Source organism: Apiospora aurea, assembly GCF_038362705.1.
Source record: "Apiospora aurea strain CBS 24483 chromosome Unknown utg000005l_segment0_segment0, whole genome shotgun sequence".
In the NCBI taxonomy this organism is placed as follows: domain Eukaryota; kingdom Fungi; phylum Ascomycota; class Sordariomycetes; order Amphisphaeriales; family Apiosporaceae; genus Apiospora; species Apiospora aurea.
In genome coordinates, this window is record NW_027117392.1 from 6,407,169 (window position 1) to 6,468,116 (window position 60,948).

General features: G+C 54.2%; 19 protein-coding genes across 19 annotated transcripts; 10 read left to right on the forward strand and 9 right to left on the reverse strand.

The window, feature by feature from the left end:
* Positions 1–7,195: 7,195 nt before the first annotated feature.
* On the forward strand, positions 7,196–8,737 carry PG986_008477 (uncharacterized protein; the record flags this gene model as incomplete). The annotated part of the gene is made up of 5 exons (XM_066844699.1): positions 7,196–7,310; positions 7,385–7,466; positions 7,545–8,295; positions 8,319–8,387; positions 8,468–8,737. 5 exons carry the CDS (start codon positions 7,196–7,198, stop codon positions 8,735–8,737), a joined length of 1,287 nt encoding a protein of 428 aa, XP_066700811.1.
* Positions 8,738–9,334: 597 nt separating this feature from the next.
* Positions 9,335–10,686, forward strand: PG986_008478 (uncharacterized protein; the record flags this gene model as incomplete). The annotated part of the gene is made up of 3 exons (XM_066844700.1): positions 9,335–9,690; positions 9,831–9,971; positions 10,050–10,686. The coding sequence occupies 3 exons, from the start codon at positions 9,335–9,337 to the stop codon at positions 10,684–10,686; spliced, it is 1,134 nt and encodes a 377-aa protein (XP_066700812.1).
* Positions 10,687–11,738: 1,052 nt separating this feature from the next.
* PG986_008479 (uncharacterized protein) lies at positions 11,739–12,327 on the forward strand (the record flags this gene model as incomplete). The annotated part of the gene is made up of 2 exons (XM_066844701.1): positions 11,739–11,741; positions 11,896–12,327. The coding sequence occupies 2 exons, from the start codon at positions 11,739–11,741 to the stop codon at positions 12,325–12,327; spliced, it is 435 nt and encodes a 144-aa protein (XP_066700813.1).
* Positions 12,328–15,814: 3,487 nt separating this feature from the next.
* Positions 15,815–17,419, forward strand: PG986_008480 (P-loop containing nucleoside triphosphate hydrolase protein; the record flags this gene model as incomplete). The annotated part of the gene is made up of 2 exons (XM_066844702.1): positions 15,815–16,642; positions 16,724–17,419. The coding sequence occupies 2 exons, from the start codon at positions 15,815–15,817 to the stop codon at positions 17,417–17,419; spliced, it is 1,524 nt and encodes a 507-aa protein (XP_066700814.1).
* Positions 17,420–17,554: 135 nt separating this feature from the next.
* PG986_008481 (uncharacterized protein) lies at positions 17,555–19,402 on the reverse strand (the record flags this gene model as incomplete). Its single annotated transcript, XM_066844703.1, has 2 exons — positions 17,555–19,215; positions 19,279–19,402. The coding sequence occupies 2 exons, from the start codon at positions 19,400–19,402 to the stop codon at positions 17,555–17,557; spliced, it is 1,785 nt and encodes a 594-aa protein (XP_066700815.1).
* Positions 19,403–20,535: 1,133 nt separating this feature from the next.
* Positions 20,536–22,341, forward strand: PG986_008482 (uncharacterized protein; the record flags this gene model as incomplete). Its single annotated transcript, XM_066844704.1, has 2 exons — positions 20,536–21,967; positions 22,070–22,341. 2 exons carry the CDS (start codon positions 20,536–20,538, stop codon positions 22,339–22,341), a joined length of 1,704 nt encoding a protein of 567 aa, XP_066700816.1.
* Positions 22,342–22,774: 433 nt separating this feature from the next.
* Positions 22,775–23,299, reverse strand: PG986_008483 (uncharacterized protein; the record flags this gene model as incomplete). Its single annotated transcript, XM_066844705.1, has 3 exons — positions 22,775–22,993; positions 23,043–23,260; positions 23,281–23,299. The coding sequence occupies 3 exons, from the start codon at positions 23,297–23,299 to the stop codon at positions 22,775–22,777; spliced, it is 456 nt and encodes a 151-aa protein (XP_066700817.1).
* Positions 23,300–24,279: 980 nt separating this feature from the next.
* On the reverse strand, positions 24,280–26,064 carry PG986_008484 (amino acid permease; the record flags this gene model as incomplete). Its single annotated transcript, XM_066844706.1, has 4 exons — positions 24,280–25,053; positions 25,110–25,510; positions 25,593–25,910; positions 25,962–26,064. The coding sequence occupies 4 exons, from the start codon at positions 26,062–26,064 to the stop codon at positions 24,280–24,282; spliced, it is 1,596 nt and encodes a 531-aa protein (XP_066700818.1).
* Positions 26,065–31,156: 5,092 nt separating this feature from the next.
* On the forward strand, positions 31,157–32,753 carry PG986_008485 (uncharacterized protein; the record flags this gene model as incomplete). Its single annotated transcript, XM_066844707.1, has 2 exons — positions 31,157–32,085; positions 32,249–32,753. 2 exons carry the CDS (start codon positions 31,157–31,159, stop codon positions 32,751–32,753), a joined length of 1,434 nt encoding a protein of 477 aa, XP_066700819.1.
* An 839-nt stretch (positions 32,754–33,592) lies between these two features.
* PG986_008486 (uncharacterized protein) lies at positions 33,593–35,088 on the forward strand (the record flags this gene model as incomplete). The annotated part of the gene is made up of 6 exons (XM_066844708.1): positions 33,593–33,951; positions 34,030–34,126; positions 34,229–34,359; positions 34,415–34,483; positions 34,548–34,951; positions 35,042–35,088. The coding sequence occupies 6 exons, from the start codon at positions 33,593–33,595 to the stop codon at positions 35,086–35,088; spliced, it is 1,107 nt and encodes a 368-aa protein (XP_066700820.1).
* A 520-nt stretch (positions 35,089–35,608) lies between these two features.
* Positions 35,609–36,541, reverse strand: PG986_008487 (uncharacterized protein; the record flags this gene model as incomplete). The annotated part of the gene is made up of 1 exon (XM_066844709.1): positions 35,609–36,541. The coding sequence occupies one exon, from the start codon at positions 36,539–36,541 to the stop codon at positions 35,609–35,611; it is 933 nt and encodes a 310-aa protein (XP_066700821.1).
* Positions 36,542–37,294: 753 nt separating this feature from the next.
* Positions 37,295–39,604, forward strand: PG986_008488 (uncharacterized protein; the record flags this gene model as incomplete). Its single annotated transcript, XM_066844710.1, has 6 exons — positions 37,295–37,328; positions 37,406–37,747; positions 37,820–38,109; positions 38,322–38,447; positions 38,504–38,955; positions 39,472–39,604. The coding sequence occupies 6 exons, from the start codon at positions 37,295–37,297 to the stop codon at positions 39,602–39,604; spliced, it is 1,377 nt and encodes a 458-aa protein (XP_066700822.1).
* Positions 39,605–40,923: 1,319 nt separating this feature from the next.
* Positions 40,924–42,059, forward strand: PG986_008489 (uncharacterized protein; the record flags this gene model as incomplete). The annotated part of the gene is made up of 2 exons (XM_066844711.1): positions 40,924–41,918; positions 42,026–42,059. 2 exons carry the CDS (start codon positions 40,924–40,926, stop codon positions 42,057–42,059), a joined length of 1,029 nt encoding a protein of 342 aa, XP_066700823.1.
* Positions 42,060–44,811: 2,752 nt separating this feature from the next.
* On the forward strand, positions 44,812–45,480 carry PG986_008490 (uncharacterized protein; the record flags this gene model as incomplete). Its single annotated transcript, XM_066844712.1, has 1 exon — positions 44,812–45,480. One exon carries the CDS (start codon positions 44,812–44,814, stop codon positions 45,478–45,480), a length of 669 nt encoding a protein of 222 aa, XP_066700824.1.
* Positions 45,481–47,941: 2,461 nt separating this feature from the next.
* On the reverse strand, positions 47,942–48,199 carry PG986_008491 (uncharacterized protein; the record flags this gene model as incomplete). Its single annotated transcript, XM_066844713.1, has 1 exon — positions 47,942–48,199. The coding sequence occupies one exon, from the start codon at positions 48,197–48,199 to the stop codon at positions 47,942–47,944; it is 258 nt and encodes an 85-aa protein (XP_066700825.1).
* Positions 48,200–48,871: 672 nt separating this feature from the next.
* PG986_008492 (uncharacterized protein) lies at positions 48,872–49,868 on the reverse strand (the record flags this gene model as incomplete). The annotated part of the gene is given in 2 exon segments (XM_066844714.1): positions 48,872–49,454; positions 49,465–49,868. 2 exon segments carry the CDS (start codon positions 49,866–49,868, stop codon positions 48,872–48,874), a joined length of 987 nt encoding a protein of 328 aa, XP_066700826.1.
* Positions 49,869–51,596: 1,728 nt separating this feature from the next.
* Positions 51,597–55,362, reverse strand: PG986_008493 (uncharacterized protein; the record flags this gene model as incomplete). Its single annotated transcript, XM_066844715.1, has 2 exons — positions 51,597–52,424; positions 52,618–55,362. Coding segments are annotated over 2 exons (3,573 nt in total), but the record flags the coding sequence as incomplete, so codon positions are not given.
* Positions 55,363–58,054: 2,692 nt separating this feature from the next.
* On the reverse strand, positions 58,055–58,772 carry PG986_008494 (Cytochrome b5; the record flags this gene model as incomplete). Its single annotated transcript, XM_066844716.1, has 3 exons — positions 58,055–58,257; positions 58,428–58,546; positions 58,636–58,772. The coding sequence occupies 3 exons, from the start codon at positions 58,770–58,772 to the stop codon at positions 58,055–58,057; spliced, it is 459 nt and encodes a 152-aa protein (XP_066700828.1).
* A 294-nt stretch (positions 58,773–59,066) lies between these two features.
* Positions 59,067–60,699, reverse strand: PG986_008495 (uncharacterized protein; the record flags this gene model as incomplete). Its single annotated transcript, XM_066844717.1, has 2 exons — positions 59,067–60,366; positions 60,431–60,699. 2 exons carry the CDS (start codon positions 60,697–60,699, stop codon positions 59,067–59,069), a joined length of 1,569 nt encoding a protein of 522 aa, XP_066700829.1.
* Between the last annotated feature and the right edge of the window lie 249 nt (positions 60,700–60,948).

The following is a 60,948-nucleotide window of genomic DNA, read 5'->3' on the forward strand; positions in this document are numbered from 1 at the left end:
GTGTGGGACTGTGGACGGCGAGACTGAACACTGAAGAGCAGAGACGTGTGGAAATGGGGAAAGGGAGCTGGGCAGACTAGGTAGGCCACGCCTTTGGTCGGAGATCAGAGGGCCATTCTGGTAAGATTCTGGCGTTATGGCCACCAGCTCCCAGTAGCTGATGCCGGAAGGTTACATTAGGAAATTTGACAGTGAGCCAGGGGCCCCCTGCTGGTTCCTCCTGACTAGCTGTATCACGGTTCACCAATATGGCCTGAACGGGCAAGGCGTGTTCCGAGTAATACGGGGCCTCGAGGCCGTTAGCGGGACATGTGGACCGGCCGGCTCGCTCTCCAAACGCTCGTCGACAACAAGAAGTGAGAGGATTCCAAGGGGCACGCTGAGGGGAGGGAGCGGCAGCTCCAGAGACCAGAGCTCCGGAGTGAGCTAACCGACAACCTAGCGGAATGATGGGCTATTCCGAACTGCGAGGGACATGGGGAAACTTGTAGCAGCTAGTGCCCAGCAAATGGGGGCTGCCCGTGATTGGATGGAAGAGGTTTGTCCATTGGAGTCCGACAGCGACTCGGTTGGTCGGCCTGTTGCCAGATCAGACGTTGCAAGGTTTTGGCTAAACTCTTGCCCTCAATCGGGCGGAAATCCCACTGGCCCGGAGGCGGGCCTTGGGTCAGGACAAGTCGAGGCACGGCCTGGGTGTGCCAGCCAGTGAGAAGTTGGCAGAGGCAGGCTGTCAGGAGCAGGAGAGGCCGAGCCGGTTCGGAGCCGGTAATGAGGTGTGGTGAAGTCGCCAGGGGGCCTTGGGGGCCTTGGAGGTCTTGGAGTTGAAGGTCGGGGTTGGTTTGGAGGTGTTTCTGGTACGATGGGTTCTGCGATGGCAATAAACCGCACGTGAGTGGGCCGGATCCTTTGACATGCAGCTAAGCTTTAAGTCGACGCATTATCCATGTGGTAAGCACCTGAGTTTGGCAAGTTAGCGGGCGACAATGCTACATAAGCAAATAAGCAAACTAGGTAGCATGCACCTAGACAGACATCGCCCATATCTTTTGGAGTTCTTCTCAGCCGCTTGCAGTAGTAGACACCAACCTACCTGCCTTAGGTACCTAAATAGTCGGCAGCGACTTGATTAGCCGCCGTCGTGTTTGTTGGGGCGTATGGGCACTCCCTCGTTAACGTTGTCAACCATGCGTCGCTCGATGCGGGATTGTGCCATGTGCTGTATCGAGTGGCAGCAGACTGGGCCCATCTAACCTTAGAGCAAAATACCTGAAGAAGTGGAGGGGAAGGAGGAAAGTGGGGGCAGCGATCGATTGAAGGAGCATTAAGCAGGCGCGGCAGAAGGAGCAAAGAAGGGGGAAAAGAGATGACGTAACACTCATTTGGGGGACTCGAGGTTGCAAAGCCTGTCGAGGGCTGTTGATGGGCGACTTACGCAAGGGACACCCTTCATCGACTTCCATCCCTCCTTCTACTTTCGTGTGCCGTCGCAACTACCTAATCGTGCGATGGAGTGCTGGTAATCGTTATCTCACAACTTCATTCCACGTTTCCATTCATTTGTGCAGATCCCGAGCTCATTCCGTTCCTGTCCCTTGCAGCGCGCTTGTTTGAACAGAAACTCGTTGTCGCCTCGTTTTCTCTCTCCCTCTCCCTCTTGTGAAGGATCGCTGGGACTTCGGATGCGGGCAGATGGAACTCAGACGGCCACAGCGAATCAAATGCACACAGAAAGCCCGCCTTGCTTCTACTTCAACTCCTCCCGGCGCTGTTTTGGGTTTGCTGACAGAAGACTTTGCTTCTGCAAGGTACCAGTACCCAACTCAATTGAAAGCCCCAACACCAAGTCGATTTGATTGATTGACCACTGTCCGCTGCCCACTGTCCACCGTCCACCGTCCGCTGTCCGCTCCAGTTGCGTTGCGTTCCCGTCACTGGGACGATTAGCTGGATGCGCCAGTGGAAACAACACACACCCATCGATCCGGTAAGTTTGACTAGCTCGCAACTATTTTGCTTCGGATCTGCGACGCCAGCGGGAATAACGCGGCAAGTGCTAATGAGAGCAACGTTTTGTTCGTAGTAAGCACTTGGGCCAGGCTTAGGCGAGGCTCAAGCGAGACAGGTTTTATGCCACGTTCAAAGAGATGCACACGCAGATCTGCATCAATGCTACTTACCTGCATACTTGTACCCAACAGACGGATACAGCTGCAGTCAACCAATATGCCCCCTGCCAGACCGCTTCCGCTTCCAGCCTGCTTGCTTACACCCTTGCTGGGCCTGTAGTTGGCAATTGCGTGCTCACCGCAGGGGGAGCGAGAGGAGCATCATATCCTGTGCTGCGTCGCTCCGGAATTATTTTCCCTTTTCTGCCACGGATGGTGGAGTTGAACCAACCTGGAGCAAATCCGGGATACCGGGCTGGCACTATTTCAGCGCGCGCGGCGCGGGAACCGGTAGGCTGCGGGCAGCGGATCAGGCAACGTGCAAGCGTGCAAGCGTGCAAAGGCGCTGTCCATCCATCCATCCACCCATACATACAGTACAGTGACCTGAAAGGGGACGAGGGGGCTGCACCACCTACCTCTTTAGTGCTGCAAGCGGGAAGCCTCGGTTATCGACCAAAACGTCGTGGCTTGACATGGTCCTCAAGTGCCCTATTTCTCTATTCGGTCAGTGGGGATCGCCAGTAACGGAGCACCGTCGTACCCTCCCATTGTAAAGCCCGCAGCTTGCATATCACCAACTCCAAAGCCAGACGCCACATTCCTCGTATTGGCGCAGCGCGAGTCAACTGCTGATACATACATATCCAGTATCAGCTCGACTATGATGGTTTCGGAGAAATGAGAGACTCGTGATAGGCGAGGCACCCGCACACAATCCATTGATCGCCAACCCCGAAAGCGTGCGGCTGCACAGGCCTGTATGCTGCCCCTTCCACCCCGGGCCGGCCCGCACACCAAGCGAGTTCGATGAAACCTTCCAATGTCCCAATTCTGACACATAGCAATACGAGACGACTGAATTCCAGGTACCTGGCATTCCCTTTAGATTGCCTACTAGGCCGCCGTTACTGTTTGTTCAGCCCAAGTCGACTGATTAACTTGCCATTTTGTTGTTGTTTTCCCCCTTGCACGCATGGCTTCGTACTCGCTTAAGTAGGTATTCATACCCTTCCTGCACGAGCGGCACACCCAGGGGCAACTCCCAATCGGCCTCCCTTTTGGACCTACTGGACCGAGGACTGAATTCCCTGTGGTACTGACTAACCACATAAGATACTGACGGCTACTGCACGCTTCACGGCCTGAAACAACCTATCGGCTCATGGAGACCGGGCAGTCTCTCGATAGAGGTGCCGAAGCACGACACATGCATGCAATATGCATGGACTCGAACAACACACCATGAAGCTAGTTCCGAAGCAAGCCTTTTGTTGCATTGCAGACGAGAGTGTTTGGGCTAGTACGATGCTACTGCTTTCGCCGCTAATGGGTCAACTAAAGTGCAAGCTAGCATTATCATGCAGGGAGTCACAAGTTATTAGGTCCATTTTGATGCGCCCGCGATGTCAACAACGGCGCCCGCTGCGAAGTTACGTGGGGACCTGCCAGCAACAGCCACAGCAACCATTTCACCATGCGATACGTAACTCCTCGTTTTCTTTTTCTTTTCCTTTTTCGTTTCGCTAATTATTACTTTGATACCAATATTGCTAAACTGAGGAGACTTAGTAACAAAGGCGCCACCAATATCTCTTAGAGATTACACGCAACAAGCCGCGCCGCCTCTACCCAGGTACTACAAGTGAGTAACCTAGTGAAGATTGATCAACCGCCAACATGTGTATATGTAGGCCATCTTTGGGCTGGCATGCATGGCCGTGGGCACTGGTTCCGCGCTGCTCCCTCCACCTGAGCAAGGGAAGCATCCGCATTTACTTACTAGCCCCGTTGAACTACCCATCTACCTACCAACGCTTAGCTAAGCCCGCTCATCCTGAGTGACAACCACTAGTGCCTCCCTAGCTCTCCCGCTCCGAGCCAGCCGCAGCCCGGTTGAATTTCCCCGTAGCCAATATGGCAATCTGGCCCCGACGGGGATGCTGGACGGGGACGCTGGACGCCTCCCCCTCCCTATTGGTCGTGGTCGTGGTCGTGGAGGGAAGACTGACTGAGTAGTAAGCCCCAGGCCGAAGGTGACTTCGGTGCACCGGCTATTAGAGCCGCTGATGTATGTAGGTCAGGTCTCCGCCGCCCGTGCTGATCCCGACGAGTTGCTTCTACCTGATGAATCGACGGGGTATCCCTCTCTCTCTCGCTTATCGCGCCCACTGACTAAGCGTTCTTGGTAAAGACAAACTATATGCCCCGTCGATATTAGCAGCAGTAGCAGCACATGAGCGATCCACGCGTCTCTCCATGGGGGTGGGACTCCAGGCTTATTCATTCATCGTGGCAGCGCCCCCCCCGCTGGTCGACAGCCCAAATGGTCAAAGACGGTTCTATCGAGACCCGGTAGGAGTGGCTTCATGGTTTGCCTGTATACATACATAGACCGACCACCTGGGAGGCCATCGTAATCAAACCCAGTCCATAAGGGGCATGGATCGGCATGCGCATCAAATAGCCGGCCATCGCTGCTGGAGATGGACACATGACGTGCCGATCTCGGCCACGAGGTATCATGGAAGGATGCGAAATGCTGCCTGTCATATATTGTTTGCGGTTCTTTTCTGTTCTGTCCTTTTCTTATATGCCGCGAAGCTCGAGAAGACAAAGCCGTCTAGGTCGGAGGGAGAGGCATACACATGACTTCGACGAACTGGTCTCCGGATGACTACGCCTGGGCGGCTGGGATAAGTTGCGAGTGAAGTCCGGGGGCGACTGGGCCGGGACAGGACAAAAGCCGCTGCACGGGGGAAGTTGGGATGCAAGGGGAGGGTAGATTGGGAGACATCAACCCGGCCTTGGTTAATCCCGTGAAGTGCTTGCCGCTTTGCTATGCTGGGCGGATGTGAGACGTCGTGGTGCTCACAAGCCGCCCTCGGGTGTCATCTTCCGGTTCAACATGCGGTAACGGGCTGGTCAGGGTCGACGACCGCTAAGCCGGGGTGAATATTCCCCTCAACCATACTTACGGATTCATTTCTGCCACGTGGACTTGCCCTTTCGATGCCCCGTCCCGCAGCTGCCTCCTGAAGGTCGGATGTCCGATATTGATTGGTGTGTCCCTGTCTGGGTTGCCCGTCAACGACGAACGATAAGCGCTCCGGGGCTGTTCGCGATGAAGGGGACGTCCCATGCCACCACATCTGTCACAGCTGTAAGCGGACGGGCGCCGGGATTGGTGCCGTGGCACATGTTTGCTTGCCCGGTGGATCAATATCTGCCAGACGTTTTCGTATGACATGGAAAACCTTGCTGGTATCTGTTCAATACGTGTGCCGTGACGAGACCACATGCATCGGCGACCTGCAAAGACGGCCGAGTCGGTCCGCTGGCTGTGAATTGCAGTTCCTGTCAGGGTCTGTAGTCTCGCCACTTACAGTAGACTCAACCCTCTGGATCCTGCAGTGGATTGCCGTTTCAGTGAACCATCCCGCCGGGTTCCGTTCATACGCCCTCGCTCTCATTCGGCAATGATCTGCAAGCTTCCTTTCCGGTTGGTTGGTTGGCCAGCTTGATGCAGCAAACCCGGAAGCATCACTTCTCTCCAGCCGTAACGTAACGGTGACGACCCGACCTACCCCGGTTCCTACAGGCTGACCAAAGGGGCCGGTCCGAATCTGCGCACATGATATTGGGTGGAATCATGTGACGTTACAGATTAAATATCGGCCTCATGGCCTGATCAGTTATACTCTGCAGTGCCACGTCGAGCATGGGGGGTTATATTCGATCTCATTTTGTTCACGGTCTGCTGTACCACCTAACGGGGATAGACGGGATGGATACTATCAACAAACAAAAAGCACCCCATATGTAATTGGTGTTTAAATGCTGTTGTTAACCCGGATCAGGCCCCTTAATTCAGGCAATCAGGGCTCGCTGGCACCAGGGAGAGTGCAGCAAAGGAGGGTATAGCAAGGAAGGGTATAGCAAGGAAGGGCGAACATGGCAGGACATTCAAGAATGACTTAAGATTTGACAACTATCGTACGAGCCTAGAATGAGCAGATAAACGGATCGGAGTTATGTATACGAATCCATGCTACTATTTATATCTCCTAATTACACCCCCCGCCTTGACAGGATCGCAAGGAGTGTCTCAGACAGACAGGTGTCTACAAATCTGATTTTAATAGTATCGACTAACCAAAACCACTTGGATGGTTTTCGTATATACATAGTGACATAGTCCCCGGGTGGCTCCAAGGCGAGGATGGTTCTTGTACGGATTCAGGATTGAGTATCAGTATGTGATGCTTTTGGGAGCGGCATATGGTTTCGAGTTGGTGTGTGGAAGAGATGAAGGTTACCCTTCACCACTCTTGAAACGGTGTGATACTAATGCAGTCCATGTGCAACAAGTTTCCATTTACCATCCTATTTGCCACTAAAAGAAGAAAGGGCCTGTGAATTTTGCATATCTATTGCGCTCGAGGGTCGGTAGTCCTGGGCTTTCAAGTCCACTATGGCCGAGCTCCTGAACCTTCTTGGCGACACCGCGTGCTTCCTCACATCTCCGGAGATCTGGGGGACGCGTCTGCTTCATCATCGACATGGCAAATGCCGTAGAAACTACAGCCACTATGTGATGTAAACGTATTCACCTGCATTGAATCTTCACCTCCGTCTATTCCCCGTGGGACCTTGAGTTGCAAGACATCAACAATGTGGGGGCCCCCCAAGTTCAGGACCAGTACCCGCTTATTCCTACGGCGGTCATGTCATAGCCTTCCCCGCCAAATACCTTGCGGGCTCGTTGCAACGGTTTAGCCAATCAGCCGCCACGATCAGTGACAAAAAGGGTCTTGATGTCATATGTAGCGAACCACCACCCGCTCATCCGTGACTGCCGAGAGCGTATCATGGGCGTCATGGACAGCTCTCGGAGTTTGTGGTTAGCCGGTCTCGAACCCGGTCCATTGCCGAATAATTTGATACAACTATCCGTGTTGTCTCTGCGTCTTGGCTCCCGTGGACCCCCGGATTCGAGTACAGTATCTTCGCATCGTCAGTAAATCAATATGAGCGACCCAAACAACCCCAACATCGAGAACCGAAGCACGCCCCAATGGGGCCTGATGCAGAGGGAGCTCTTCTGGGCACCCAACGATGAGAAGCACGCGCCGCTGAACACAGGTTCGTACCGAACGCCCAACTGCCGTACTCCGGCTCATATGCATTACGGGCGGGCTAACAACGTCCCGCAACAGCCCCGGACAAGTTGAAGGAACTTGCCGAGGAACGCCTCAGCAAAGGCGGGTGGTACGTTTGTTCCAGACCCCATGCGCGCGCGTAGCAGGGGACTACGAAGCCGGGGGCGTTCCGGTTGATGTTCTGATATCCTGACCTTTTCGTTACTCTTCTCTGCAGGCTCTACTCCTCGTGCAACGCCGGCCAGTCGTGGACACACTACGCCAACCGCCTGGCCTTCTACCGCCACCAAGTCGTCCCGCGGCAGCTCGTCGACACGAGCCGCCGCGACACCGCGACCACCATCTTCGGCCACAAGGTCGCGGCACCCATCGGCTTCGCGCCCATCGGCATCAACCGCATCTACCACCCGACGGGCGAGCTGTCGCCCGCCAAGGTCGCCAAGGAGCTGAACCTGCTCTACTGTCTATCGTCCGCCGGCAGCTACAGCATTGAGGACACGGCGGCGGCCAACGGCCAGGACGGCGGCGGACCGCGCTTCTTCCAGCTGTACTGGAGCCCCGACGACAAAGTGTCGACGTCGATGCTGACTCGGGCCCACCGGTCGGGCTACACGGCCTGCATCCTGACGACGGACACGTGGCAGCTGGGCTGGCGCCACGACGACGTGGCGATGGGCAACTACGCTTTTTATCATGAACACGGGGCGGGGGACATGGCGCTGCAGGACCCGGCGTTCCGGGAGCGCCTGCGGGAGGCGGGCATCGACCCTCAGAAGGACCCCAAGCGGGCGGGCGCGGAGTGGATCGACAAGCACATCTGGCACGGGCACTCGCACACGTGGGACGAGATCCCGGGGCTGATGAAGCAGTGGAAGGACATTTCGGGCGGGAAGCCGTTCATCATCAAGGGGATCCAGAGCGTGGCGGACGCGAAGAAGGCGGTCGAGGTCGGGGTGGATGGGATCATCGTGTCGAACCATGCGGGCGCCAGGTGGACGGGGCGATTGCCAGCCTCGACGCGTTGGAGAAGATCGTTGACGCGGTCGGGGATAAAACCTACGTAAGTGGTCCTTGTATTGTCTACTGTTGCTTTCACCATCGCCATACCAAAGTCCGAACCTGACTGAAAGTGCAACACAGATCATGTACGACTCGGGCATCCGCGGCGCCGCGGACATCTTCAAGGCGCTGGCCCTGGGCGCCCGGTTCGTCTTCGTCGGCCGCCTCTGGGTCTGGGGCCTCAGCGCGGGCGGCGAGGAGGGGGTCCGACACGTCATGAAGAGCCTGCTGGCCGAGCTCGACATCATGATGAACGTGGCCGGCTACCCGGACCTGAAGGGGATCGACCGGGACGCGCTCGAGTCGCTGCCCAAGGGGACGTACTTTCCGGGGACGCCGGACTTGACGTGAGTTGGGTCTCTTAGAAAACCTGATCGAACATGGTGATTGTATTGCAAGAAAATTCTTCAAATATCTTGGCCTAACCATGAATATGGGGTTAAGGGCTGCATCCGTGAAGGTAACAGCAGCGACAAGGGTAAGTGCGAAACACGTAAACGTGCCTCCTCTCGCAAATTGGCATCGTTCGGAGCCAGCAAATCTTCAAGAGGTGAAATTGGCAACCATGACGTATTCTAGCAGACAAGACCGGCAACGTCCGTTAACATCATTGGAGCAAAGGGGGGCGCATCCCTGAATACTTCATGCCCGCAGCGTTTGCGGAGTCTGACAAATTCAACCCCTGAAAATGCGGGCGAATCCCCCACCATGCCCCGCGGCCTCCAATCATGTCTAGCATGTGTACAGAGATCCAAGATCTGCCGGACGGCGCAGCCGGACCACATTATAAATGCATCAATAGTCTCGGATGAACATAAGTTCTCACTACTTTCCATATATTTTCATATCGTTTCAGTCACATACGTACGGGTTTGTTGATACTTGCTTTTTGCTTTTTTACACCCTTGAAACCACCAAGAAATCTCAGCTGCTGAAAAGTTACCCGCCATGGCTGGAGCAAAATGGAACATCCCGCCCGGCGCCACCGCCAAGGTGTCCATCATCGACTCCACGCTGCGTTTCAGCGGCGTCCCGTCGTCGATGATGTTCAAGAACCCCGTCGCGGGCTTCGACATCATCGAGGCCTGTCCGGCCTGGTGTTTCCTGGTCGAGAGCGCGTCGGGCGGCCGCAAGGCCGTCTACGACCTCGGCGCGCCGGCCGACACGGGCAGCTTCGCGCCCGTGTACAACAAGATGCTGGACGAGTCCGGGCTGCGGTCCAACTTCAAGGTCGAGAAGGATGTGGCGCAGGTTCTGGAGGAGCACGGCGTCGAGCCGGCGGAGGTCGGCAGTATTATTTGGAGGTGAGTCATCTCGGGGGATGAGGGGCTTGGCTTTGGAGGGAAGGAGGATCCTCCGCAGCTAGCAGACTTGGCGTGAAAACTCCGCCCCGGCTGCAATGAACAGTTAGCGAAAGCTGGAGCTTACCTATAACCCGTCCCAGCCATCATCATCTGGACCACATCGGGAACCCCAACACGTTCCCCAAATCGACCGAGATCGTGGTCGGCCAGGGCTTCACCAAAGCTTATTGCCCGGGCTACCCCGCGAACCCAGACTCGCCAGTAACGGAGGCGTACTTCGCGTAAGTAACGGGCCCCAGCTAGGCGGTGAATCCTAACGAGCCGACCCTAACTGATGCACACCCCTTCGCAATACTCAGGGACCGGACCCTCCGCGAAATCAACTTCGAGCCCGGCCCCGCCTCCGCCAACCTGCAGATCGGCGGCTTCCGCGCCCACGACTTCTTCGGCGACGGCTCCTTCTACCTGCTCGACACGCCCGGCCACACGCAGGGCCACCTGTCGGCGCTGGCGCGTACCACGCACGGTGCCACGGATGGAGAAGAGGACACCTTCATCCTGATGGGGGGCGACATCTGCCACCACGGCGGCGAGCTGCGGCCCTCGCCGCACCAGCCCCTGCCGGACCCCCTGACCGAGGCGCACTACCGCGTCCCCGCGTCCCTGGGAGGCGTCTGCCCGGGCGCCGCGCTCTTCGGCGCGCTGAACGCGAGCCGCGGGCGGCGGGCGCGCGACGAGCCGTTTGTGGACCCGGGCGGCTTCAGCGAGGACATCGGGGTGGCGATGCGCTCGATCCGGGAGGCGCAGGTGCCGGACGCGATGGCCAACGTGTTCTTCGTGTTCGCGCACGACGCGACGCTGCACGGGGTGGTGGAGACGTTTCCCGCGCCGGCGAACGGGTGGAAGGCTAAGGGGTGGGCCGACAAGGCGAGGTGGACGTTTTTGCGGGATTTTGCGCCGGCGGCGGCGAGGTTGGGGGAAGGGGAAGTGAACTAACTGCCAGAGTGTCTATGTGCTGGAGGGAGGAGAGAGGGGTACTATGATCAACTGTTATATGTCGGGCCAACATCAAGTGTTTGTCAGAATATACCTCACTATTGTCGGCGGGGGTTGATAATCTCACTGGATCCTTGACTGTCGAGGTTTGTCATGGTTCGGAACTTTGAGATCTGTTAGCTTGATATTCTATAATCGAGGGGACCGCGGGAGACATTCGGCCTGGCATGGTATCAGAGGCGAAGTTCTGACGCGTACCCAATGGATGCTCACTATTGAAAGGATCCTCAAGGATTGAACGAATCGTCGATGAAGCGTGGCTTAAATGAGGTCTTCGTGGGCAAGGTTCGACAGAAGGTTCCTTACTTCACGGGACGAACGGTCGGTAGAGGATGCAGGAAAAAATGATGATGAGAAAATCGCCCTGAAATAGAAATTGGGCTGAGAGACAGAAGTTTCTTGTTGCTATTTTGGATCTTGAATCTTGGAGATGAGTAAGTAGACCTGTGAACCTTCCCTCGAGAAGGGCCGAGGACGAAGATGTTAGTGTGGTGGTGGTGGTAATGAGTTCGGCCCTGGGCTCTCAAGGTCGACCTCCAAAGCACGCCTGACCACAATGCGTAAGGACCTAGCTGTCGGATATGCGGATTCGCCAAATCCCATAGGGTTTTGTTTTTGCCGCCTTGGACCCCAACGGTATGAGCCAAGGCCAGGGCGAAGCCTCAGAAGATGAGAGGGTATCTATTGTTTGTGCAGGCGGCGTCTGTGGACTGCACGTGCGCCGTTTCGAATTCCCAAGTGGGAAAAGGGGCAATGGGTGGTTGGCACGCCACGATGCTTGGCGCTAGTGTCCCGGAGGGCCGACAAACGCACCACTAATTAGCTCCAGACGAGCTAGCCCCTGAGCGCCGTTGCTGGGAGGAGAACACCTAATGTCAGTAAGCTTATCTGCCTAGTGCGAACGGGAGATCCGTGACAGCAGTGCCCGTAAGCTGGACGGACATTCCTTCCACCCTTCTTCTTTGGCCTGTTCTAGATTTGTCAGGGTTACGATGGTGCGTAACAACCAGGCGCGGACAGCAACCGCCTCTTTGCAACTTCACATGCGGACCGAGCATCCTCACGGCTACTTGCGGCGATGTGTTACGCCAGCCTCCACGATTTTGTAGGGGATCGAGTACGATTGGGTGCGAGGCAATTCTGTATAAGTATAGGGCCGTTTCCCGGATAGAGAACAACTTCTTCTCATCATCATCATCATCAGCATCAGCATCTTCAGCCTTCTACAACATCTTCAACACTCTCAACAACAACTACTACAACACTCTCATCTTCACTCACCACCGCCGCCACCACCAACAACAACAACTTTCAGAGTCTTTACTCTACCCATCACTACCAACAATCACTACTACATCGTTCTTCGGAATCCACTCCACCACCTTCAAAATGCAGAGCTTCAACATGATCGCTGCCTTCGCCGCCATGTTCGCCATGGTCTCCGGCCAGACCTTCACCGCCGGCCAGGCCATCACCGTCGCCGGCCAGACCGTCACCCTGCCCACGGCCATCACCGTCTCGGGCTTCAACCTGTCCACCATCTCCGCCGGCAACGTCGCCGTGCCCACTCTGTCGCTCTAAGCGCCTCTTGACATCCATTTCACTCCTTCTCATGGTGTCTAAACAACAACCGTCGTCCTTGGTCTTTGATTGAAAAAAAAGGGTGGCGGGCAGCGAAAAGGGGCTTTTTCTGAAGCAGCGCCACAGTTTCTGCGCTCCAGGGCATCACAACCCAGCTCCTGTCGCTGCCCCCTTCCATCCTGATTTGGTGGCTTTCTAATTGTACAGAGTACTCGAGGAGGATACAAAAGAGCTTCGCAACAGTGTTCCTGTACCTGATTTTCTCAATCATTTTTCCTTTGTCTGGCATTGAAGGGAAGTTTAATTGGGGGGTTGCATATTTACAGGGCTCTTGCTGGATATACATAGAAAGAGACGTAACTGCATTGGGAATCGCGAGAGGGGAGGGGATTAATAGAAAGAGTGGTGGAAGAGAGAGAGAGAGATGGTCTTTGTTTCATTTATTTCTAGAGTATCAATTCAATCCTTTTCAGCTTTTCAATTTCTATTTTCATCCTCAGGTCTGCAATCATTTTTGACTCTTCGTGTCTACAAGTGATCAACCATGCACAGTAAAATTTCCCAATTATCCTGATGAAGGTGGTGAAGGTGTGACGTACCTTGCTGGAGCTCGGTAGCTCAAATTGCCCAGTGGACGAATTAATTACCTTGCAACAGGCACTGAGTGCATGGCCACAAGTGCTGCCTGGTCCCGCTGCAGTGACCTTAAAACCAGCGCAAGACCGCCATCAACCTTCCATCAACCCATGGTTCCAGCCCCCCACCCATCAGTCCTCCTCGAAAACGCTTGACATCAAACATCTATTTATTTCTTCCGCACCCGACGTGCCCGCATCTTCTGATTATTCTTCAACCATAATAGTCGTTGGTTGCATCAGATACGTCGTAACATTGGGAGGAGTTGCATCACAAAGCGCTCCGATGAGGGACCGAGAGGGAATGCCATTCATCACGAAGTGGCTGGGACGGCAAAGGTTGGCCAAGCTCGTTTCATTTCATCTTGAACAACTACATACACGAACAGCAACAATATTCATTCCCCCGAACTAACCATGGCAACACTACAGTGACACCACCTTGCCTGCCCCAATATCGAAACACAGCTAGCCAAGCCGATGATGACCTGAACCAACCACCAAGGCCACCCAAGGCCAAGTGTCGCCTCTCGTCAATCGATGCGTCGCAAAGATTCGGACTGAGGTTCCTAGAGATCAAAACTTGTGGGGGTCAGCGCCCTACTGCTGACCACCCCTGTGGGCCCAGATTGGAGGATACTAATCCCTGCTTTTCCTCATGATAAATCACAGTGCCAGCGATTTTTTTTTCATCATCACCCCCCCTGTATGGAACGAACGACAGTGTCGTCTCGAGAGCCAGCAGGAAGGTCCGGTGCCAACGTGACAAGCGATCGATGATGACGAAGCAAGCGAGGTTCTGGTCCAAGAGTCGAGGCACGTCGAAAGGCGGATCGATGAGGACAGACCCAGCTCGACTGAGATCGCGGAAGGGGTAGGCGAAGAGTGGGAGAGGGAACGGGAGGAACGACGAAAGCACGGTGTGCCGGCGAAGCCAGGGCGGGTTCGTGATGGTTGTCCTCAATAGTTTGAGGACAAGGAAAGAGCTGTGTCAAGTGACATGGACCTGAGAGAGACATGGACTGAGGTGAGGCATGGGCAAGTGATGGGAGTAGTGTGCGACGCTGTTGGACTTGAGCAAGTCGCGGAAAGCCATGGCGAAAGGAATGACAGAGCGTGGAAGAGTTGAGACAGAAGACAGAAGGCAGAAGAGAGGGGAAGAGATGGAGAGCATGGGAAATGGATGGTGGTGATCAAGCAGTGGTGTTGTGGATGAAGCCTGGAAGAGTTGGGAGAAGAAGCAGGTTGAAGGCAGAAGAGAGGCGGGCATTTATACGTTTTCAGACCCAGTCTGCTCGTTCATTTGGCGCTGGCGAGTGCCTTCATCTTCATCATGATGGCACAATGTCCGCCCCTGCTCTTGCTGGCATCGAGAAGTGTCGCTGCAAGTGCTGCGTTGGATGATGGTCTAGAAGCGCCGTGTCCTTGTTCAAGCGCGGTAGCAACGACATAGAGCATGTGCTCCAAAGCTCGAAACAGTAGGTCCACTGCAAGTGCGAAGTCGATTTGTAGCCTGGGCAATTGATGCGACCAACGGCACCTGCTCGCGTTGAAGCACCTCCGGAAATCTCGCAACATCTATGACGGGTTTGTACCATATGCAGTGCATACATAGGTCTTCTTCTGGGTGCAAGTGCACACACTACGTGGAGAGAGCTACCTTCCTGCCCGTAATCACTGATATAGAACATAACTACTGGATACGCACTTCCTGTCCGTAGAATTGAGCACTTGCTTCAAGTCGACCGCCATGTAGAATGGCGTTGCCCGTCTTCAGACCAAGGTGCGCAGCTCATCTCAACCAGACAGCTACCTGCTTGCCTACGTACTTCCCCAACTTCAAGCATTGATATCCAGTAACATGCCGAAGGAGCTTTCCAACGTAATGAATGGTTACTACTCTTCATCTGGCGACGTAGTTGATGCCAAGCTTCCGAAAGTAGGTACTATATGTAGGTGCCTGCCTACTCCATCTCGCCTCGCTACCAGTGGCAGCTGGTCCAACCACAAGGGAAGGTGGGGGACAACAGTTGTGTGTTGTTGCGTAGGGTAGGAGAGGGCAGGCCAACAATCCCCAATAGCAGGCAGTTTTGTCAACGGTGGTCAAGTGGTTATTAAGTGCGTGGTTCACATCCCCAATGGTGCTTTCTTAGGGTCCTCCGAAGTCTTACCACCATCTCGAACGGCAGGTGTGTTCAACTGCTTAGGTCCCTCCTTGGCCACCAACATTTTTTTCTCCCTTTTGACCCGAGGCAACAGCTCCCGTGAAATGCCCTCTGTAGGTAGATACATGCACGCTGTGTGTGTGTGTGCCTTTCCCACTTACACTTGTGTCCAGAGGCGGCCTCCTGCAACGGGCATCCTTCTGGAACACCGGACTTGATAATGTCGGGGATAGGAACTAATGGAACTGCCTGCCCATTTGTCACGCACTGGGGCACACTCACCAGATCAATTGCCGTCTACCATTTGATTATTTATCTATCAATGCCAGCCATCCCGGTTCGTTGGAAGGCATCGCGGTTCAAGTCCTGCTGCGCATCAAGCTGTGTGAGGTCCAATCAATTGATGTAGTGAGCTGCCTCTTGCTAAGTAGCCAACCAATCGCCCAACGTCGTACCAGACCAGTGCTGGTCGCGGCCCCATTCGTGGTACAACAGGGCGTAAGGATTGGTGGCGCAGCACTCGCTTGCTGACCCCCGCACTCGCTGACGGCTGGGCGTACTGGGGAAAACATGGGGACCTGTTAGGCAACAGAGTCCGTTTCTTTCAACATCTGGGAATTGTTCTATTCAGAATTCCCATCCTGAAATCCACGCTCGCGATTGATTGATTCCGCTGCGATTGCTACGATGGCGCCCAGGAGAGCAGCAGTAGCATCACCCGCAGCTCACCCTTCACCAGGTGACAGCACGACCAAAGAGTTCTTCGAGCACACCAATGCGCCGCGGGTCAACACCGACGCCTTCATCTCCAGATCCCTGAGGGAGAACTACCCCAACCTCGAGCTCGTCGTCACCCCCGCCTACAGCTGCGAGCTCCTAGCCTACGCCAGTGCCGGCTTCGCGAGCTATGAGCCCATTGAAGAGGATGCCGGCCGCGGCGACAAGAAGCTGCCGTCGTCCCTGCAGTGGGACATTTACCTGCCGCCCGCGCGCCGCCTCGATGGTGCTCTGGGTGGCCTCGGCGAGCAGGTCCTGTTCGGCAAGTATCTGTACAAATGGCGCGGCCAGGACTTCCTGGTCTACCTGATCGACGGCCGCGACGGCGTGTCGGCGTACCCGACCGTGCGCAACTACTACATCCTGACGCCGAGCAGGGAGAAGGCGCAGCAGCTGCTGCTCGAGGCGGGAAGATGGGGCTCCGACCTGCACGAGGAGATCTGGGTGTACGACCAGGGCACGTGGCGGAAGAACCGGGAGCTGTACGCGAGCATCCAGAAGGCGTCATGGGACCAGGTGATTCTGGATGCCGACATGAAGCAGGCGCTCATCGACGACCACGTCTCCTTCTTTGAGAGTCGCGACACCTATGCCAAGCTCCAAGTCCCTTGGAAGCGCGGCATCATCTACCACGGTCCGCCTGGTAATGGCAAGACTGTTTCGATCAAGGCGACTATGCACATGCTGTACGACATGGAAGTTCCCGTGCCTACTCTCTACGTGCGGTCACTAGCTTCTGTAAGTGGGTGTCAGTTCCTAATGAGTAATTCAACACTTAAAAAAATACAAACCGCTGACGTGATCTCTCACGAATAACAGTACGCCGGCCCCGAATACTCCATCAAACAGATCTTCGGCAAAGCCCGCGAGTTCGCGCCCTGCTACCTCGTCTTCGAAGACCTGGACTCGCTCATCGGCGACGGCGTGCGGAGCTACTTCCTGAACGAGGTCGACGGCCTCAAGAACAACGACGGCATCTTCATGGTCGGCAGCACCAACCACCTCGACCGCCTGGACCCGGGCATCGCGAAGCGGCCCTCGCGTTTTGATAGGAAGTACCACTTCCCGGACCCGGACCGGGCGCAGCGCGTCGCGTACTGCAAGTTCTGGCAGGGCAAGCTGAAGGATAATGAGGAGATTGAGTTCCCGGATCGGCTGTGCGGGGCGATTGCGGGGATCACGGACAAGTTCAGCTTCGCGTACATTCAGGAGGCGTTCGTGGCGGCGCTGCTGGCGATTGCACAGAAGGGGAAGAAGGAGAAGCGAGCGCCGCCCTCGTTGTCTAACGGTGGAGATGGGGTCATGGCTACTACTACCCAGGAGCTCGAGGACGACTGGGTTGGTGTTGTAGGCAGCAGCGACGGAAAGGGCAGAGACGGCGACGACGACGAGTTGGAGGACCTGGTTTTATGGGTCGAGATCAAGAAGCAGATCAAGATCCTGCGGGAGGGGATGGAGGACAAGGAACGACAGACCCTGGCTCTATATGATGAGGCATGTCAGAGATACTTGTGATAAAGAACCGTATCTAGAGGCGGCTTTGAGATAGACGTGTATTATTAGTAGGTAGATGCAGGTGGCACGGAATACGGTACTCTAGCTGATTGAATTGACTGGCCATTTGAGTTAACCTTCGATGTTTGGAACTGATCAAGCTGTTTTGTTTTGCATAGTGGCGGCCAGTGCAACCAGAGCTGCCCCGACCCCGGACCCGTCCTTGGCCATCCCAATTCGCAGGCGCTTTTCGTGCCGGGGTCCCAGCACATCTCGCACTGCTTCGCGCATGTTTTGCTCGAATGTAGGATAGAACTCGATCAGAGAGCCGTCCACTCCTACCTCGACAATGCCGTCTTCCTCTTCGTCTGCCAGTGGTGTTGTTGTTATTGCTGGACTGATTGGCTCTTCAGGCGTTACGACTGCAGGGGCTCCAGACTTCTTCTTAGCGGCCATGGCGGGTCTCAGAAGCCACCCCAGGCCTAAACTCCGCACTACCCCGTAGACAAACGCCCTGAAGCGTCGGCACATGGCCCCAAACCCACTACTGCAGCCTCTACTGCTTGGGCTTGAGCTTGGCGCCTTCGCCTTTATCAACTTTTGCTCGACCCTGACTTTGTCTGTCTTCGAAAGAAGAGATGACGCTGCCGAAGGCGAGTGACTTGGCCGCTTTTGATTGCACTGCACAATGATGGCGGCAAGTGCCACACCTGCCAGGCGAGCAGCCCGGCGCGCAATGGCTTTTGAGATCACCTGGATTGCACGGGCATCGTCCGCCGAAACATTGTCCGCTCTGAGGGCTTCGGCTATGTGCGCAATGGATTGAGAGTGGTCGTCGCTGCCATCACCCGCAATGTCCGACAACAGAGAGCTCTCGATCCCGTCTCTCCGAAACACCGGCGATGCGGGGTCTAGTGTCATGCTAAACAGCTTTTCGTCGGCCAAGCGCACGACGATCAGCCTCAGCAGCTCTCCCAGATACAGCCCCGATATCCGTTTCTCCGTCATCTCTTGCCGCGGATGGGGCGAAGCCGCGTCGAGGAGGTCGTCGTATTCTGTGGACGGCAGCAAGCCGTCCTGGCCGTCGCCGAAGCAGCCCCATTCCGTGTTGATGACCATCACGTCTTGCGGTTGGCGGGTCTGGAAATCGGCACGGCCGTGCAGCCTCTTGACGTTCTCGAGCCTCTCCACGTAGGCGGCGTTGGAGCCCGTGCCGAAAATGGCCCCTATGGTCGTCATTTTGCTGGCCGAGGTCCTGTCTTGAGAGGACGCGTAGGCCCGAGTGAGCAAAGTGCCCACGCTGTCGTTGGCCAGGGCGACCACGAGGACGGGAACCTCGAGCTCGTCCAAGCCCTCCTGCAGCATTTCGCAGGGATCACGGCCAATTGCCTCGGGTATGTCCCATCCCTTGTCCCAGAGCATCACGCTGCCTTTGGCCAACGAATGCTGCTCGTAGGTGAAGCTGAAGGTGAAGCCCAACTTTCGAAAGTCTTCCCGCCGCGGATGGGGCAAATCTGCACTAGAATCCCCATTGTGTATGTCGGCCTCTGGGTGTCCCTCCAAGAAATCTCGGATCTTCTCTGCGATGAAGCGGAAGAGCGGCTTGTAGCTTGGGTTGACCGTGAGCGGGCGAGGGATCGGGTATTTCGTCTGCACGAGCGAGTAGGTGCCATCGCCGTGCAATTCGACGGAGCAAACTCGGCAATTGGTTCCTCCCAGATCGACGGCCAGAAAGACACCCCTTTCCCGTCCGGTCGGAATCGCCCTTACGTACGATGGGATTTGGCTGAGGCTGTTTTCATGCCCCAATGCATTTCCTATCGAATCGCTCGTTTGTAAGCAACGAACCCTCCAACAAGCCGGGTCCAACGGCGACTTACTCATGTGCTCCACGAAGTGCGCCGTCACCTTGCGCGCATCATGGCTACCAAAGTCGAACTCTCGGGCAATCTGTTCCGCCCGGATAAGCAAGCCTAATGGAGACCTGGCATTGCTGGGCGACATCACACTCGAAGTGTCCTAAGCTGTCTAGCGTTCGATCTGCACGGAAAAGGAAAGGGCGCGACGACCAACTGCCCCGAAGAATGAACAGATAAAACGACGATACATGAGCCCCCAACGACTTCATGGGATATATGAAAAGAACCCGACATGGTAAAAAGCAATCTGCAAAAGCTAGCAAACATCTATGCTGATCCGCAGGTATTCTGCAATGCCCGGTGTTTCGCTGATTTTCTTCAGCATCCGACCGGGTAGGTGGAGTTGCTTTCACTGTTGGCGAGTCTGCACCCCATACGCTGACCATACCCGGCGATTTAACCGACAATGCCCGGATGGTCGAGAACCCCCGTCCCCTCGACTCACAATGCAGCGGGCTAGCATCCTGGCACGGCTCGTACGTAAACGAAATATAAACGGACTGCATTTGCCAGGAAGACGCACGATAATCTGCACACAATTGTGGTAACCGACTCCACCGGTCCGATAGCGACAACCCCACCACCCGTTACCCCAGGGGGTAGGTCGCCAGCCACTATCACGCACCCCTGTAAGCACGCCCGCCGCCTGTCGGAGTCGGATGGGAAGCGCTCATGGGGTCCTCGCCTGACTCTTGGGCCAGGCTGTATGTGTGCGACAATGCAGTCCGCATTTGACTTCGGTCAGCAATCTCGGACCTGATCCCACTCAGTCAACACCTTCAATACAACGGCCTTTACTGTGAGCACATGGAATCCAACACCCATTGCCATCGTCAGTGGGGTCTTCGTCCGAACTGTGCTACGTCAATACCTGAACTCTGCTGAGTCGGACATCTGCCTGCCACCTATCCTCCCACGTGGGGCAGCCTTTCACATCTCACGCCTAGACTGCCGTCGCTGTCATCATCTTCGGCATTGCGCACCGGGCCCCGGCTCCAAGATGACGAACAACATGTCTCCGGGCAGTGTACATCCCGGGCCGAGCAGTTATGCGGAGGAGTCGCGGTCGGAGGAGTCTACCGAGCCGAAAGCCCGCAAGGCATGCAGTCAGTAAACCTAGCCCTCCCTGTTCCCCTGATCTGATGCGTCTTATGTCACGTGCTGTGTGTGTGTGCTCATCATCAAGCGTTCCCAACAGTCAATTGTCGGAGACAGAAGATGAAGTGCCGCATAGACAACGGGAGCACCTGTCGGCGATGTCACCGGTCCGGCGTCCCCTGCATATTCGTGCCCCGGGCCAACGCCGCCGGGCTCCCCATCAATCTGGGCGTCCTGGATCCGTCCCAGGCGGAGGTCAACAAGACGCTCATGCGCCGGCTCAAGATGATTGAGGACTACCTGGGCTTCAGCGCGCCCGAAGACAGCTGCTTGGAGCCGGCCTCGTCGAGCGGGCAGATGGAAGAGGATGAGCTAGAGACGCCCGAAGATCACGCGCTGAGTGCGCTATGGATGGCCGCTGCGGCGTTGGAAAAGGTCTGCCCGCCGTCAATTGGCGGTGGCATCATCTGGCAGAGGAACATGATCAAGCAGCTCTGGCTGCGGTTCCACGAGACGATGCCGTGTCTGCACTTCCTTCCCAGCAAGCAGACCTTCTCGTCGCCGCGGCCCGTCCTGCTCGCGTCGATTCTGTACTGCTCGAGCGCGCGCGGGACGCCCGAGGTGGCGGAGCTGGCACCCCACTACTTTGCGGTCCTGTGCAACGCCATCGCGCAGCTCAGCATCCCCAACAGCGAGATCGGGCGGCCGCCGGACCGCTCCGACGAAGCCGAGGAGTGGGCTTTTCAAACCGTGCTGGGCATCATCCTGGCGGGCCTCATGACCGAGGCCTACGTGCGCGAGACGGGCATCTGGATCTCGGTCGCGTACCGCCTGATCCTGGAGCACTGCCCGCCCCACGTGGACGAGCGGTCGCGGGAGTGGCGCCGCCTCTTCAGCGGCTGCCAGATCGTCGACCTCGAGCACGCGTCGCTGCATCTGTCCTGTCCCATCATCCCGATCGAGGCGCCCCTGCCGACGCTCCGGATGTCGCCCCGGGATCAGCTCTACCGCCTCTCGCGCATGATGCACACGGGGCTCGCGCACTTCACGGGGCGCGGGCTGCCGACTATCTGGTCCTGCTTTACGGGCGAGAATCCGCCCGAGGCGACGATCAGCGCGGCGTGCCCGTTTAGCGCGGTGGATGCCGCGGTGATCCGGGACTGGGCGCGCCAGCTGGACGAGTGGCTGGTCGACTTCAGCAGCAACAACAATATCAACAACAACGGCTCCGGCGGCAGCACCCATGAATCCTCCTCCTCGGTGGCGGCGACAGCGGCGGCCATGTCGGAGCAGGACCGGACCCTGGTCTTCCGGCAGTACGTGCTGCACCGGCTCGTGGTGCTGTCCATCTACCACCCGGCGCGCGGGTGCAACCTGTACTCGAACAGCATCACGCCCAACGAGCAGTTCGAGCTGCTGCTGTCGGCGCGCGCGACGCTGCGGCTGCACCTGAACGACAAGTCCATCTGGTCCAACTGGGACTTCGTCATGATCACTTGGGCGGCGCTGATTGTGCTGCAGGCGGTCGAGGGCGGGGCGGGGGAGTTGGATGGTAAGGCTATCTACCTACCTTTTATTCTATCGCATCCCCATACCAATGGAAACAAACGTAGAATTGACGCTGAATGCTTACCGACACGCCGGCACGTAACAGACTTGAGGAATATCCGCATCCACCTGGAAATGCTCCGCCGCACCCACGAGCCCCGCCCGAGCCTCCGCGACCGGCTCGTCACGAAGCTGGAGCAGAGCCTCGAGACGGTCCAGACGCCGAGCCCGACAGCGCTGCGCGACCCGGCCATGCTGGCGGCGTCGGGCAGCCCCTCGTTCGACTACTCGTGGCAGATCTTTGACCAGGCCAGCTTGCAGCAGGTGACGTATCCGGGCTGGCCGTTGGGGACGGGGTTGCAGGGGGCGTTGCAGTGAACAGACCAAGACGGGGATATGGGCTTCGCATTTTCATGGTAGGTAATTAACTGCATACGGATGGGATGCGGGTTGCTGTTACGATGTTGGTTTGAAGGAAAGTCGTGCCCACTTGGGGCAGCGGCGTAACTCAGCTAGCAACGCTTCTTCGTCTCTGGCGCCATGGCCATTACTGAGTCGGAGGTCGGCGCCTGGGGCAGCATGACCAGGGGTGTATTCCGTGGTCGACTGGGCAGTTCCTAGCTGCTGATGTCCCTCTGCTTACCCAACGTGGCCTTGTCGAGGCCTCTGATGTTGGGCCAACTGCGATGAATGCACCAGTAGGACTACGGTTGGGCTCTGACTCGAGGAAAGATCTGGACCCTCAACTCGGGCCCGCGTCCTTGTTGAGCGCGTCTGCACCCCGGCAGTCAGCGCCATATTGAGCACATGGTCAACGTCGCGTCCGATGAGCAATTGGAGCATTGGTTCGCATCATGGCGCACACCATTGTCTTGACTCGCGTCAGGCGCGACCGGTAATTTCTTGAGGCGATCTGTTCCTTGATGGTCCACGCTCCTGAGCCAAAGATGGATGCTGCCGTGAGTCTTGGTATCCAGCTCAGCGCGTACGCCACAATCTCGGGCATCCGCCTCTTCCGGGAGAGGACTTCCTACTGTACAGGATGTGAGTTGGTTCTGAGAAGACATATACCGACATACCATTTGGGCCAGTGTCGGTGCATCGGCTTTTGTCCGAGTGGTGTGCTCAATAACGTGGTGTGCTTCTGGGGTACGCACGTTCAGCACACGAGAAGGTGGGAGCTGCTTCCACGAAAGAGTGGCGAGAGGCTTTGCTGTTAGCTCAGTGTTCGAGAGGATCTTGGTTAAAGTAGTTGTGGTGTTTTGGCTGATGGTGATGAAGGGGAGGGCCTTGCCGACTATATATTCGCAAATGTACCATGAGGCGACCGGCGCATCGTTGCGGGGTGCTATGCCTCTTGATAGGGTTGGGGTTCAGGGTTTTCACGAACTTGAATGCTGACGGCTGCCCTTCTTGGGAAATGGGGCGTTGATGACGATGTATGAAGAAACGTTAGGTTTCGGTAACGAGCAAGGTCTATACGATTTCACGATTGATAAAGGACTGGGTCTTTGCATAATGACACTGCGTGATTAAGTAGTGCATTTTTCCGGTTTCGTGGCCGGAAGGTCGACCGCTAGGTAGGTGGGAGGCCCGGCCCGTATGGAGCACTCATCTCGGTCATGGCAGACGGCCGATGGTGGGTTGTCGCAAATGCACATAGCGACCCCAGCCTGCCATACGGACCGGGGTACTTATTGGCTTTGGAGAAGCGATACCCGGCCAAGGCTGCTGCGCGCTGGAATGGACGGGGGAGTATGGAGTATGTATGCGAAGCTTCGCCGGGCTTGTCCGTGCCGGCCAATATCGCCGGACTGGGGGGCCGTGGGGGGGGTTGTTTGACTGGGGGTCATGGAGCCGACGGAAGATGGGACCCCCACCCACCATCTAGACTCCGGGCTTTTGAAAAGCTTGTTCTGCATCCAGAAGGAATAGATAGAAAGTGGGCGAACTGGTTCCGGTTGAGGGTCGTACGACGTGGGATGCGGGAGGGAGGGCTGGCTGGGATGGTGAAGAGAGAGGATCGCGGAGAAAGCAGAACGTCGTAATGAGTGGGTGTGTGTTTACTGTGTGTGCGTTTTGATGGATGGTCTACGGGCGCATGGTGTTTGGAGTTGGCCCAGTGTATGTGGATCTTGTCACTTTGGGATTCTTTCACTTCAAGATTCGCAGAGGTTGGTTATAACAAGTTGCATATCCGAATGATGGGGGATCATTGCGAGAGGGGCCGCTAAGTAAAGGATACCACCATCTATCAAATATATAATACCGAGAGGAAATTGAATGGTTCGCTAGTCTACGTTCCAATCCCTTCACTCAGTGCTCCTTATGCGTCGAGATCTTCCTCTTGTAATCCCCCCTCGCGACGAACCACCAGACCAGAATGACAAACGGCAGCGCCCCGACTACGACGCAGGTATAGTTCATGCTCTCCGCCGCGACGGGCATGGAGTACGGAAAGCTGAAGAAGACGATGGCGAACAGCAGCCAGCCGACGGTGACCCCGTTGACGACCCAGCCCCAGAAGTCGCCCATGTGGAAGTGGCCCCGGTGCATGTGCCGCCGCCCCGTCAGCATGTTGGTGCCGATGGGGATCAGGTAGGCCACGTTGTTGATGGTGACGGCGGCGCCGAGCATGCTGTTGAAGGCCGTGGTGCTGCCGAGGTACAGGCAGCCGAGCGCGGCGACGCAGGCCGCGACGGCGAGCTGCGCGTTGAGCGGGACGCCGAAGCGCGGGGAGACGCGGGCGATGAGCCGGGAAAAGGGCACGGCGTCGTCGCGCGCAAAGGCCCAGAGGACCCGGCTCGTGGACAGCTGCGAGGAGACGACGCAGGGGCCCAGGGCGACGAAGAGGATGAAGGTGAGGCCGAAGGCGCCGCCGCTGGACTGGGTCACCTGGCGGAAGAGCTCGGCGAGGGGGAGGCCCGTCGGGGTCGAGGCGAGGGCGGCGTAGTCTTGGACGCTGAACATGAGGGCGATGAGGTAGGTGAGGCCGGTGCAGAAGGCGATGGTGAGGGTGATGGCGATGGCGAGGGGGGGCGTTGCGGGAGGGCTGTTGGTAGGGTTAGCATCAAATTCTCGTGTCGCCGCCTCAGGACGCGGATGGAAAAGGGGTCGGAGAGGGTCAATTGAAGGAAAATGCTTACGTTTGGCATCTCCTCGGTGATGTGCGTGACGCCGTCCAGTCCGCCCAAACTGTAAAGCGGATTCACGAGTCCCGTAATGAAGCAGATGACCTGGTTCTCCCAGCCCGTGTTGTTGACCCACGTCCGGAAGACGAACTCGGGGCTCTGGTGCGTGGGCGCGCAGGCGACGACGGTGACGAGCACGGCGAGCCAGCCGAGCTGCAGGTAGAAGAGCGAGAACCGGTTCAGGGCCGGGATGAGGCGGTTGCCGAACATGACGACGCCGGCCGTCGCCAGGTTGAGGGCCTGGTAGATGATGAAGGTCTGCCACGTCTGCAGCTCCAGGTCGGCGTGGTAGAGCGCGATGAGGGCCGCGAGGGTCTGCGCGTAGATCAGGTTCGTCGAGGCCGTCGTGAAGATCCCTAGGCAGTGCAAGTGTAAGTTTAGCCCAGACATCAATCATTGCGCTCGGGGCTCTCAGGGGGAGGGGTTCAAAATACGTACAGCCGAAGCAGGTGAACCAGCCCGTGACGAAGCTGAGGAAGGCCATCATCTTCTTGGGCGCCACGGCGGCGATCCAGTGGTACATGCCGCCCTCGGTCGGGTAGCTCGAGACGAACTCGCCCAGGGAGGCGCCGAGGAACATTTGCAGGAACGTGACGAGGATGAAGCCGTAGATGATGGCGCCGGGGCCGCCGGCGTTGATCTCGGTCACGATGCCCAGGCCGAGGCCGGTCCAGGAGATGGTGGTCGTGGAGGCGAGGCCGATGAGGGAGACGATGGTGAAGTGGCGCTTCAGCTCCTGGGTGTGGCCTGCGGTTCCTGTGTAAGCTTGCGATGTTGTTAAAAGTGTTTATGGGCATGTTGGCCTACCCATCTGCGCCAAGCGCAGCTCGTCGGCGTTCATGTGTTGCTTCTCGACCGAAGCGGTCGTGTCGACGACCCCGCCGGTTTTGCTGGGGGTGCTGTCGCCCATAGTTGTAACAAGACAGTATGATCAATTGCTTTCGTCAAAAGGGAGTTGCGACGACGAATTGACCCAATAGTAGCAACGAAGGTAAGAAAGAAACCAATTCCTCCGCCAAGATGAGAAAAACAACATGTTGCCGGCATCATGCGATATTCATATGCCTTTGCCCATCCCATTATCTCGGTTCCTGGCTCGTATTATCTGTCGGACGCTGTCAATCAAGTCCCGATAGCGCTATGTGCCGCAACCCCCTCCCTAGCGTTGCGGAGTTGCAGGGCGATCAAAACCAGGCACGCCCGCAAGGCACGCCAGCAAGGCACGCCACCCAGCTTCCCGTCTGGGCGAGCTGCAGCGTCGCTTTTTCCCAGGGGCCTTGGTGACAGCTGCATGTACGTATTGAAGAAATGAAACCCTGATCAATGCTGCAAAACAGAGCACTGCCATATACTCCGTAATCAAGAGGGTAATGCCCAAGATGCGTCTGGCAGATGGATATGGCTACCCCGTATTGCCATTGCACGAGCCGTGAGATCAAGTCTCCGATGCTCCCCAATCGTGCGTCGCGCTGGGGAAAGCGAACAGACTTGGAAGCTTGGGGAAGGGCCCCAACTTTGGGCGATCGGGGAACAGGCCGAACTGGGCTTGCTGCTGCTATCGTCGGCCCGCTGCCCGGGCTTGGCCGGGTCTTTGGACAAGCTTTCAGCTACTGTTGCAACTACATCAACGTAGTGCGCTTGGCAATACCTGGAGATCCTGGTGGTTGTCGCTCAAGACATTAAAAAGTAACATCTTCAGAAAAGGATAAAAATCAAGATGTTGTGAATGATTATACCCGGCAGAACTGCAAGAAGAAAGTTTTTGTGTTGCACTAGCCGCGAATCGAACGCGGGGCCCATCGATGGCAACGATGGATTTTACCACTAAACCACTAGTGCTATTGCTTGCCGAGGAACTCGTATGCTAAAACCTGCGGCTATTAGGCTCTATAGTGGTAGCATGACTATATGCTAATTCTTCCCTTTCAACGACAAGGCTGCTGATCTACGGAGTAGAACCTGTCACAATTGACTTATGGGGCCATTCCACCACCGCCACCTGTCGACCTCCTCGAGGCCCTTTCGTGCTAGATCGTAGCGGCCCAGGGCTATCAGCCGTTGGTAACTCATGCGGATCATCCAGGTCGGATCTGGGCTCGCTTGGTAAGATGCAACCCCTACTGGCTGCCCCCCTCTGATTGACCCCTCCTGATTTCAGATGATTCTAGAGCCCCTGAGCAATAACAATAGTATATAAAGGGGTTAAATCTTACTCGTTTCCTAATTAAAGTAGATCAATCTTTTCCTCTTTTTTTCCTCTTTTTATCACTACCAATATAACTAAAAAAGCTCGTATTACGCAGGCGGTCCAGGCCGTGTTAGCCGGTAGAAATATTAACCGTACGGCTAAAGACTATAACGTTAATAAGGGTATCCTTTATAACCGACTCAGGGGTTAACCTTCGAAAAAAAGAAGTATAAAGCCCTTTAATTCTTTACCCCTGCCGAAAAGACTTTTTTAATTAAATAAGCCCTTTTCTAAGCTAGCCTAAACTACGCACTAATATACCGGCTATTTCGTATATACGCTTAACGCATTCTCTTTATAAAAAAGGTCGATCACTTTATCGGTAAACGATAAGTGCACCGTTTTTTAAAACGTTATTCGGCCTTTAAGACCGTGCGTGCCAAAGCGATAAATTTCCGGCGCCTCGCATATATATTAAACGAGGCTATGCGAGGGTTTTTTAATTAACTTAATAGTATTATTATTAACAGTATACCCTTTCGATTTAAATTTAACGCCGATAAAATAAGAATTACGATAATGATAAAAAAGGGTATTATAATAATCGGCTTTACCGCCTATTAAAGTTTAATACAGAACGACTCGGCTAATCGCGAGTAAATAACTATTTTAAAATATATTAGTACTATTAATAATATCTTGCCGCTTTTAATTATATTTAAAAGCTAATCGGTCTAGTAATAATGGTTCCCTTAAAAGGAGGATAAAATTAATTACGAGTATAAGGATTAAGCCTTTAAAGCGTTATTAAAAGGATAGATTTTTAATCTTATAACCTTAAAATAGCTAAAAAAGATTTTTATCCTTTTAACTAAGCCTAATAACTTTAATTAATAAAGGCTCCTAATTCTAAATAGATATAAAAGTTATATCGATAATAACTTTATATTAGCGGCGTTAAAGGCTAAGGTGTAACTCTTTTATTTACTATTACACAGCTCTTATATACTTTAGCCTTTAAATATTAACTGTTTTAAAGTCTTAAAAAAGAGGTTTCGAAGAGAGCTCGACCTAATATACGCCGTTATTAATAATAGCTACGTTAAAAAAGGGGATTTCTTTTAAGCTTAAACTAAAGCACGTAAAATAGCCTTTACCTTTAAAGTCATCGCTGGTGGATAAGTAACAATTAGTATTTATTCCCTTAATATTAATAAGCCGATAAATAACAGGCTCCGTCGTACTAATATGGTGCGAGCTATCGATAAAGCTATCGCCGCCGAGGATACGCGCCAGCTAACTGAACCGAAGGCTGGAAGGATCGAGACGCCGAAAAATAGCCGGCAGGTTAAAAATTTAAGGGCTGCGATACTTAGTATAAAGATTACCACCGGTAATTTAATTAAAAGGTTACTATAGAAAAAGCTCGGTAAAAGTGTTAATAATTTAACGGCTCGAATCGGCCGATTAAAGTAGGAAAAAGCCGGTCTAGAGGTAGATTTAAAAAAAACAAAAGCTTAAAAAAAAGGAAGGTTAATAAGGACCTTAATAAGGGCTTTATTTATATAGTAAACATTAGGGAGGTTTAAGAGGATGTTAAAAAAGGAAGGCTAAAGAAAAAGCCGAAAAAAGGCGCCGGTAAAGTAGTAGAAATTAATGCAAATCGAGCTAGTGATAAGGGTAACTCTATTATAATGCGCACGAGCCGAAACAAACCTTAAAATGCAGTATGTGTTACTTAATTAACCTATCTATTGCTGTTATTATTAATTTTTACATCTATTTTAGGGGGGTCAGTGAAGGGGGGGGCAGCCAGTAGGGGTTGCATCTTATCTCCATGCGTGGTGGAACCACTCCAACTCGTCAGGGCTAAGAACGCGGCATATGTGCCAGTAGACGGCGCGGTTGTTCCAAACTGGTGGGGTCATGTTGCTTGAGTCGATTGAGGCTTGTTTCTTGGGGCGTGTTTGGGGGTAGGCGGTAGGTGAAGGGACTGCGATGAAAAGAGTCCGCGTTGCGTAGATATATAACAATCAATCATGGAGTATTCCGTATTGTGTGGGGTGTGGAAAGGAGAAAGACACAGGAAACAGGCCAAGACGACTTTCGTCTGATTTATAGTAATTTGGGCCTAGACAAAACATTGTGGGTGGACTCATCTCCAAACAGGACTTCAGGGGCAAGCAACCGCTTCCAGAGATGCAAAGAGACTGAGGGACACGTATTGGCTCTCGATGACACCGAGCGAAGCAAACATGGAAACGTTCCTGGCCAGAACGTATGTTTTGGGGAAACCGATTTGCCAATTCCATGGCGAAATTGATTCGGTCTGGAGTGTACCAGTATCATGAATTGCCCACTGCCCAACTTATTGGCCGCGCGTGTAGCTGAGCACAGTGAGATAGAGTAGTATGCGTCTTCGGGGATAACGACTGTTACAAGTTAAATAGATAGCTGTTGATTGATCCAAGCTGCCTTTCCGAATATGCTCTCTTTACCTCCGCATGGGATCGTTCGCGGTCTTGGGTTGCAGGATACCCTTCTGGCTTTGCCCATCTCCATGAGAGTTTCCACCAGGCTCAGCGTGCGTTTAGCGGCAGTTGTTCCCCTCGGCCTGCACCGTAACATCGTTAAACGTATTCAAGCCGTACAAGGTGTCTGGGAGCCGGATGGCTCGTTTCCTCTTCTGCTTCCTCTCTAAGCGGCCAAATGTCACCAAGTCGTCCGCGTTTTCGCTCCGCTCCCGAGCAGCCCCTCTGCTATTGGCCGAGCCGCCGCTTATGCCCAGCAGTTTAGGGGATACGTAAAGGACGAACTTCCAGAGACTTGGGAGCGTAGCGCAAATAATCATCAAGTTAGCCTCGACGACACTACGTTGGCTTGTGTCAGCCGACCCCGGGTAAAAGGGGGGAGAGGGAGAGAGAGAGAGAGTGATGGTACAGTGCTATGGCTGGAAATCAAGATGGGATTGAAGACCACTTTGCGAAAGGGCGAAACATCAAACCATCTGTGAACGTAAGAAAGGAATAGGCAGAGGCAGAAGCTTATAGTTGCCGCACCAAAGGATCAAGAAGATGTGTATAACCTAATGCAGCATTCATCGCAAACCAGCAGCCCAGGATCTCTCCGAGATCCCTCGGCCAGGCATGGAATCTTGATTTTGATCCCAGGTATCACCCAACAAATCTTTCCATATGCTCCAGCGCATCATCCCTTTGGTAGTCTGGTCGCTGCGTGGTAAAATAGCGGTAAGACCAGCCCCGGACCCGGAGATCCTCCCTTACCTTCCAGTAGGGCCACTTCTTCCCGTTACGGCTACAGGCTTGAATTAACATGAGTTACAAGGCAGATGTTGTGAGTGGGGGTGGATGCAGTATTACTACATCCTTTTCAGATATGCTGTTTGGCGACAGGGTAGCAGGGCTGCTGTTGGTTGTTAGTCTCATTTCACCAGTTAATCGATCGGCAGAATTCGCAACCAACTAGATTGCTGTGCCGCATACATCATGCGAGACCGGGTATTGAGACCAAGAAAGCGGGGGCACCAGCTCATAGCCAAGGAGACGGAGTTGCTTTCCGCGGCCAAGGGATAGCCCTACTCCCCATGTGCATGCAGCTGCATATGCATGGTGGCAAGGCCAGGATAGGGCAGGACCGAGGCCTTTCCATTTCCTGGTTCATCTATGAGTTGCCAATCCCCAATACAACATTGAATCGTACCCAACTGAACTGCACCTGTCTATTACACCACTGTCCCGGGAGTCACACTTTGAGCCTATACCATCCATTTACCGCTAGAGCACCAATCGAGGAAATGTCTCTGCGGGTTGCGTCCGAGTCCGTGGTGTCAGAACTAGTGAGGGACGGTCTCCAGGAGATCCTAAGCCCTGCCGGCTCGACCCGATACCACCAGCGCGTATCGAGCTACTTCTCCCTCACGGCCCAAAAGAAGCCCTTCTGCTTCATCCACCCCAAGACGACGGGACAGGTGACCCAGATCCTCCAAACCCTCCTGGCGAACCCCGACGCCCGCTTCGCCATCCGCAGCGGCGGCCACGTCATGTGGGGCGCCAGCAACATCGACGACGGCATTTGCATCGACCTCGGCCTCCACATGAACAAGACCTCCGTCGACAAGGAGAAGCGCATTGTCTCGATCCAGCCCGGCGCCCGCTGGTGCGACGTCTACAAGTCCCTCGAACCCCACGGAATCGCTGTCGCCGGCGGGCGGTCCGGCGGCGTCGGCGTCGCGGGTCTGCTGACGGGCGGCGGCATCTCCTGGTACATCCCGCGCGTCGGCTTCTGCGGCGACCAGCTTGTCAACGTCGAGGTGGTGCTCGCCGACGGACGCATCGTCAACGCCAACGCGGACGAGAACGCGGACCTGTTTCGCGCGCTCAAGGGCGCGAGCGCGGGCAACTTCGGCATCGTCACCCGGTTTGACGTGCGCGCGCTACCCAACGACGGACTCTGGGCGGGCATGCTGCTGAGCGAGGCGACGCCGGAGCGCAGCGCCGACCATGTCGCGGCGATGAAGGGGTTCACCGACGACTCGGAGCGGTTCCCGGACAGCTCGTACATTGTGCTGTGGAACTACGAGCCGAGCCGGTTCAAAGATATCGTCATTACCACGTTCCTGGCCAACACCAAGGGAGTCGAGAACCCGCCGGAGTTGACGCAGTTGTGCGATATCCCGACCATGGCCCGGGATTTGAAGCAGACGAACCTGCACGGCTTTGCGCTGTCGATGGACCAGCCTATGGGAATGCAATAAGTCAGCCTATGTTTCTTATCTATCCCACTATGCTTCCGCCTGGCAAACTCGTCGTGACCAACTCCCCATTGAACCCTCTCCCCCAAACCCCCAGGGCATGAAACGACGGCTCACACCAGGGGGTTCTCACAGCAACTACTGGCACACCACCACCTTCCTCAACGACGAGCGCATCATGTCCAAAGCCGTCTCGCTGCACGCCGCCGCCGTGGCCAAGATGCAAGCCGCCAGCCAGACGGGCCGCTTCAGCTCCCTGTGCCTGTTCCAGTCCCTGCCGCACTGCTACGGCCGGCTCGGCGACGAGCGCGGCGGCAACGTCATGAGGCTGGACCGGGCGCTGCGGGGGCGCAACGCCGTCATGCTGCTGCTGTCCGTCAACGTCGGGGGCGAGGAGGACGAGAAGGTTTGCGGTGTAGGGCTGGCGGCGGCGCGGGAGGTCTTGGAGGGGGTCGAGGCGTTTGCGCGGGAGGTGGACGGGTTCGTGGACTGGACTTATCTCAACTATGCGGATCGGGTGCAGGAGCCGCTAAGGACGCTGCGGGATCCGGAGGCGGTTATGAGGACGGCGGTGAAGTATGACCCCACGGGTGTGTTTCAAACGAGGGCGCCCGGCGGTTTTAAGATCTCCGAGGCGTAAGCGGGTGAGTTATGGAGACATGCCGATGGCGTCTCTGGGGCGGCCTGCTTGTCCGCGTAAGGTGTTCAGAAGACAGCAGATATCGTAGGTGAACTAGTCAACTTCAACTTTCAGGCCCTCCTTGCGATCTAGTGAGTGCCAAGGTAATCTTAGGCACACCTGCAATGCCACATGATGGGGCAACTACGTGGGTACTGATGCTGACCAAGGAAGTGCTCATCATCCAATTCTATTTTATTTTGATGAGAGTGGAAGATGAGCTGCCGCTCATCAAGGATAGAGTTTTGTGATAGGCTATTGCTTGGCCCTCTCAATCTTCAAAAGCGTAGAAAGCAGTAGGTAAGATCTACGCTATCCAACTTATAGGAAGGTGACACAGCGAGAATATGGGGCGGCTGGCTTCCAGAACGTCGGCATGAAGAAAACAAGCTTAGATTCGTGGCTCAGATGCTGCACGTTGTCAGTTTCCATATCTCCGAGTGTCGTTGTGTGGCCCCTTCTCCAACAGGGACCCGGATGCGCTGAGTGTAAGTTAATATGGATAAATGCGTACATCGGCCCTTCTCTTCAATCGCCACGTGCCGGCAATTCAGCCCGCATGCTGTGGCAGCCCGGCAGATGTTATATCGAGGGCCTGGCGCTATGACGGGCAGTAACATTTCTCCTCGTGCTTTGTTTAAAAACCCCCAGGACCCAGCCCAAGAACCTGGTGCATATTCCCCCTCGTGTTGATCGGCAAACCCAGACCAGCTCTCGTCAACCGCTTCCGGGAAACTTCACCCACAGGCATACACTTACAGCTGGGATAGAAAACCATTCCCTCTAGGCTATCAACCACGATGCATTGGACCTCCCTCCTCGCCCTCGCAGCCGGCCTCGCCGACGCCGCCCCCTCGGCCGAGCTCGAGGCGCGCCAGTTCGGCGGCCAGCGCACGACGATGCTGCGGTTCGGGTGCGCGCAGGTCGTCATCGACCGGCTGGACCCGCTCGTGAACCCGGGCACGATCCCGAGCCCGCACGTGCACCAGATCGTCGGCGGCAACGGCTTCAACGCGTCCATGACGACCGGCGACGTCTCCGGCACCGCCACGTGCACCACCTGCGCCTTCTCCGAGGACTTTAGCAACTACTGGACCGCCAACTTGTACTTCAAGGCGCGGAACGGGACGTACAAGCGGGTGCCGCAGCTTGGGGCGGCGTAAGTCTCTTGCATTTCTTCTGTTTTTTAATATATCGGCCGCAGTATATGCTGACTCTTACATGTCGGGGAATGTAGGCTGCAGTTTGGTGACCAGTACAGCACCAAGATTGGTGGCGGTGTTCTCGTCTACTACGTCTCGGCCGCACCCGGCCAGATCACTGCTTTCAAGCCTGTAAGTTGTTTCTAACTCTCTGTTGAACCCAAACGCAGAGGAAGGTCTTGGCTCGTGGAATACGACAGCTAAACTGACGAATTGGGTTTGACTCGATATTAGGGTTTCCGTATGCTTGTCGGAGACGTGAACAAGCGCACTGCAGCCGGCAGCAACAAGATGCAGAACTGCTACCGCTGCTACACGGGACCCAACTTTGGTGGTGACTTCGCAGCCCCATGCGCCGATGGCCGGTAAGTGGTAACAAACCTTGTGAGAAGATTCAAAAGCTAACGTGACCCTGAATAGTCTCGACACCGCTGCCCTGCCCACCCAGCCATGCAAAGGCGGTATCCGCTCCAACATCTTGTTCCCCACGTAAGCCTGCCCATCTACCTCAAAATCATCCACAGACACAAGTACTGACACTGCACCACCCCAGCTGCTGGGACGGCAAGAACCTCGACAGCCCCAACCACCAAGACCACGTCGCCTACCCGACCTCGGGCCCCGCCAACTTCCTGAGCCTGGGCGGCGCGTGTCCCTCGACGCACCCCGTGCGTATCCCGCAGCTCATGTACGAGGTCGTCTGGGACACGACGGCCTTCAACAACAAGGCCGAGTGGCCGGCGGACGGGTCGCAGCCGTTCTACTTCAGCCAGGGCGACAACACGGGCTACGGCCAGCACGCCGACTACGTCTTCGGCTGGAAGGACGACTCGCTGCAAAAGGCCATGGACACGGCCGGCTGCATGGGCGCCCGCTGCGGCTCGCTCAAGACGCAGGCGATTGATGCGGGGAAGAAGTGCTCGGTCAAGCCGCTCGTGGATGAGGACCATGATGGATGTAAGTTGCCCTGCCCTCTCCGATTTCCCCTGTCGCTTTTACCTCTTCCATCGCGATATCCCCGTCTTGCTAATGCCGGTGGCGCCGTAGGGATCACGGAGCTTCCTGGTATGGAGATGCGACGCGTGGAGGCCTAAACATGAGGACAACTTGCCCATTCTCAGGGGCTCCTTGGACGTTTGCTTAAAGCGTGGGCATGTCGACGCTGCTGCTGGCGTTATGCCGATATTGCTTTTTCGTTTTAGAGAGTAGCGAGTGCAATTGACGGACCACTTTTGGCCTTGTTTTGTCGATCCATCACGAAGTACAGGCAAATCCTTGGCCTTAACTCCAAAGCCGGAAGTCTCAAGTTTTCTAGATCCTATCCACGTTTTCGCGTACTATATGTGGTGGCACGACCCGAGGCCCGAGCAGGTCAATTAGGAGGGGAGAGGCGACGGATGGATGGTCTATTATTAAGGGGCCTGCGTCACGGTAGTGAGCTCGGGGGGAGAGATTCTCTCTGCTAAGCAAGTTTCTGCGTGAGGTTTAGATAGCAACTATGTTTTTGACTTCCCATTTGTGAGAAACGGAGTCGTCCCATCTTGAAGAGTTCTCACATTAAACCTGTGCAGCTAAGCGTTTCCTCATGCAATTCCTACGATAACAAAAGAAAACTTACTCGACGTTCGCCAGAGTCTCCATCAGCTGCTCCCTATCCCTCGCCAAAGCCCCCTCGACCAACGTGAACGGAATGCCGAACCTCGCCTGCACCTCGGCCGCCGCCGCGCCCTTGTCGCCAAAGTCGTGGACGTTGGCCAGCAGGTGAAACAGCTGCCCGAACACGGCGGCGCCCATGCCCTGCAGCTCCGCGTACGAGGCGCGCTTGACGGCCCTCACGCCCGACTTGCCGCTGACCCGGTTCAGGATGCCGGCCAGCTCGTGGCAGAGATCGATCTCCTGGCTCGCGAACTTGCTGGATTCAGAAGGCCCGGCCAGGAGGGCGGCGGCGACGTACTTGCCGATGTCGCTGGCGTCGGTGAAGGGCACTTTGCTGCCGGGCGCTAGCAGATCGTCGAGCTCGCCGTGGCTGGCGAGGCGCGGGAAGTTCTCGAGGTGGCGCGCGGTGCAGAGGTCGTAGTGGATGACGGCGGGCCGGAGGATGGTGTAGGACGCGAACCCCGCGGCGCGGACGAGCTGCTCGACGCAGTGCTTGGAGGCGTAGTACGCGTCGAGGCGGATCTGCTTCGTCGCGTCCGAGTCCCGCACCGCCTCGATCTCGGTGCCGATGGTGGAGGAGCTGACGACGGTCTCAAGGCCGGCCTTCTTGGAGGCCGCGAGGGCGGATTCGGCTTGCTGCGCCTCCAGGCCGGGCGGGTAGGGGACCGTGTTCAGGAAGACGCCCTGGCAGCCCTGGGCCGCGGCGTAGATGTCGTCGAAGTTGCGGCTCTCGCCTTGGAAGAGGGTGACGCCGGGGTGCCGAAGGATGGCGGGGAGTTCCTCGTTGAGGTCGCGGACGACGGCGTGGACTTTGGCGCCGGCGGCGAGGAGGTGGGTGATGGCCCAGCCGCTTTGGCCGCCGGTGGCTTGAGTAATGAGGTACGTAGGCATGTTGGAGATGTAGTTGGTTGTGTTGGAAGTTGATGATGTGCTATTGTGGGCAACAGACGCAAATTACCTATACAAGATAGAAGGTGTTTGAGAGCGGGACTTGGTCTGTCGTATGCTGTGGTGATGAACTCCTTTTCACCATGCTGGACCCGAACACTGGCCATTATATACACAACTCGTGCCCGCATCGCACTAACACTTCAGCATGCCGGCATATTCTTCGATTGATTGTTAATCAATTGCTGAATCATATATGGAGAGTCTTTCTCGTAGCCGGCGTGGTGTTGCATCTCGGCGTGCGATGAGCACAGTCAATCGCGTTGCGACTCTTGAAGGGACATCATTGGGCGCCCCCTATGCGTGTCCTACAGTGCGTAAAGGGGGTTTTAGTCTCGAAGAAAGTTGCTTCTGGTGGGTCTTCACAACGGTTAACTATGGACACCTGCATGTCAGACGGCCACGACAAATAAATGCTTACTAAAAAAGTCTTGGGGCTAGATATCCTTTGGCTGATGCGTTAACTCGAAATAGTCTAGAGGCTGCGGTCTCGTTTTGTCAGCAGCCCCATCACTGGCAACTTTGCCCGACCTCTTCGGCCCCGGGTATTGCCCGAGCTCAACTAGCCTGACGCGTGGTAATCATCAACTTCCGTCAGGATCAGGAAGCGGGCTACTTTACCGCCAACCGCCAACCGCATTCGTGCTTTCCCCCGCAACGACACATTACCATTTCCTAGACGATCCCGCGCCCATAATGAAAGCCCGGAAGAGTTGCTGGACCTGCAAAGGTGAGCTGATGGGCCGCGGTCGTAAAGGCCGTAAAGGCCCGTACCCCGGAGATTGTGCTAACTCCGCCCCTCGCTAGCCCGAAAGCTCCAGTGCGACGGGCGTCAGCCTACCTGCGAGAGACGCACTCGATCTCAGAGAGCATGCCAAGGCTATGAAGTGCGGTTATCATGGCCCAGGGATAACGACAAGAAGCGCGCCATTGTGGGAAAGGATGTGGTTCCGTCTGCCAAGCACCACTGGTTAAAGGGGTCTGCCGAGCGCTTCTTCATCAACACTACTTGGCAGGATATCGAGCAGTACCATCGCTTGTCTCTCCGAGGGCAAGCATTTCAGCAAGTTCATGCTTCTACTCCTTGTTTTTCAGACTTGTGGGAGCACCCAAAACACCAGGCCAGCCACTTAGAGCTCATTCGTCACTGTAAGTTGGCCCTTGCATAAGTACTTAAAGTCACACTGCTATCCAAGGAAAGGATAACTGACCTTGGAACAGTCTACGACTCAGCGTACTGCGCCATTGTGTCTTTCGACGCGACTACTCCGGTGATCCGGGACTCGCTGGTCAGGTTGGCTCTGGCACAAAAGTCAGCATCAGGGCTGGCATTATTTTATGCGCTGCTTGCCTTCTCCTCACTCCACCGCCTTGGGCTGCAGGAGCAAGCAGTGCAGCTGAAGATATCCTCATTGCACTACCTGTCTGTCGCGGTCAAAGATGAGGCACTCATGTCCGCCGAACCCACTGCCCAGCATGTGGCTGCATCCATGTTTCTAGGGTGTTTCGAGGTGAGTTTATCACCGACACGAGAACTTCTCTTTCAGCCACCAGTAACTCCGAAGCTTCATGCTTAACCATAACCTTATACAACTAGATCCTGCTACCGTCGGAGAGTTCAGGGGAGTGGCTGTGGCACGTCTGGGGCGCCATGGACATGATCCGAGCATCGCAGCTTAGCCGCCAAAGCACTTTTGGCTATCTGCTCGACTGGGTGTACTAGCACGAAGCACTCTCCCGTTTCGCCGTGCGTCATTGGCGTCACAAGTCGCTGGTGCTGGAGGCACCGGACCCGGAGAAATCTGAGAGCATGGATTTGAAGTATACGCCCCTGACCAAACATCGACCTGTGTGTCTGCTACCTCTTTCTATTATTTAAAGTATGCACTAACTCGTCTATCGGAGGCACCGCCTTGCCCAAATCCCACCTTTGGTATCCTGAGCCTGCTGTCCGAGATATGCCGCGCTCTCCTTGACCCACGAGACCCCCAAAGCCATCACCCGGCCTACATCGACCGCGTCAAGACCTACGAGACCCAACTAGCAGAAACCACGCCCACCGCCCTCTCCAACCCCACAACCGCCCCCAAAGCCGCCGCCGGCACCGAACTCTACCACCTCGCGACCCGCATCTACCTCGCCCGCGCCACCCAGAGCCCCCACGAATCCCCCGCGAGCCTCGACTCCCTCACGCGCGCCGTCTTCGCGGGCACCGTCGTGACCTGCCGCAGCTGCGAGCACTTCTTCCCGCTCTTCATCCTCGCCTGCGAGGCCCGGCGCGACGAGGACCGCGCCGCGGTCTTGAGCCTGATCGAGCGGACGGGCCGCAACTCGCCGCGCGGGGTCAGGAGCGTCGGGTTCGTGAGGGACGCGGTGCGGGGGTTTGGGTGTTGCGGGATTTGCATGCGGAGGGGGTGGTGGTGATGGACTATGTGGGGGTAGTGAGTGCGGTTATCAGTGCGAGCAACAGTATCCCGTCTTTTGTTTGATGGGAGTGGTTCGTGGTATATTCGACTCGGCCTGGCTCCAGTTGCCGGTCCAAAGCGCGGGCTACTTGTCGGGCGTCTCCCGCGAAGCAGTCGGATGGACGCGAATGCGACTTTTGCTTGGGAATAGCCCCCAAGGCCTCGAAGCATGCCATTTGCGGCATGACGATTTTTCCAAACTCCGCGAACAACAGATAACTAAGCAGACCCTATAAGCGCGCGCAGTTGGAATGGATGAGTGTCAACGGGCCTCCTGGGTTGGTCCCTTAGCAAGTGACAGTGTCGACCATGATATGGTATTCGCTCGGTATCCCACACAGCGCTGGCGCTCTAAGCTGAACACCGACCCTGAGAAGCATCGACCTGTCTTACTTACTCAGATTCAAGTATACTAGCAAATGAAAGACCCATGAAGCCAGAAAGCAAGCAAATATGGCAAAAAGACAAAAAGAAGAGCTGTTGCACTAGCCGCGAATCGAACGCGGGGCCCATCGATGGCAACGATGGATTTTACCACTAAACCACTAGTGCTTTTGGGCGTCTGACAGGTGCCAATTGATGAAAGTTTGCATCGTATGTCATATTGTATTGCTGGTGTGGCCTAAGCTAGATGTTGCGTGGAATTGTTCGGTGGTCGACCAGGAGGGGAGGGGAGTGGGTTCGGGGTCCAACCACGTGCATGTAACCAATTCAGTGAGCAACTGCAGTAACCAAGTCCTGTTAATCTTGTTTCTATGATATCCTTTTATACTATTTGAGTCGCTGAGCAAACTGAGAGAAAATATCCTTGTCAGCTTTTAGATGTTCTAATACCCACACCTCTTAGATTATCGACATACTGACCCGTCTGTGGACCCTATTGCATGCCAAGCCAATTTACTTCGCTCAGGCGAATCTCAGGCGATGATAGCACCAATTTCGATTGGATCACAGTACTAGAGAATTGTTCGTGCCACGAAGATAAGCTCGAGATGGTAAAGGCAACAGCTGCGGCTCGCCGGTGGTGATATCAAGCTGGCTCTCCGAGTCCCCTTGCCGACGCCGAGGTCTTGGCAGGGGATGCCGAATTCGATAGGCCGCGTAGTGTTCATCCCTTGCTGTGTGTAATATTAGCCGAGCACTGCCCCGGTCATTTATGGCTTGAAGTTGGAGACTTGCCTGTGAACCGCGATCTCCTATCGCGCCTATGCTGGACCCATTGGTGCACTGCTAGCCATGCACACGGGAACGCAAGGGCTAGCCCAATAATAGCGACGATGGCTTCTTCAGAGATTGGCATCGTGTAACGCTGGGATTGTCGGCTTGAGTACTGTCAAATTGGCTGGCGAGTGGCGTCGTTTCGTTATTTCTGCCAATGATTCAGGAACACAGGTAAAAACATTGATGACTGGTGAGGAGACCAGATCGACATCAACTACAGTGCCACTCAAACGCGAGCTCGAAAAGAAGATAGCACCAGATATCAGTAATTCATAAATAGCTGCCATTTTGACTGTTTGACACGATGGCGTCAAGCCAGAATTGAGCCATTCCGACGACCCTTGGCAGACTCGCGAAGAGGCTGAAGATGTCAGCTACAGCAATGTTCACGTTACTCAGCAGATTGATGGGCTCAGAACATTTTCTGAGGGACAAGGGGACTTTCATCCAGAAATCAAATACCGGAGGAAATGACACATTCGCTTCACATGCGGATTGGCCGCGAGGCGTGTGGTGTGTAGGCGCCTGCCGTGGGGTCGTACTCAAGGCAGTGCAAGAAGCAGGCTGTGAGGAGGCGTACGCTGCCTGTGCTGTTGAGCCAATAACGATTGAGATTTCCCCCAAACCCCATTTTGCTTCATGGAGGCCCAGTTGACGAGCAACCTATTTCCGTCGGCCACCAACTTCAACCTTCTGGCTATTGGTACTGTGTCAACAGAGGTCAGCAGAGATATCACGATCGACAATATCCTTCAATCTGTGGTGCCGCCGGTAAAACTCGACCGAAACGACTTGAATTTGCCTCTGATGAATGCTGCGACTCGGCTGTGTACATCACCCCTCCTGCGAGGGCTGATCTATTCGATCGCGAACAACTTCGTTGGGCTATCCGGGGTGCCCAAAGATGAAGTCTTGACTATCCTGAAGCAAGTGGCAACCCTGGATCTAGTCTTTGCATTGGCGGGAGTGTCTCGTCTTTATGAGACTCGGGCTCTTGCTCGCAACTTGTTCATTTTGGCGATGGAGGTGAGGGATGTTGAGACAATCACCTACATCGTCAAGAAGTCGCACATCATTGACCTCAATGAGGATCTCCCTATCCACGGTTCGAATGGGAAGCCTATCGAGCGGGCGGTGGCAATCAATGACGCCCATGTGGTCGATACCTTGATCAAACTGGGCGCAAGTGTGAACGGCACTAACGCCCTGACGATCCTTTTGGAGCCCTGTCGTGGTTCATATCACAGAGGACTAGGTGGTAACCCTCACCGTATCCTAGATTTACTATTGAGCGCCAACCCTGACGTCTCGGAGAGACACATGCCTATTGTTGTGGCGAACTTCCAAAGCGACGTTGTGTCTCGGATGATTTTGGAGCGAGTTGATGTTACTTATCAACAGTGGAGTGAAGATCCTGTACTTTTGCAGACTTTCCTACGCCAGCCTTACCTCATCTGCTATGAAGTTCTGCGCAACCTAGAAAGGCATGGCGCTGACCTTAACGATGGGGGAATGCTCAAGCACTTGTCTTGCAGGTTTCCTGATGAAGGGTTCCTCAATCTGCTCAGGACGTTCCCCCAATTGCAGATTACGGATGATATACTACGCAGTATCGTTAAGAACTCAACTGATATGTCAGTCATTAAACGTGTTCTTATCGACAGTTCGGGCGTCCATATAGCCGACAAAGCTTGGGACTTGCTCGAATCTGATTTGGCCAACAATATACCTAAACTTCTAGTGGTGCTCAAAAATCTCCCTTCCAAATGCGGTAGGGGCTTACGAAAGTTGAGAGCGTCTTTAATAGCTGCAGCACTGGAAGGGGACGTGGACCAGATCAACAAAGTGGTTGTTACTGCCGAAACGACATACGGTATGAGCTTCATAGAGCTGTTGCCATACAGTGGAAAGATCATCAACGAATGCATCCGCAAGGGAGCCACTTTATCCGCATTGGCTATGGTTGAACTTGGGGGTGCCCATTGTGATTTTGACGGCAGAGAATGCTTAAAATCAGCCGTCAGGATTTAACACCCAGCGCTATTCAAAGCGCTCCTGGATGCGGTATCCACATGTAAGATGCAACCCCTACTGGCTGCCCCCCTCTGATTGACCCCTCCTGATTTCAGATGATTCTAGAGCCCCTGAGCAACAATAACAGTATATAAAGGGGTCAAATCTCACTCGTCTGTTAATTGAAATAGATTAATTTTTTCCTCTTTTTTCCTTTTTTCACCACTACCAATATGATTAAAAAAGTTCGCATTGCGTAGGCGGTCTAAGCCGTACTAGCCGGCGGAAGTATTAATCGTGCGGCTAAAGACTATAACGTTAATAGGGGCACCCTTCGTAACCGAATTAAAAAGAACTTTAATAAAAAAGAGAAATATAAAGCTTTATAGTTATTTACCCTTGCCGAAGAGACTTTTTTAATTAAATAGGCCTTTTTTTAGGCTAGCTTAGGCTACGTATTAACGTACCGGCTATTTCGTATATACGCTTAACGTATCCTCTTTATAAAAAAATCGATTACTTTATTAGTAAACGATAAATATACTGTTTTTTAAAACGTTATCCGGCTTTTAAGACTATACGTGCTAAAGCGATAAATTTCCGGCGTCTCGTATACACATTAAACAGGGCTATACGAGGGTTTTTTAATCGGTTTAACATTATTATTATTAATAGTATACCCCCTCGATTTAAATTTAACGCCGATAAAGTAAAAATTACGATAACGATAAAGGAAAGTATTATAATAATTAAACTTACCGCTTATAAATCGTTAATACGTAATAACGCCGCTAACCGCGAATAAGTAACTATTTTAAAGTATATTAATATTTTCGAAGAGTTTCTACCTTTTTTAACTATTTTTAAAAGCTAATCGGTATAATAATAATAGTTCCCTTAAGATAATAATAAAGTTAACTGCCCTTATAAAAGCTAAGCTTTTAAAACTTCCCCCTAAAGGGTAAACTTTTAACCCTATTACTTTAAAGTGGCTAAAAAAGATGTTTATCCCCTTTACCTAGCTTAATAACCCCGAGTAATAGAGATTATTAATTTTAAACGGCTATAGTAGTTACATTAACGAAGATTTTATATTAGCGGCCTTAGAGGCTAAAGTTTAGCTCCTCTATTTATTACCATATAGTAGCCATATTTTTTAACCTTTAAATATTAATTATTTTAAGGTATTAAAAAAAAGGTTCTAAAGGGAGCTCGATTTAGCGTACGCTATTATTAATAATAGCTACGTTAAAAAGTGAAACTTTTTTCGCGTTTAAAACAAAGCTCGAAAAGTTACCTTTACCCTTAGCATTATTATTAATAATTAATTAATATTAGAGCTTTAGCCGATTAATATAAATAAGCTAATAAATAATAGGTTTAAAAAGGTTACTATGTTTCGAGCTATCGACGACGCTAATAAGGCCGAGAATGCACGCCGGCCTACTTAAAAGGGGCTAGGGTAAGTAGTGACACTTAAGATTAGCCGGCAGGTTAAAAATTTAGCGATAGCGGTATTTAATAAAGAGGTGACACACTTTAATGCCACTAGGAGGCAGCTATAAACGAAGCTCGGTAAAAGTATTAATAATTTAACGGCCCGGATCGGCCAGTTAGAATAGGAAAAAGCCGGTCTAGAAACAGATTTAGAGAAAACAAGAGTTTAAAAGAAGAAAAAAGTCAACGAAAACCCCAATAAAGGCTTTGTTTATATATTAAACATCAGGGAGGTTTAAAGGGATATTCGGGAAGGTCGGCCAAGGAAAAGGCCGAAAAGGGGCGCCGGTAAAATAGTGGAAATTAATGCAAATCGAGCTGGTGGTGAAGGTGACTCTATCGTAGTGCGCACCAGCCGAAACAGGCCTTAAAATACAGTATGTATTACTTAATTGACCTATCTATTGCTGTTGTTGTTAATTTTTACATCTATTTTAGGGGGGTCAGTAAAGGGGGGCAGCCAGTAGGGGTTGCATCTTAACAGTGCAAACTGGAGCGAGGAATTATCAACGGCCGTCGAGAACAACAACATCGAATTCATCCGAGCCATGATCGAAGTATTACCCGCAACCCACCCACCATTACTGCACAGTGCAATCCGGTGCAAAAACTTGCATGTGGCCGAACTACTTCTTGACCATGGTGCCAATATTGATAAAAGAGGCTCGGACCAGAGCCCCATCCTTCAAATCGCCGTGGAAACATCAGATCCAGCAATTGTCCAATTCGTACTCGATCATGGAGCAGAGCCCCATGATCCAGTGGCACTTTACATGGCTATCAAACATGGCTACGGTCTGTTTGATTTGATCATGAACGCGCATAAGTGTCGCTATAAGAAGGGCCGCAAAGGCTGGGGGTAATTACTACATACTCTGCCACTATATCGAGACTAATGATCTTAACAAGTTCAGAGAGTTGGTACTTATGCATAATACAGATGTTCACTGTTTAGGCATGGGCCTCTCTCGACGCGATATCCCCAATAGTCTTTCAACACCATTTGGTTATGCCATCATGAGGTCAAAACTTGGCGATCTTCGAATTCTTGAGTTCTTGTTACAAAACAGGAGCAAGACGAATTGCTTCCCCGACACAACGGTCCGCACCCGGAGTACTCAATTCTTCTACCCAGAAACGTCATTCCTAACAGCTATAGGCACCGGCCATTGTCCTACTGTTGAGCTGTTCCTCAACCACGGGGCAACTCCGGCCTTGCCCAGGAAAATAGGGCAGAGGAGAACACCCCTCCAGAAGGCTGTTGAGACTGGAAGTATGGATATTACCCGACTGCTTCTAGACCGCGGTGCGTCGGTAAACGAGCCGGCTGCGTACAATCGCGGAGCAACGGCGCTACAGCTCGGGGCCATCGGGGGATGCTTCCCGATTTTGATGCTACTGCTGGAACGCGGTGCGATGGTGGACGCACCGGCAGCAAAAGTCGACGGGGTGACTGCCCTCGAAGGCGCAGCCCAGCATGGGCGTCTGGATACGGTAGCACTTTTGCTCAGTCTCGGTGCGGCAGATCACGGCAAGGACAAGCACCAGATCAACCGGGCTATTCGATACGCAGAAGAGCAGAGCCATGCTATCGTGCAGCAGTTATTGGAAGACTTCGTTGAAAGCGGGGTGATCCAAACTCGCCCGGGGTTCTACTCTGATTTTGTCGACCTTGGGGACACCTGACGCAATAGTTAGGTACGAAACCGATGTCTGGTATCGACTAAGCCAGTGCATCCATGTCCTTGAGGGTACTTGCTTCCCATGGGTCAGCCTTAATGCCATGGACCTCACAGTATGTGATGGGCTCGGGTCATGCTTGAGGCAGACAAGTGCTGCAGCAAACAATGCTACTTATGGGGGTTATACACGGAGACAAGATGGTCTTTTTTTCCGTTTCGCTTCCTGTTCTTCGTATCTCTCCTCTTGCGTTTCGTTTTCTTTCTCTACTCATGTTTGTCGACACTGATGGACTCCTATTGAAAATGGGCCAAGGGCATGCTACATGGAATAAGATGCAACCCCCTCTGGCTGACCCCCCCCCTCACTGACCCCTCCTGATTTCAGATGATTCTAGAGCCCCTGAGCAATAACAACAGTATATAAAGGGGTCAAATCTCACTCGTTTCCTAATTAAAGTAGATTAATCTCTTCCTCTTTTTTTCCTCTTTTTATCACTATTAATATAATTAAAGAAGCACGCATTACGTAAGCGGTCTAGGCCGTGTTAACCGGCGGAAGCATTAACCGTTACGGTTAAAAACTATAACGTTAATAGGGGCACCCTTTGTAACCGCATTAAGGAGAACCCTAATAAAAAAGAGAAGTATAAGGCTTTATAGTTATTTACCCCTGCCGAAGAAACCTTTTTAGTTAAATAAGCCTTTTTTTAGGCCAGCCTAAGCTACGTATTAACGCACCGGCTATTTCGTATATACGCTTAGCGTATCTTTTTTATAAAAGGGGTCGATTACTTTATTAGTAAACGATGGGTGTACCGTTTTTTAAAACGTTATTCGGCCTTTAGGACCGTGCGTATTAAAGCGATAAATTTCCGGCGTTTCGTATATATATTAAACGGGGCTATGCGAGGGTTTTTTGATCGGTTTAATAATATTATTATTAATAGTATACCCCTTCGATTTAAATTTAACGCTAATGAAGTAAGAATTACGATAACGATAAGGGAGGGTACTATAGTAATTAAACCTGTTGCCTATTAAAGTTTAATGCGAAACGACTCGGTTAATCGCGAGTGGGTGATTATTTTAAAATATATTAATACTGTTAATAATATTTTGCCGCCTTTAATTATATTTAAAAGCTAATCGGTCTAGTAATAATAATTCTTTTTAAAAGGAGGACGAGGTTAATTATAAATATAAAGATTAAGCTTTTAAGGCGTTATTAAAAGGATAAACTTTTAATTCTATAGCTTTAAAATAATTAAAAAAATCTTTATCCCCTTAACAAAGCCTAATAACTTTAACTAATAGAGGCTCTTAATTTTTAATAGATATAAAAGTTATATCGATAATGATTTTATACTAGCGACGTTAAAAGTTAAAATATAACTCCTTTATTTATTATTATATAACTCCTATATACTTTAGCCTCTAAATATTAACTATTTTAGGGTTTTAAAAAGGAGGTTTCGAAAGAAGCTCGATTTAATATACGCTATTACTAATAATAGCTATATTAAGAAGGGGGACTTTTTTAAGCCTAGGCTAAAGTATATAAAGTAGTCTTTACTTTTAAAGTTATCGCTAGTAAATAAGTAGTAATTAGTATTTACTCTTTTAATATCGAAAAGCCGATGAATAATAAGCTCCGGCGCTTTAATATAATGCGAGCTATTAACGAGACTATTGCCGCCGAGGATGCGCGTTAGCCGGCCGAACCGAAGGCTGAAAGGATTAAGACGCCGAAAAACAGCCGGTAGGTTAAAGATTTAAGGGCTGCGATGCTTAGTGTAGAGATTATTACCGGTAATTTAATTAAAAGGTTGCTGTGGAAAAAGCTCGGTAAGAGTGTTAATAATTTAACGGCTCGGATCGGCCGGTTAGAGCAGGAAAAGGCCGGTTTAGAGGCAAATCTAGAGAAAACAAAGGCTTAAAAAAAAGGAAGGTTAATAAGGACTTTAATAAGGGCTTTATTTATATGGTAAACATTAAGGAGGTTTAAGAGGATATTAAAAAAGGAAGGCTAAGGAAAAGGCCGAAAAGGGACGCCGGTGAGGTGGTAGAAATTAATACAAATCGAGCTGGTGGTAAGGGTAACTCTATTATAGTGCGTACGAGCCGAAACAGACCTTAAAATACAGTATGTGTTACTTAATTAACCTATCTATTAATGTTATTATTGATTTTTATATTTATTTTAAGGGGGTCAGTGAGGGGGGGTCAGCCAGAGGGGGGTTGCATCTTACACGACATAATACGCAAGATTGCCGGTTGGAGACTTTTCTTTTTTTCCATGATGTATGCTTTTTATTTAGCAATGAAATATACCCGTATATAAACTTACCTACACCCTACCGTGCATGGATTTCTTCTCTTCTTCATGACCTCTTCCCCTCAGTTCACCTTGAGCATGTTAAGTAGCCACCACGGGCCCTAAAACCGCATATCCAACCCCTCCGCCATCAACTCCCCAGCTCGCACACCGGACACTGCGTCGCCAGCCGGTGCACCGTCTCCACCGCGTAGCAGCCCCTTAGGCACCCCACGAACGGCACGCACGGCCCCGCGTGCGGCGCCTCCTCGCCGCGCAACTTGACCGTCGCGGGCAACGAACCCTGCGGCGCGTGTCCGCACCGGTGCTCGACGTGGACCACGAGGCGGTGGTACGAGGCCGGGACCTCGATGTCGAGGCCGTGGACGGTGATGGTGTGGCGGGGCATCTTTGTTGGAGTGCGGGTGGCGGGGATTGGCGGGAAGGAAAGGAGAGGGTGTTGGAAGGGCAGGTACAGGGGCGGGGGCAGGTAAGCGAAAGTGGAAGTTGAGAAGTGAGTGGTTTCCTCTAGGTCTACTAGAGGTGCAATGAAAAGCAGATGGTGTTAGATTGGGATGTTTCAACTTCGGGACATGGATGGCCAAGTCGTCAGTCATATATCCCCCTGCAGGGAAGAATGGCATTCATGTTAGAGACCTATAATGAAACAAAAGTCCCGACAAAGAATACAATACAAGAGCGAGCCGGATAGAATGCCCATTCTCCGGTATGCTTTGATGATTGATCCTTTCATCTCCAGTTCTATTAAGCATTCTTTGTGTATCCTTATGGTCTGGCCAAAGGTGGTCGACCGCCAAGAGTAACTACGGTCTTGGTTAGGGCTGAAGCATGCACAAGAAAAACGAATTCACTGGTTCCAAAAAGATGCTTCGTGATGTTCGTGGTATCAATTCCACTCCCAGGCCAGGTTTGGCCAAGGCAGTGTTCTCTATATGCTCCATCTTCTCTATCCTTCTCTATACAAATCTATAATTCGCTTAATTCATAAATATCCATCATCTCATCATTAGGTACTTTCCCTCCCCCTTTCTCATCCTCATTTCCCAGAAAGAAAAGCGGCTCAGTTCTTGAGCACGGCGCGGAAGTGCACGTTGCCCTTCTCGAGCCTCTCCATCGCCTCCCGGATCCCCTCCTCCGACATGGGGAACGTCTCGACCACGGGCGCGATCTGGTGCAGCGCCGCGAACGCGAGCATCTGGTTGTGCAGGTGGCGCGGCGCGACGACGGAGCCCTGGATCGCGTGCCCGCCCAGCAGCAGCGGCATGTAGGGGAACTCGAGGTTGCCCTCGTCGATGGCGAGCGGGTGGATGACGGCCCCGGGGGCCAGGTTCGGCAGCACCAGGTCCCAGTTGGGCATGGCCGACGTCGTCACCAGCAGGCGGTTCAGCTTGGCCGACGTCTTCAGTTCCGTCTGGCCCTTGGTCGCGTGGAACTCGTGCGCGCCCAGGCGCAGCGCCTCGTTCTTCTTGCTGTCGCTGCCGCTCAGCACGACGACGCGGCAGCCCATCTTGGCGGCGAACTGGATGGCCAGGTGGCCCAGGCCGCCGACGCCCATGACGCCGACCGTCTCGGTGGGCTGGGCGTTGTAGGCGCGCAGGGCGTTCCAGACGGTGGCGCCGCCGCACATGAGCGGGGGCCGCGGCCTCGTCGGACAGGGCGTCGGGGATCTTGAACAGGAAGGCCTCGCGCCAGACGGCGTGGGAGCCGAAGCTGCCCTGGTCGAGGTCGGCGTAGCCGTACATCTGGCGCTCCGGGCAGTAGCACTCGTTGCCCTTCAGGCACTCCTGGCAGCGGGCGCAGCAGTCGTGCTCGTAGCCCCAGCCGACGCGGTCGCCCTTCTTGAGGTCCTTGACGTCCGGGCCGACGTCCTCGACGACGCCGACGCCCTCGTGGCCCAGCCCCATGTCGACCGTCTTGTAGTGCAGGTCGGTGCCGCACAGGCCCGACGCGGTGATGCGCATGTAGACCTGGTCGCCCTTGAGCTGGTCGGGGCGGGTGGTGGTGCTCTTGACGGGCTTGCCGTCTTTGGCGCCCTTGAAGACGGTGAAGGAAGGCATGGTGGCGGGTGTGTGTGTGGTGTGGTAGGTAAAGTATTACAAGATCAAGTACAGGGTATAGTGTCGCAGAAAGTTTCTAGGTAAGGAAGCCGTCAAAGGTGTTGATAGTAAAACTGTATCTGAATGCCCCCCCGGAAACGAGACGGCAAACCACGGCGGGACGACATGGCTTTTTATGTTTACCGAGAGACACCAAGCCAGCAAGGCACTGACAGACTGACGCCCTGCCAAATCGGCAGCATCGGGAAAGTTGAGTTTTGAAAATTCCAGCCTGGCCTGGCCGCCCCCGTTTCGATGACGACGTGCAAGGCTTCTACGCCGCTTCCCGATTCCGAGCAGGGCCGAACTGGCCCTGGTTGCTGGAGTGAAAAAGTGGCAATCCTTCCCGAAGAGAAAAAAGTGGTAGCAAAATACACAGATCCATCTAGATAAAAGTAGATCCCACGAGATAGGACGTCATGCAAAGTGGGAATGCCCCCACTGCTACCTCTCAAAAACGCTGTCGGCAGTGGGCGTCGCGCGGTTTTCTTCCGCACCGGCAGTTGCCGTTGCGCTCCAGCTGGTTAGCTACTGTTGGCACTGGCCAGGCCCTAGCTTGCAGTAGACGCCGGCAAATAGCGCGCTGTAGCGCTGCAGCGAGGGCCTCTACCGGCTCTGACAGTGCGTCTTGGGGCTACATAGCCTGACTGCCTGGGACTCAATTGCTGCAGACACAAGCAACCGCTAACGCCGCCGGTCGGCGTTTAAGCCGTCCCCCCTTGTCATGTCGTCCCGGGCCTGGGCTCTATGTATGGAGAACATGCATGACCGAAGAAGAACGTAGAAGTGGGATTCGAAACAATGCAACCCCCCAATCCAGCAATTCGACTTTTCGTTCTGCTATGGTTATTAATCATCTTTTACGGCGATAAGTCCCCGTGGCCGACGGACCCTGGATTACGTGACGCGGAGTCCGTCAATTGTCGTCTGCAATGAGTCGGACATGGCCCACCTCTGCCATGTTTACTGATCTTGGCTCGGAGCCTCTTCCGTACCCATGCACCCTGCCTCATTGCTTGAATCTTGCCAATCGACTTGAGCACGAAAAGGGCATTAGAATGCATGCGCATTCAGCCTTCCGGGAAGTATTCTAGTCTTCTTGATTGCCTAGTGCCGATTGCGAGTTGGAGTGGCTGTCCACTTCACTGCTCATCAAAAATTATATCGGCAAGATGATTTGGATGAGCACTAGAGAACCAGCAGAAATTCGCATCTCGGCTTGATGCAGGCGGCGCCAACACCTTACGGCCGACACCTGGAAATAAAAGGAGATAAAGAACGTAAGCTGGGGAGTTTAGTCATCATTCGGCCTCACGATGATGATTCCCAATAGTCTGCCACGAGATGGCTGGTCGGCGATAGTGGGCCAATCCCAGCGGGCCGAAGGTACGTTGGCGCCTTCGAGGTGAGCTCACCGAATGCCAGCGTCCAGTATTACGCCTTATCACTCCAGTGGCTTAGGCGTAATCATTGAACTGTTGATCCCAAGAGTTGCATTCATTTGATTCGGCTTTACCGTGATTCTTGATTGTTGCGACGGTCTAGTCGACGATAGTCAGGGACCATCTCGGGAGAGGCGCGGGTGATAATGATAGGGTACACGCCCATCAGCAAGTAGTTAGCGTTTTCATCATTCCTCATTCAATCAACCAATCATGGGCACGTATCGCACGACACCACACTACTACTCTCCATATGTATCCGATCCAAATCCTCCGCCAGCCTGCGCATGCTGCTCGACACGTCCCCCGGCGCCTCGCCCCCATCCGAATCCCCCCCCTCCTCATCTACGCCCACCCCCTCGTCCTCGTCCTCGTCAACCTCTTGCCGCCGACGACCACGCCCAGACAACACCGACCTGCCCCCCGGCAGCCGCACATCCGAAGCCTCGAGTGTCTCGGCAATATCCAGCATCAGCACCTCCATCGGGCAGATGTACGCCACCTGCTTGCGCTCGCTCCAGGCTAGCACGTGCCCGCACAGGGACCCGTTGTGCCGCTCCATGATCCACGCCCCCGAGTCGCCCGGTATGCCCAGCGACAGGCCGGGTATCCTACGCATGTTGTTGGCAGGAGGAGCAGGAGGACCGCTCATGGTCGACGGCGGACGATCGCTCTTGCCTCCCATCCCCATTCTTCTTGTCCGTGCCGCTTTGCTGCTGACCTGGTACGTGTGGCTTGGCGATACGCGCCCGTAGATCTTTACCGAAGTGAGGGCAGGTAGGATTAATCCCGTCTGCATGCCGCTTGTGCGGCCGATACACTGCACCTCCAGCCCCGCCAATTCCGACGACGAAGTGATGGCCGTGGGTTGGAGTAGGCCGCTCGGTGAGTCCGGTAAGGCCTGCGGCACCCGATTCTGGTCGTGATCCGGAAGTCTCTCGTCTTCAAATGAGAAGAGGGCCCAGTCGATTTCATGGATTAGACCTTCATGGTCATGACGCCGTCTTATCCCAGAAGAGGCGTATATCTCGCCAAGACGACATGTATCTAGATGGTCATCATCCATCGTATCTTCCTATCATCGCTCGGGAGTCAGTCTGATTGTGCTGTCAGGAATAAGCAGGACAATTGCACTAAAAGGAACAAACGTGTCTCTTGGTATAAACCACGTCCTCATTGCCATCAAGACACTAGAATGGCAACAACCCACCACTGGGGCCATGAAGTAACCCCTGGAAGAGGTAGGATGAGCACCGAAAGTCACTTACCGAAGGATAAAAGCCATCACCAATGTCATCCAAGGCCGGTTGCGTCACCACGTACCCCTTTCCAAGACCTGGCTCTATGCCCGGTATGTCGCCAGGCTCCATATACTCTTCTTCCTCGTCTTCCTCATCGCTCTCGTCATCGCTAGTCAAATCTGTCACCTCGGATTCGGTATCGGAGAACTCGCAGGCGAAGTCATCGCCGCTGCTGCTTTCTGACGTATCGGTCTCTTGTAGGTGAGTCATGCTCTGCGAGGCCGCACTGCTTCGGACGGGCGGCGGGACTATCTGTTCGTCCTTCTGGCCGTGGCCTTGGCCGGGGTCGTCCAGCATGTGATGCACCGTCATGCCGTACGGCTTATCGTCCACCATGATCAAGCCGCCGAAGCTGACGGGAGGAAGGTGTCGGTCACCGATCCAGGCTCCAATGCTGGCTCCGTTGTGGGGCCTCTCTTGGTAATCGGGATTGGCGGCTTCCACCTCTCCCTCTTCCTCGTCGTCGTTCTTGGCCATGCTTCTTCTGGTTATGCCACCCTTCCGGGACCGAAGCATGGAGCCCCGACACACTTTGAGCCCAAAGCCCGTCGAGCCGTCAAACAGTATACCAAGCTTCTTCTTCAGGATAGAGCGGACCTTGCTGACCGAAGTGCACACCACGAGGACCGTGGGCGTAATCTCTTGAGGAGACTCGCCAATTGATTCGAGCGAGATTTCGACGCTCTCGGGGTTCTTGCGGTAAAAGTGCTTCAGCGCCATGTTGATCTGCGGCATAACCACATTATTCCATTGCATGACAGCATCATCCGACAGAGGAATCTGTGGATAGAGGCGAGCCTTGGCTGGCTTGGGCTTCTCAGAAGTGGGTGCAACCTCGGCCTTTTCAGTGATGCTGGGATCCGCGCGACTCTTGCCCTGGTCGGAAGGCATCTTGGCCAAACCCGAAACACGTTTCTCCGGATCCGACACAAAGCCTGGCTCGAACCTGGGCCCAGTCAGGAGAGATGCAGCGGGGGAGCGGGACTTGGTGTCGCCCTTGGACGGACCAGCCAGGGAGGACATCGAGACAGCAAGCGGTGGCTGACGCTCACGTGGAGTGGCTGGCACATCTCCAATATCGACGCTGATCCGATCGTCAAGGCCACTGACACCGTCGAGAATGGAACAGGCCTCCAGGTAGCGACTGGCTCGGATCTGAACCTGGCTCAGGATCTCGTCGCTTGAGCCCGGTCGCATAAGTTCCTGGTCGACAGCATTCCAGCAGGCCTGCACGGCCTTCATGTAGAGCGTGCCACATCTAATGGCAAGCTGCTCGAGGACAGACTCCGGGATGCTTGGCGAGCTCGGGCTAGGCACGAGGTTCTCAAGTTTTGTCCAGAGGCCAATAGAGACAAGCAGCATGGCGAGTGAGTATAGGTCGAGGGTCTTGGAGTCTCTGGAGCTAGCCAGGGGTGAGTGAGGCGTCGTCCGTGGGTCCAAGGGATGTCGGTAGAGGGTGGTTCCCACCGAGGTTGGTAGCGTCGGCCCGTCCTCAGGGAACAAGTCAAAACTGGACACAAGAGGTTTCCTAACGTCAACCTCTGCCACTTCCATACTGTGTTCACTGCCAATCGGACTGCAGAAGGAGATGGTCGAGTCCAGAAGGTTGCCGTGGGTGATGTCTCGCGCGTGCATGTCGAAGACTGTATTGGCGAGGTTGTGGGCCAGGCGAAACTTGGCCTCTAAGCGAGGCTCGAAATCGGGACGCGACAAGAGCTCGCTCAACGTACACAGGTTGTCGATAGGGTTCTGTGTCAGATTCTCGAAAGTGACAGGGCTGAAGTTGGCGGGGAACTGGTAAACGAGTCCCAGCCGTGAGTTCTCCATGTCCTCGTAGTACCCAAGCAACAGGGGCAAGCCACTCCAGGCTCCGGGCGACCTGTGCGACTCGGTCTGGAGGCCTGCGCTGAGTTTCTCGAAGCGGGACATGGAAGGCATGATGCCGGTCGTCGAGTAGATGGGGTCGTATTGGGCAAACTCAAGTAGAAGCGGCGACCATCCCTGGCGTCCGCGCCGCACGTCCGCAAACGCCTGCTTCCCCATGAACACGATCTCCTGGGAGCGGCGCTCCGAGGTGACGGGCGACGCCAGCGGTACGGCCTGCATGGTCTGGATGTTGGTCAGTGTCTGGGGGTCAATCTGTTGCGGTGTCTGAATGCGCGTCGATCCGAACGGTCGCAGTTCTTCAAGCGATGACTGCGACTTGGTCAATCGGCCAATCCTGCTCGACGACGTGGCGGACGACCTGGTCCGGGATAGATCATGCAGGGTGTCGATGGAAGCCGTGAGGTCCTTGATCAAGTCTTCGAATCTCGTCTTGTCCCAGACGACAATGGGGATCTTCTTGTCGCCGGTGGGCCTCTCGGGCTCCTTCTCCCCTATGCGGCGCTTGGAGCTCAGCCAGAGGGGTTCGGCCTCTGCCAAGATGTCCTTAATAGTTGACATGATGCTGCCGACCAAGTCGCTGAGCCCGGCCTTGGAGAGCGACTCGTCGATCTCGGCCGACTGGTTGCTCGGGTCGCTCCATTCCAGGCCCCAGCTGACCAGGCGGTCCTTCTGGATCTTGAGCTTGCGATGCAGGGCCTTGATCTCCGGGTCTTCCGAGGAGGGCTCCTTGACGAAGTCGGACGACTTCTTGGTGTCATTGTAGAGTCTGCTGAGGCGCCTCTGGAATGGCAGCTGGAAGCCACCCAGGGGCAGATAAGACTCCATGTTGGATGACCAGACGGTCGTCCCCCCAATTCTAAGTGTGGTGTCTGTATGCCAAGAGGTTGAAAATATGGTGTCCAGGTAGTAGGTCGATGGCGGGGATGCTGTCCAGTTATTGTTAGTGGCAGGCGGGGTCCAGCCTCCAGTCAGCTTAGCTTAGGCCCAGACTGGGGCAACAGCAGCACGTCGGATTACAAGGTTGATATCCCAAAATGGAGATAGCTGTGTAGAGCTGAGGCGTAGAAAATGAAAAGATAGGCGACTGTGCAATTTCAATGCATTGGTTTCAAAAGGAATCACGGATGTGAAGGTCGTCGATTCGTCGTTTTGTTGGTTTCGAGGTAAGCTGAGGTAGAATATGGCTGCCTTCGCTGGCGCGACGCCTCACGGCCCACGGACAACTGCGCAGAACAATTTCGTTGCCTAAGGTCGAGCAAGGTGCCCAGTCAGTTGGCTTTAATGTGGGGGAGCCAGATCGTCCACAGCAGCAAGTAAGATCGGATGCTCGCCTAACGGCTCCCTCGCAGACTGTTTTTGGCACCTGCAGTAGGGAGCAACCCTGCTGTCGGATTCGAATCCTGCTGCCTGGAAGAAGTCAAATCTGGGGGTCCTTTGGCGACTGGCGCAGGCAGCTTCAAAATTCTTGGTGAGGGACAGCAAAGATTGAGTGGCTAAAGAGCGACGACGCTCGGGCCACCGTGTCCTCCCACCCCTGTTTGAGCGCCACACTTGGCCAGACCTCTCTGGCAACGGAGGCAACGATATGATATTCCGTCTTCAGGCATCGCAAGGCAGCATATCTGAATTATGTGCATCTCTAAGTATTACTCTATCTTCCATGGCACCTGATGTATTAGTACACTCAATTGCCAGTACACAGATCTCCCGATGTCACAGTTCGCGCCATCTGCGAGCGCGTTGCTTCTGGCCCTGCGGCCTACCCGGATCGGCCCTACTGCCCAAAGCTTATGAGCTAAGGTTAGGAGGAAGTGTGTGTTGGGAATCAGGCACCCGTTTTCCCTCTGGCCTGGCTGCCGTACTGCAGACACCAAACAACCAAAATGTTTCTGCACATTGGCAATCGCTTAAGTATTTGCGCAAGTTTCGTAACAGTTCGGATTCGGCAGGCATACGGTCTCTGCCTTTTGTCCAAGCTCCAGGGTCCTGGGGATACCTCGCCGTCCCTTTCGTCACCGGGCTTACGCCATGCCGCCGAAATTCTATTACTTTCCGTTCATTGCTTGCTTAGTCCTCGGGAGAAGCTATATACGGAGAATGATCGAGACGGATATCTTAGGCCTCGAGTAAGACTGCCCATGTCACATCTACAAGTATACACAGGTTTTCTTAACTCCGCTTCCCTACATGAGGTTCATGCTCGCCGAGTCTGACAGGGGCCAAGCCCCTTCCGTTATCCGGGGCGTATGGCGGTTCCCTTGTACTGATTTGCGGTCACCTACTTGACCATAGGCGCGATAACCTGTGTAACAGCACCTATGTGGATGCCTGATCGAATTGCTGCTAGCGCATGTGTAGACCTCTCTCGACGCCGTATCTATTGGTCTTGCACGTCTCGTCTGTCTCCTTCTTTACGGTGCAGTGCAGACATTAGCTGCAACGCTGTAGGAGGTAATATCTGAAAAGGGTTCAAGACTTGAACCGGTGGGCTCACTACCCGACCAGAACCTCAAGCTGGGAGTCCCAAGTCGGAGGGACAGCCAGTCTATGATGGACAGCAGCGTTTTCCCGTGGTGTGTGTGAGCAGTTCTCACCCTGCATTGAGAGCGACCCCTGGCTGATTTAGTGCCTCGCATGCCCGCGCTGATGGGGACTAAAATGTCGTCTAACTTTGAGTTATTCTGCTGCCTTAGGGGGTGGAGCCCGCAAGTGCGCCGCTTCCGAACCCACTCGGGGCTCGCAAGACCGGGCAAGACTGCTGCTGCAGATTTTATTCAAAAGGGCTGACGGGTTACTTGATGCGTCGTGTATGCCGGTCAAGGATTCCAATAGATGCTGCCTAACACATCATGGCCGTCCAATCGCCTGCCGCAATACTGTTATCACCATCCACTCGCATAAGACAAGGTAACGTGTATTACTATTTTGACATACATTCCACCTATTAATTATAGGAAGGCCTCTGGCCACGGGTCATGAGTCGTAGAAGTCGATAATTATGGATGACGCTCGGTGTGCATCTTGCACTGGTAACCCCTGATGTAACCATGATGTTTGAGCTCAGTTGCAAGACGAGATCCGCTCAAGATCAAGGGAACGTTTTTTTTTCTTTTTTTCGTTCTTTTGCTTTTCGACTCATACCAGCGCAGGCCAGCAGAAGAAAATGACCCAAAACCGAACAAACCCAACACATATTGACTCAAAAAGGAGGTATCATACCCTAATACCCCCAGACTCTAAAAACAATTCAAAATTTGAGACGCTCATGGACTAGCAAAACCTTCATGGCGGCCGGAGATCCAGGGAACAGTAAGACAGGCCATCACCAATCCCCACCATGCGCCGTGAAGCCATCCCTGTCGCCAATTGCCCAGAATGCAACACATCACAGTCCATTTCCATATATACGAAACCCGCAGCCCATGAAACGCCCTCTCTCACCTATCTCATCACCTCTCACGGACATTTACCCGTAATAAGAACCTGGAGCCGCTTTTGGCTTTGGATACCTCCCCTCTTACCTCCACAGATTACGGAGCAACCCCCCTTTCCTCTTCGAAACGCCCCCGTCACCACCAGCCTGGTACCCATTGTCCTTCGGCAACGATGCCGCAGCCAAGACGCCAATCCGATACTTGGGCTTATACGGCTCCAGGATGCCGCGGCGGTGGTGCTTATCGAACTTCCTGGTCGCATCCTTGCCGGCGACGCCACGCATTACTGTTCGCGCGCGCAGACCCCGGTCAGCAAGTCGTCAAATATAGCAGGCATCCATCACTGCCAAAGCCGATTCCGGAGAAAGGACATTAGAGAACGTACTTATAGATGAAGACGTTGAGAAAGGAAAGAAAAGAAAAACCTAGACGCAAAGGGGCTTAGATGCTGCTGACCTGTGACTCCGCCCGGATGCTGACGTTGGAACTCGGTCACGTCGTAAACGTCGCTGCCTATTACGATCCAGAGGTCCTTCTTCGACTTGTGCTTCGTCACTTCCTGCGCCGTATAGGTTCTGGGGGGGGGCTCGTCTCGGTCGCTTCCTCGCGGCTGCCTTCGGGCCCCTCCGCGGCGTCGAGGATCTTGTCATTGCTTGTAGTTGACGATGCCGGAGTGACGGGCTTCGACTGATGCTCCTGTGTATCCGAGGGCGGGTCTGAATGTACAGTAGTAGACTCTTCGGTGGCGGCTTCGTGACAAAGGCCGGCTTGCAAGGGTCGGGGACCTGAAGCCAGCAGCATAATGGTGACGCTGCATTCAGCTGAGACTATAACGGCACTGGTGCACTACCACCTCATGTCAAGATAGTCACCAATAAATCTTCCCCGGTTAACAGAAATAGATAGATATGCGATGATAAAGCCTGCTCCCGCATTTCCGGTGCAGGGCTCTCACGTTACCTGAACACTGCCTTCTAGAGGCGTAGAGAGTGGGACAAAAGACTGGAGATCAGATGATGGTATATTGTGTAATATTTCAAAACAAACGCCAGCATGCCGATAACGAAACCATTGCAAGTACCAGAACAGCCGCAGCTACGATAATCCAAGCAAACTGGTCAGGGGATCACCACCCGTTGCCGCAGAGGGATCCCCGCCCGCCAACGGGTTAAGGCCTGTCAACGGGTTATCACCAACAGCCAAAGGATTGCCCCCGCTCAACAGACCGGTCAAGGGGTCATTCTTCCTGATCTCCTCCAGGGTGTTGTTCAAGGTCCCCGTAATGTTCAACTTCTCAATAAACCCCCCGAGTTCCCCCTGCCCAAGCAACCCACCGCCGCCATCGTCACCACCACCACCACCGCTACCGCTCCCACCCGAGCCTTCCGTCAGCAAAGGCGGTAACGTAAGATTAAACCCCTTAAACAGCCCCTCCAGCGAGCTCTGGAACCCCGGCCCCAGCACCTCCCCCGCCACCCCCAGCAGCCCCGGCAGCGACACGCTCGCGTTCCGCCCCGCGATGCTGTCCGCCAGGTCCCCCAGCACCTGCGCGACCGGCACGTCCGTCATGAGCACCATGTTGTTCAGCACGTGCTCCAGGTAGCTGATCCGCTGCCCGTCGACCTCGGTCCGGTTCCCCCGCACGCCCAGCGTCAGCCTCCCCGCCGCCAGCGCGTCGCCCTGACTACTGAGAAGCCCCCCGAACTGCTCCACCAGCGTCGGGAGGTACAACTGCCCCCGGAAGGGCAGGGTGTGGTTCCCCGGCGGCAGGAAAACATCAAATATCGTCGCCGTCCCCACGAGGATCTCGCCCGCCAGGATGTCGAGCGTGATGTTGCCCAGGTCCATGGTCAGGATGGACCAGTTGGGCAGCGTGAAGTTGCCGACGACGTTGGCGCCGTCGCCCGGTGCGGGCGGGAGCATGAGCCTGATGGCGTCGAGCTTGGCGCCCGCCAGCTTGCGCAGGCCCGCGAGCGGGACCGTCTTGGCGAGGTGGATGCCCATCTTCAGCGCGCCGAGGTGGGCCGTCGTGTCGCCCCGGACGCGGAGCTCGGCCGCGTCCTCGACAAAGGTCCGGTTCAGCCAGTCGTTGAGCTCGGTGTGGTTCGAGACGCGCAGCGTCTGGTCCGTGACGCTGATGTCGGTGTCGCCCGACAGGCGCAGCGGCTGCATGTCGAGGGAGAGGTACGGGTAGAAGCCGCCCTCGGGGCCCGGGTTGTACATGTACAGGCTGAACTCGTCGAGGCCCACGGTGAGGCCCTTGGGGACGTTGAGCGAGGTCGTGAGCGAGACCTTGATCTGGTCGCTGCTCACGGCCTTCAGGGTCGCGTTCTGGATGGGCAGGTCTCTGTCATCCACGATCCGCTGCGCGAGGGCGGGGATGATCTTCAGGAACCTGGTGGCTGCCTGTTAAGCTTCTTGTCCGTAAGGCAGCATTGAATTCGCAAAGGTTCACTTACAGCACTGGAAGCATGATGGCCAAGAAAATGACGACGGCTATCAGGTAGCAACACCAGAATCGAGCGAAATGTCGCCTGACCTTTTCCCTCTTCCCGACCCTCGCGGGCGTCGGATGGGCCTTCTCGGGGTGATCGTATTCATCCTCGCTGTCTCTGGTGATTGCTGGTGTTACCATAGTTGGATCAGCCGTCATGTAGGTAGAGTTGGTCTTTGAAAAGCCCTTGCCGATGCCCCCAGCATGGCTCTTACCGGCTGCAGTGTCGTACATGTTGGCGTCTCGTGTGTGTTGCCAAGAAGAATCAGCCGGAGAGCCGTCGTTGGATCGTTCCCGTCGAGCCATGACTACTTACTTAGGGGAGGATTCTTAGGCAGGACCAAAAAGGGGCCGGCTAGTGTTTCAAGCAATTTGGAGGCGTTGCTGGCCACTGTGCCAACGGCTTCGCTAAAAGGGACCGGCAAACTCTGCTCGAGATGAGGCTTGGTTTGAGGAATCCATGAGCCACGAGCGCTTCGACAT